The 72089-nt window shown below is 43.3% G+C and overlaps 1 protein-coding gene across 1 annotated transcript; it reads left to right on the top strand.

Moving 5' to 3' along the window:
• Positions 1-21603: 21603 nt before the first annotated feature.
• On the top strand, positions 21604-40874 carry POLR1D (RNA polymerase I and III subunit D; the record flags this gene model as incomplete). Its single annotated transcript, XM_082014769.1, has 3 exons — positions 21604-21629; positions 32533-32607; positions 40475-40874. 3 exons carry the CDS (start codon positions 21604-21606, stop codon positions 40758-40760), a joined length of 387 nt encoding a protein of 128 aa, XP_081870895.1. The 3' UTR covers positions 40761-40874.
• Positions 40875-72089: the final 31215 nt, after the last annotated feature.

Raw genomic sequence — 72089 nt, 5'->3', positions numbered from 1 at the left:
TTTTACTCCTAACCCATGCTAAACACTTTCACATGTTTTATGCCAGATACTCAGATGAAACATTTTTTAAACTTTATAAAACTTTTTTTTAATTACTGTATTGTCCAGGAGCCATAAATCATCACAGACAACGCTCCTACTACACTGGGAGCTGTACAAATGAACACAAAAGATTATGCTGTCTCTGAGATAAAGACTTACATTCCCATGGGATCTATCTCTTTTTCATGAAAAGGAAGCAGTGCTGTGCACCGAGACGATGAGACCCCAGAAATGCTACACCAGGTCCAGTGCTGCTGTAGACACCTGCCTACCTTTCATACAGAAGCAGTAGCACCTCTATCAATGAGGCCAGGTTAGCTTAACGCAACGGCACTAGCATACGATGCAATATTTGGAAATAACACACTTCTAAGCGTCTCTGCTCCTATCAGCAACAACGGGGATTTGAGGAATTAGCCAGAAGTTCACCTGCCACCTGCCAGTTCATAAAATACAGATCTTTTAAGAAATGACTCAAAACTTACTATCAAGTTCAGAGCAGTCCAGCAGCTCACAGGAATGGGGTCTAGTGGGTCAAAGAGACTATGCCACAAGTCATCTTCACCTGGCGGAGTCACTAAAAACTGAGGAAGACCTAGAAAACGAGTGCACACTCGTTATCCTGAGAAGGGTCCCTTCTGCATCAAGCTTGTAATATAGAGAAGTATGAGGGAACCCCCACAAAAAAAATAGTCTGCTCTATAGTTTTTAGTTTCCAGCTAGACACAGACATTTGGGTCAGAAAAACAACTTTTCACATTTCTGTAAAGAACTGTTTAATACTGCAATAAAACACAGCCTTGATTTTGAGAGTTAAAAAGCTAATAGTTCCCATTTAATGAACCAAAAAGTAGGCAAACAGGGTAATTAAAAGCCTTCATCCCGTCCTTTCTATGTGCAATCTGAAAACCAGAAGTGCAGTCAAGAACATGATGAGATTTTCATTCAAAGGAGACATCTTACTTTAAAAGCAGTAGACTCAACTACAAGCAACACTGCCTCTTATTATTGGTCGTATGGGATGGGAACACAGAAACAATAAATAAAATCCCAGGCAACTACTGTGCCTCTGTTTATTGAGTGAATGTAAAGAAAACATAGGGAAAAGGAAAGAGTCCTGTAAAGGCCATCCTAGCTGAACAATTTTAAGGTGGAAAAGGTAAAACCTTTCACAGAACTGAGAAGTTAGACTAGAAAGCTACTGCAATAATATAGCATACGTTGGCTAAAAGGAATAATTTGCATACATTTCCCTTGATAAACTTCAGAACTGGAAATATATGAACTCAGATTTACTGCCTGTCCACACAGACCCGTTTAACTGAACGTGAAGTTTCAATAAGGTTAAATTCTGAACTGACACTTACTTTATTGTTAAAGCATGCTGGGTTGCTTTAGCTTCAGCCAGTCCCTACTACTAAATGGAAGTAAATACAAAGCTAAAAGGGTTTACAAAGAGTCTCAAGGGTTTTTTTTTTTTTCACTAAGTAAATGAAAATAAATCACTGCACCTTTCCCATATGCAACAGAAGATGGATTGAGGGGGGAGGGAGGCTGGATTTGGAGAACAGCACGTCTGGCTGGAGACCCATGTTCTCCACTGCCCTCCCGACTCCCTTCAGACTTGTGAATGTAACCAAGGGACGCTTTGGCTCAGAGATTCCTATTTAGCCGCAAACTGGCGGGTCAAAGCATGCAATCAACTAGCTATAGAAACCTTGTCCCAAATAATTACTGTAAAAATTGGTACACATGCTATGCTTAGGGTAAGAAAATACACAAATAAAAGTGCTGAACCTCATCAACAATTTCAAATCTTGAATTAAAAAAACTCCTAACAGCCAGACCTGATGCCCCACACTTTTTTCTCTCCCTTCTCCCCCTCCCCAAATCCTGGAAAAACAGTGAAGCAGGAACTGTTCTTGCAGGACAAGCATTTCCACTTGAAAACATTAAGTACAGTTATTTCAAAATACCTACACACTAGAGCTCTTGACTTTTATTTTTCTGCCAAGAAGTCCTGAAAGCAAACAGATTTAGTAAGAAGAAGGAACAAATGCATGAATGATCTTGTTTCTCATCCTGGTTTTGAGAAGTATTATCACCCCGTCTTGCCTTTAAAAAACCTTTAACCCGAGGACTTGTGTTACTCAAACTTTGCATGCATTGCACAATGCCCACAGAAATGAGAAGTCGTTTTGGCAAGGTGGCTGTACAGGCTACCTGGAAGTTTACCGGGGTTTCTAGGATGCCTATTGGAAAACCTTATGGATAACTGTACAACTATTACTACCTACGTATCCTAGGAGACCAAAGAGCTTTTACATTTAAGAGCTTATTTCCCAGCCACCCTCTCGTTACACATCTCATGCATTTATAAATAATACAAATAGCCATGAGAAAGGAGGATGTTGGTTTAATTTCAGCCAGAACATACACTGACCTCTGCTTATGTCAGTATAAATGTTTCATTTTATTTCACTTCTCCTCCTTTATCACCTTCTGACTACAAAGATGTCAGAAATCTCAATTAATGAAACGTGTTTTTAAACTTGAATTTCATGACTGAGCAACGCTAGAATCTTTTAATCTTTAAAAATTCATACACATACGTGCAAATCACCAAAAAGAGCCTTTGTATTCATGCAAGTGAAATTTAGATTCCTGACCATAACATTTTGCAAAGCATCAATCTGTTAAATACAACATACCAGAGAACTACATAATTTAGGAAAAACCGTCAGAAAGAGAAATGAAAAAAAAAAAAATTAAACAAAAAGCACAAACCAGCTAATTCAAGAGAGACTCACTTTACACTTCGGGTTAGAATAATCTATGCATTTGAAACACGCCGAATGGAAAGCATTCCCTTCGTTTCTCGTTTGTAATTCTCATCACAGGGTCTAACCTGCAATTAAGCACTCAGCACCCAGCCGCTGAAGAGAAGCATCTTTAAAATTCCGAGCGGAGCCCCGGAAACACCCAGGTACAATTCCTCGGCGGCCAGCACTGAGGATCTGTTGCAAAACCTGCAACACAGAGCACGACAGCCCCTTTTTAGTCTACATTTCTTACCCTTCCATCCCAGCGGAGGCGAGGAGAGAGCACAGCATACCTGCTCAACGTAAAGGAAAAGAAGAATATACTGTTGTTCTCCTGGAGGAGGGGATATCACATGACAACAGGGAACTTCAAGGAAAAAGGTTGTCGGCATGCCGGTATGCACAAATTAATTCACTGGTTGGTAATTAAAACAGGACCAGCCCCTCCTATAACCACTAAGCAGCTCTCGGGCTTTGATTTACTTAAAGCAGTAAATTCGTCTAATCACCTAACCTCACACGAATACGAGTGAAGCCCTAATAGCTGTGGCTCAGTAAATACTAACCAGAGCAGAAGCCAGCGTAAAAGATCTGCAGGCTCTCTCTTACACTGCGTCCTTTTCAAATCCTAAAGCTAACATTAAAATTAACCGCAGGGAAACGTCGCCAGCAATTTCTCATGAATGCATAATGAAACGGTGCTACTACATCGCAGATTTGTAAGCACACCCGGCGAGCATGTGTGGGTATCACACACAGAGGAATACTTACAATAACTCCACGTATATAGTGGCTTTACAACACATACAGGCCATTTCAAGTCTCTGTCATGCTCTCCATGTGCTATTTGCTACCAATGTTATGTAAAGCAACACAATGTGTGCAAGAAAAACATCAAATTGGATTATATAGCATTATTTTTCTTTCCTCCCCTCCTCTATTAAAAAAAAAAATCTGCTTTTGAAAGAAGAAAATTAAAATGAAGTGTTGAAACCGTTCGCAAAACTGCACATACTTTCTGAAAAAGTCTCAGTTTCTGTATAGTTTTAGAATTCAGTATCTCAATACTAGAGGGGTATTCAGTGCAGAAAGTCCATTTTGCATCCTGAAATTGCTCTGCGTTTGTCAACTAAAAAAAAAAAAAAAAAAGAAAAACAAAAGTGTTCAGTTTTTCTTTCAAATTAAGTAACTTCCTGGCTTTTTGAATACTGGATATACTCCATATTTGCAGACTCACAAACTACAAACCACTGTCTTCCATGGCAGCTTTTACAAAGTCCAGTACATTGGACTTCAATAACGCCACTTTCAAATCAACTACTTCAGTATTATTTTTCCATTATACTGGATATAATACAAATGACATGCAGGAGAGTCTACAGCCAGCTAAACACAATAACCACTATATCCCTCAAGACACCATCCTCTCCCATCACTTAGTTCCATGAAGTGGATGAAAAAAATCCTACACCTACAAACACCAGCATAAATCAGCAGTAGACATGTACGCTCCAGTGGTGAAGGGTTGTTTGAGGTCTCAGTGGAGGCTTCAGAAGACTTCAGGGTGGTCTTTATACCAGTCTCCACTTGAGAAAACACAGCTGCAAAATAAATTACCCATCTGAAAAAGTACCAATTCTTGACTCTTCTTGGCATGGCATGGTCTTAAACAAACGGGCTTGGATAAACAGCGTAATGAAGAGGACTGATGTCCTTCTGGTTCATAGGAGAGCTGCATGGCTAGACAAGACATCACTCCTGATGAGGCCACCAGACCATTTAAATAAATTGTCCGATCAGAAGCGAGGCCCGTTCTGCTCCTTCCCGTGAGATAAAACCTGCGATGTATTTCAAAGGCCTAGAAAGCACTATGTAAACTTTTGATCTCTGCTAGAGACATTTCCAACAGCACTAAAATGACGATGTCAATGACATTTACACTAGGCTAGGGGTGTTTTCTTTGGATTTGAGCATTTGCCTGTAATACACCATTTCATCTGGAGAAACAGTATAAACCAATCCCGGCTACAGCGTTCCTCTGTCAGCACACCAATACTACAGCCTACATGGGCTTCCTTTAGCACGCAAGTGTCGTTAATTAAAATAAAAAGAAAGTCATGGCTGGAAATGGCATTTGCTAAGACATTAAGATTTTTAACAGGGGGACCTTAAGCTGTACCGTGAAATGGCACGGTGAAACACCACACAGCAAAGGAAGGGGGTAAAAGCAGAGCCCTCACCCTGCCCCACAAAAGTTCCTCCTCAGCCCAGCCCCGCCGTCTCAAGGTTTCCTCTGAACCCCCAAACACCATCGCTGCTCTCACTACCAGTGAAGGTGGGGGAGGACAACCAGGATCTGCCTGTTCAGCCAATGGGCTGAACCGAAATTCCGGGTTTGAGCCCCAAAGTTGCCTTCAGGAGGAGCCATGTCTTCAAAACACCTGAATGGCTTAAGGATGGATGTTCTCCTCCTGAGTGATGAACCTATTCCCTCCAACAACGTGGGGTTTAATGCACAGACTGCCGTTTTAGCAGTGCTTTACAGCAGGAAAATTAAGATTTTCAGATGTGATTTCAACTAAGCATGCTACATGATTGCAATGAGCAGACGAATAATGAGATTTTATTGGAAAGAAAGAAAAATCCACCACAAAACCCTGTATTATACTAACCTCAAGGAAAAAAACCCACGTATTTCCAAACGAAGAGGTAAACAACTTCTACCCTCATTAAAAAGTTGAGAAATCTGACCACCACCACTAAAATATAATTAATACACAGCCTTCAGAAGAGTCCAAAGGAGCAATTTAATTAACCACCCACTGATTTCGTAAATGACAAGAACACACAAAGGTAATGGCACATTATAATTGAAAATGTCGTGTTTATTTAGCTGAGCAATTGTGCTGTTCTATGTTGTGCATAAATATGAAAAAACAGGTTTTGAACTCACGACATTTTTAACTTTGTAAGGTGAGACAGAACGTCCTGCCCATGATATAGTCACTGTATACTCCACTTATTAATGCCTTTACCTAAGAACCTCAAAGTCGCTGACAACCATAAAGGTCTTAACCCTTATGAACTCTTTTGATGGGCTTTTTTCATGCCCTCTTCAAAAGTGCAGAAGAGCTGGGAGGAAACAACCCATACCAAATTGGTATGCCACTTCAAACAAACTGTCATCTCACGTAGGCACTTGGTTTACATCTGTAGTTCTCCCACTTTCATACAAAGGCATCCTCTGTAAGACCTATGAAATATTTCTGTTGACGATCTCGTAAGCTCATTTTGCAATTTCTCACCCTTTTCCTCCACGCGGGAAAAGCTTCCTTTCAGCTGCTACATCCTTTATTAAAGCTAAAGAGAAGCAGCAGCTTTTACCAAGGTAGGAAAATGATGTAACAAGATATGTGAAAGGCTCTTCCTCATTTTTTTCACTGGACTTCTCAGGGATAAAGCTGAACAGAATTAATATCCCTTCTTGCATTCACAAAACTCAAAATGCCTTTGTGCTGCTCAAAGTCTATTTGACTGAACATGAAACAGAGCAACATCTGAATTTATGAGCTGTCCATCTCCCTAATGGACATGCTAGGAGCATTCATTTATACCTGCTTTGGGGCATAAATAATTTAAAGTAACAGACTGAAAAGATTCTTCAACTATAGCAGTCTCCACTGGAAAGCTGATCATCAGACTGAAAGACTTTTCTTACAGGACTCAACAACATACCGAAAAATGAACTTCGGCGGTCCAACACCGCAGCAGCAGCGGCATGCAAGGATGCACGCGGTTACCTTGTACATCGTCTCAGGTTCTCTCGTCCCACCTGTCCCCATTATCGGCAACCCTGGGATGGCATCGATGACTTTACGCAGCACTGATTCCCTGCCCACCTACTACAGGAAAAGCATTCCTTAATAGAAATTGTACCACTCAGTGCTGATCCCAACAGCATCACCATACGATGTATCTAGCTGAAGCAATTAGTTTGCAATTTCGCATCCAACAGTGAAATCTTTACTTATGGCTATTAGCTAGTCACGTTTACTGTTCCTGAGGGTTTCCCATCCTTAGGTGTTTATGATATTTACTCAGTCTGCAGCAAACCATTACCAGGACTACCTAGCTGTATTAGCTGCCTGCCTGCGATGCCACCAGGTACGTAAACATCTCTTTAAAATGATGAAATCTCCCATTACTTTTATGCCCTACGGTTTATTTACCAATTAGATGAGGAAAGAAGGGTTCTTTAATAAATACCATAAAGCAGCCTCTAATATTTTTTGTAACTTTTTTTTAAGTATTCCCAGCTTTCATGTGTTAACTCTTTAAGAGAATTCACATCAGAAACTGGCAGGTCCCAGGTACCGCCTGTGCCCCATACCCCAGCAACAGCTAGGGTACCCAAGGAACCTTTGGGTTCCTTGTTAGTACTCCCTTACTTATCCTTCCTTGAGGGACTCTTAGGCACCTTACTGTGGGACTGAACAGAGCTGTTTTCCAACGGTTAATCATGATGACTGCTGCATGTTTCCAGGATGCACTCACCCTGTGAAAATGGTTTAGATTTTCTGCTTCTAAATGTTATAGAAAATATATTGCTTAAATTGTAATATATCATTCGACTGCCTGCAGCTTCCAAAATGATCTGGATTGCTCAATATTGCTGACTTGTTTCTAACATTTACTATCGCAATAAACTTTATCAAAAACGCTCGCCTTCTTCCATGCCATTAATATATTTTGAAAGAAAACTGATGCTCCACGACTCTTTGAAAGAACTCCATTTACCCATCACATTCCTCCCTAACAAGCGCACTCGAGGTTTCTTGAGTGGTCTTTTCTCTGCCGGTCTGCAGTAAGAGCATGTCCATAGTACACAGGTTTCATGTGCTAGGTTAACAAGGTAACGAGCATTAGAAAAGAGACTGACCACAGCTAGAGAAAGGCTTAATCGTACAAATATTTGTTACAAGTGTCACATCCCGCCAGGGAAAGCTCTCAAAGATAAACGATGCTTGTGTAGCTCACCAAAAGTCAGCTAGCGTGGGGGACAGGGGAAAACGAAGTGTTCAAAAAACATGTGGATGTGGCACCTCGGGACAGGATTTAGTGGGCATGGTGGTGTTGGGTTGATAGTGGGACTTGATGATCTTAAAGGTCTTTTCCAACCTTAATGATTCTGTGAAAAGCACCAGGGAGTCCTCAATAGCCCCTGAAAGCTCCGAATTCTTCACTTCAGTGAAAATTCAGCTCTGAATCTTTCACAAAATACCAGAACTTGCCCTTGAAGAAAGCAGAAATACCAGACCTTGAAGACAACTTTCCTCAAAACCTGCCTGTAGGAATTCCTGTACTGCTCAAGTTTGCTTCTTTTTAAATGGGTTAAATGCTGCCTATTTTCCCCTACTGATAGGCAGATTATTTTTTCCTTTATAACACCATTCTCCCAAGTTTTCTGCTACGCAAATTTGAAGAGCCCAGAGCCATGGTGGTCTGCAGCTTGTTCATGGAACTGGTCCTTACTGTCTCCCCAGGCAGCCTGGAGGGGCAGGCAGCAGCCGGACGTCCTCCCTCCTGCCGCCCGGCGATCCCTGAGCCCACTTCTGTGGAGACGCCGGATGGATGCAAGGAGAGAAAATTACTAAGTGATCAAAATACATACAGAAAAATAATTCATTTTAAATGTTACACGGGGGATGTAAGTAGTTTATTAATTGCATCTTCTAGATTAATTTCTGCTTCCATTAGGTCGTGGCACAGTGAAGTAATTTAAATCAAGGGATTTACAGCACTTTGAATTAGTTTAATAACGCTAAGCTTACTGTATATATTCAAGTATTTAACTCACAAGACCTACCTTTTTTTACTATTTTAGAAAATTAGTTTAAAAATCAAATGTGTTTCATTACCATTCCTGGTAGAGAACCTTATTTAAATTTTACAAGAATAATGGAAATAAACAATACCATTTCCTGTTTAAATACAACTTAGACATATAAACTTAAGTATTCACTTAAATCATATTGCTTATCACAACAAAATAAGATTCTTTCAGTGCAGTAATATTGCTTTGTTTGCCTTCCTGCCCTCCCTGCCACCAAAGGTGGCTTATGTTTGATTCCTACCACTGGACAGCCCTTCCGTTCGCTGGTATTTCACCGCAGAATGCAATTTTGGAAATGGCAGAGTCTTGCCTCAAGCTTGAATTATTGCCGCCAAAAATCTCATCCTTACAAAATTTCCTTTGCATTCTCAAAATGAGGACGAATAGAAAATAAAGTACAGTCAAAAGTGGTTTTCGGGTTTCTGTGCACATCGGCAGCTCATCTACCTCAACGCCTCTGTGCGGGGCCGTTTTCATACGGCCCGCTCAGATTCTTCAACCCAGCAGCTCAAACAACATTTGTTATCTTTTAGCGAATACCTGCTACCGACTATTTGCACTTCACAGGCCTTCCCATAGCTTCTGGTTGTAAGAGCAACCTTCAGCGTGGCTTTCACTAGCGTTATCTCACTTCACATTTCAACAGACCAGGACACAGATGCTCAGCTTCCAGTGCTCAGCCAAGGTAACTTCTAGCTCACAAAACCACAACTTCTTATGCCATCGCTACCAGCATCACAGCTGGGGGGTTATTTTTAAAATGTTTTATGTACGTGCATTATCTGTTTTTAATTAAATAAAAAATACAGGAGAACTAGTCAAACAATACTCAGACTATCTCCCGTAAAACTGACCTGGCAAACCACCTTAGAATTCCTTAAGGACAGCAAATGTCCTTAAACTCAATTTTCCGAATTAAGAGGAATCCACTTTATTGCTACATTTCCCAAGTAATTTCTTGTAGAAGAATTACATTCGGAGTTGAGGACAAATTTAGTTCTTTCCACATCAAAGCCTGCATTTACTTTGTGGCTTTATAAGCTCCAGAATTGCTAAATACATGTAAACCTCTTAAATAAATAAATAAATAAATAGAGCACCGAGAGAATTTTTCTTCCAGAATTACTTTGCAGTGTAACTAGAATGGTACTTCTCCTGCGCTGCAATATTATGTTGTGGTACTAACTCAAAAGTTCAAACCATTTTCATTTCTTTATTACCAGTAGCAATCTAGGAAATGCTGCCATCAATAGTAAATCTACATGAAGTCACACTCCTCTGGTGCATTTTGTGCATAGCAATCAGTTCGTAACGCAATCTTCCGTTGTTTAAAATTCAGTTTATTCTTCAATTACTCTGCTAGCCCGACTCTAATTTATTGTATTTTCTGGTACGTTTGATTTTGGATATTATGACATCCTGGCTCATGCCGTTAGAGAGGAAACATAAAATGGTGAGGGTGTCTAGGGACAGCTGAGAGTAAGATAGCAACAGCCTGGAAAATTAACAATATCACTGTCTCTGTGCTCAGCTAGACCTCTCCTGCATTAGCGCTAAAAACAATTCGGCAGTATTTCTCCAATACAGACTTGACATCCAGGAATAGCCTCAGCGGCACCATAAAAGCTCAGCTAGCGCGGCCGGCAGCCCGGCCGGTGGGGAGGTGAGCCGCCGCCGAGGCGCGACACCAGCCCGGCTGCTGCTCGCAGCCCACCAGAGAAACCAACACCGACACACGGGTGGTGGTTTGTTGGGTTTAACCTTGCACCGCCTCGGTCCTAGCTATCATTTCTTCCTCCCAGCACCCAAGGTGAAATGAGAGGCAGAAGCCAGAGGCCTTCTCACAGCCCCTTTCCCAAGAACCCTGGCAGAAGGGAGGGCTTCGCCTTCCCCTCCGGCTTGGCGACCGACCACGTTAACCTTCAGGGCGCGCTGCCAGCCCCACCTGCTTACTCAGGCTTTTGCCAGCGAGGGAAGCTCTCACCGCACCGATCCGTCCTTCGAGGACACATCCTCTTTTGCTTCCTTCTCACTTCCCCCTACTACGTTTGGTGCTCGAACTCCTGCACCCATGGGGTGGAGGGGCAGTCCTGCTGGGCAAGCACCAGGCTCCTGTGTGTTCACATCTGACCCTTCTCCCTGCAATAGATTCCGACAACTTCAAACGTGAAGCCTGCACAGCCTGCTCTGTCCCAAGAAATTCCACGTTGGGTCTCGAAAAAAATTTGTATTTCCCTTCTTCCGTCTGTTCCTCAGACAGCCTGAAGACAGCTTGCCAAAACGATACCCAAGAGCGAACACAACCCAGGCAGCCGGACCCATGAGAGGCTGCCAGCCTGGAGAGAACTTGCAGTGGCGGAAACCTGCCCGGTCCCAAATCCTCACTGATCATTTTGGCCTCCAGAAAAAAAACCAAGCAGACTACTTCTCCTCTATAGGATACTAAAGTTTTCTCCTGTCTCTAAGCTGTCTTATAGCTTAGGCAGTATTGCCAGCTCCTTCTAAAACTCATAAGCAGTAAAGATTTCACTAATGATGTAGTTGCTGCAACTCTTGCAGTCATTTAAAAAGACAATGCCAAAAATTACGTGTAGCAATGTTAAAACATGATGATTCAGGCTGCGAGCTAATTTACAAAATTAAGAAACGCCACTTTTTAGCTTACCTACTGCCTTCCAGTTCTCCCCACCCCTCCTTGGTCACACAAGTGACCAAGTTCTTAAGAGGCACATGACAACTTCAGCTCCAGCTGTTTTCTCTTCCCGACCCCATATACTCTTAAGTAACTTGCCTATGCTTACGCTGCAAGTCAAGGCACAGCTCTGGCGTCTCCTGCACCTGCTCTCATCACCCTATGCTGGGAACGAACCACGAACCGAGACCGGAGGCTCCATCTCGCCTCCCAGCGCGCAGAGAATCATCATCAATAACTGACGTCAGTCGGCTTCACTGGGGGCACTGCCTAGAGCATGCAATGCAGACTTACAGCATGCACCAAGAAAGGGAGGATTTGTAAATAAAATTGATAATCTGAAAAAATCCCTCAGTAAACAAAGGACGTTTACACATAATCGTATTAAAGATTAGAGTTGTTTTAAAACAATGCAGATGTATTCAAGAGCATCTGGGAAGAAAGATGGTAGTTTTAAAAGCAAAACCTTGTGGGAAATTATGTTTTCCCCCTCAAACAGAAAACAGTAATTCACTTTATTAAATCCTAATCCTCTTCAATTCATGTTAAGGCAGAACATTTTTTCCACGGAAGAGTTTTATCAATCTATTTAAATACAATTTTATAAACAAATATTTAAATGTATTTAAATACAGTTTTAATAGCTGATTAATTAATTGGTTACTCCACTTTTTTAATTGCTTCCATTTGATTTCAAATTTGAGAAGTAGGCTAATTTCAAGTCACAAAACTAAATGAGTTTATTATTAAATAAGAACAGAACTTAACCCCTGCACCACATAAAAATATATCATGATAGCAAAAGCAATCTGGTATCTGCCTTTTTATATGCACCTATTCATCAGCTGGAAAATTAAGAACCCAACTCATTCTATCTTATAAATGTTATTATTTTTCATCCCTCATTTACTTGTTTTCCAAATTTTTGTTGTGATGATTTATGTGAAAGTCCCCCCAATAAAACCCATAAATTGTTCATGACGTTTTCTATAATCAATGGTGATAATTAATAACATTTATACAGATCTTCTATTTAAACAACACATCATTCAAGCTCCTCCCTGCTGTAACTGCTGACAGCACCAGAAGAATAAAGTTACTTCATAACTAAGAAGTAAAAGCAAAAATTACAGAATTGAACAATAATTAAGTTGGTAAAAACATGTTGGATTGGATTTCTGTAACATCTTTACCTACTATATTTCAACTTCACTCTTCCATAAGAAATGCTTAATGTTAGAGCTAAATTTGGAAGGATTTCTAAGGTAAGATCTGAAAAGAAAGAAAGAAAAGGGAGAAAAAAAATTGTTGAAAAAAAAGAACATTTACAGGGTTTGTTTTTTTCCTTTTTATACTGTTGTATTTATTTATATATAGAAATTAATTTTATCTATAGACACATATATGTAAAGTATGTTAAAGGACAAGTAGAATGTTAGCCAGATTTGTACCAGCAGCAATTCTGCCCTAGCAAAGAAATCCCGTAAGGGACACCTTGCTATATCCAAGTGGTCGTAGCTGTGGCGAACTCAGCGACTTCCCCGTGAGCAGAAGCAGGCAGGAGAACTCTCATGGCCACAAAGGACCCCACAGAGTCACCACTGCAGATTCAGTTGTACAGTCAAGCTGTAGGGATGGCTTAGTAGGACTCGCCATGTCATACATCCCCTAAAAAATAGCATATACAGGATTGCAACTGCTCCTAACACATGTGGGGACACTGTAGTGGAGTCCCTTCTCTCCTACATTTCAACTTAACCTGCTTAGCAGGTTTTCAGGTGTACATGGCCTCACCTATATCAATGCTTTAGAACAAACCACCTTCTTTATCTTCAAAGTCAGTGTCACAGCTAAAACAGAAATTTTTCCTCTTTGACCCTTTAAGGCCAATTAAAAAAAAAAAAAAAAATCACAGCACGATGTTGACATTACTGTGCCAGTAATGTGTGAAATAAGTTGCCTTCACTAAAGGAGACTTAAGATAAGTGATACCTGTTGTGAAATTCATATGGTTCTGATCATTTGTAGGAGGTAACACATCAAGCTGTACCCAAAAGTTCTTCATCCAGTGTCTTCCGCTTCATAACGGCACGTTATGAACGTTCAGTTACGAACATTTCCTGGCTTCATAGCTTTTCAAAATTTTCAAAATATGACTTAGGAAAGCATTACACTTCTACAGCATTTCTCTAATCGATGGCACACATCCCTTACTGCAGAAGAAAGAACTGTAACAGTTTCATTTCACACTCCAGTAACCGAAAATTCTATATTACCACTCACTTTAGTGTTAATTTTCCCATAGATTCTCTTTTTCTGCTTACATGGCAAGACAGTTCAGGTCAAGTGCACAGACAAGCCGTGCTGCTGATTCTCCTTTTTACCACCAGTGAATCACCTTCACTTTTGCTTCACTGGAAAGTTATTTTCCCTGCAGAAAGCAGGAGAGCCACAGCCAATAGAGAAGTCAGCAGCTATCAGTCAAAATGGATTTCAAAGTGGGGAAAAACTCCCCAGGACTAAAACCGTGAGTACTATTGATGCGGGATCATGCCCACGCTGTATAAATACACCACGACAGGTATATTTGCTGCTGTACAGACAGTGAAGCCTAATTCAGCTCGTGTCACTTGCAGCTACAGACACGTATCAGAAGCTATAGAATATAAAAGTATCAGCACTCAACAGACATGCTGAGCCATCCCCCAGATAACAGGAAGGCAGAGTGGTTATTTTGCCAGACGAAGCAGAAAGATACCTTTTTTACCTGGAGATTCGAGAAAGAAACACATTTGGTGGCTGTCGCTGAATTCTTAGGAAGTTTTGTAATGCATATGTAAAGATCTAACTTACATACCTTTTTAAGACATTCAGATGAAATGCATGACAGATCTACAAGTACACAAACATATCTGTATTTTCAGCCTAATATAACCTGGGTGAGATTAGCTTTTCCTTTAGCATTTAAAAGGAATTAAAATAGTTAAGAAGCCAGCCTAAATTCTGAAGGCATTCAATACTGAATGAATAGCATTTTATGCTGGTTGAGTGTAAGGCAGGAAACCCTGTGATTTTTAAAGCTTCAATCTTCATTAGAGGGAGCAATGACAGCTTAGTAACGGGCTACTTGTAAAAACAGTCCAGGAATTGACTTGTACTAATTTTTTAATTAACATAAATGCAAGATCTAGCACAGACACAGAACTATTTTACCAATTCACTGGGTGAGCCTTCGTTAGCTTCTGTCAGTAACAATAAACAGCTGAGAAAACCCCTCTACAGCAAACAAGGCATAAAGACAGGAAAAAAGAGGCCCAACTGAAGGAAATCCTCATCAACCTGCTCCGGAAGAAGCCTGACTTAAAAAACTGCACTTTTTCAAGTTTAAAAAACAAGTTACTTCAATTAACAGTCAGGACAGCCCCAGGGACCTGGGGGGAGTTGGATGATAGCTATGGTGCATACATACTGTACCAAGGGTACAGTTACAGCTTTATGATCAGAATGGGGTTTACAGCAAACTCTTTGAACGTGACCAGAAAAGTGTATCAACCCATTAAGATCTATGTGGTCTTGTGATGTATCGATCAGCTTGCACTTACAGTCTGGTTACAAACCGATTTTAAATAACTTGATTTAAAAAAAATATAGGAGAAAGCAACGATATGGGGCAGGGGAACAGATCTAATAAAAAGAGGCAAGAACACAAGGAAGGGTGGGCTATTGGTAAAAAAATGCATGAACTTAGAAGAAACAATAAGCCATCAGTCCTCTGCATGAAGCGGCAATAGCTGTTACTTTTCTTTTTTTTCCAGCAACTTTTAACCTCCAAATGTGTAGAAGCGATTTAATAAGGTCCTTATTTAAGTATTTAATCTATTGCAGATATTCAGCGTACTATCCATGAAGGACGTACAGATACCGACATCTCCAGTGCTTTCCTTCAAATGTGACTTGCTCCATGTAGGCTACCCCACCATAGGATGGACTTTGAATACTGTTACTGAAGGCAGTGAAGAACCAACGGTGTTGAAGTCAAAATGCGCTTAGCTTAAGAGCCTTGTGAGGATTGTGGGTCTTCTTGTAGTTGTTGTTTTGTTTTTGCTGGTGTAGCAGGTAGCTATGTCAATTAGGGGAATGATTTGGACAACATCGCTATACCCACAGAAAACCCCAGTATAGGCTCTATTCTGCCCTAAGAGTATGTTGCTGATACAGCTTGTTTCATCTGGGGACTAATAAAAGGTATGCAGACAAAAGCACATTCACATTATGACAAAGTAAAATGCATCAAGAAAGAAGGCTCACTGATACCAGCAAAGCTTTTTTTTTTTTTTTTTTTTAAATGAAGACTTTCTTCAGGAATGCCAACCAAAACTTGATAGTCAGAAAAATCACGACACACCTAGATTCTGAAATGTTGCTTTGTGTCTGAAAAAAAACCCCATGGGTTGGTCCTTTCAAAGCAAACACAACATTCCTGTGGCAGAACATGACAGCTTATCCGAGCACGATATAGCAACTGCTAAAAACTGCTTTCCACAAACTGGTTTCAGTACAAAAGTTAGCGATATTTTACCTCCATCTGCTAGCTTTCCTTGAATTTCCATTTGCTTCTGATGTGCCAAAAACCTCTGCTGCACCAGCTTTCCTTTTTCCTACGTATGAACTCAGAAACGAGGATTAGCACCGATCTGAAGAACAAAGAACCTTCCCTCACCACAGGAAGGTAAGAGCTTAAAAATTCTCCATCCCTAGCATTCTTCGGCCTTTCAAGAGCCAAAATTTTGAAAATGACACTGCATTAAGAGACAGCTGTCTGTGGAGAAGAGCTCAGATTCAAGCAAAAATTGCATGCAAAGAAAAAAAAGTTTATATGAGTACCACTGCAAGAGCTAATAAAAGTGTCAATGTATAGGAACACTGACTTGAACCCAATGATAAACCGTGCTTATTCACAACTGTTTTCTAAGCAGCCAGCCCCCAGGGATGCACGGCATCGGCATCCTGTCACCTTCCACTGGAACTGTGAACCTCCCTCTTCGGAGGGAATGACAGGAACATGCAGTCGCAGTGCGATCTCAGGGGTTGGGGTGAGGAGCACAGCCTATAGCACACTTCAAAATCATTCCCACTGCAAAGAACCTGCCAGTGCAGAAGCAGGTAGCTTGCCATCATTTTTCCCCCACTGTGCTGAATAATATCTGACAACCCTACACTACTCCAGGCAGCCTGATCCAAAAACCCCGCTTTGCCTTTCTACAGCTGCTGGATTCCCTCCTTCGCCCAGACACAGAAGGGTTCTACTTTAACACACACCACTGTCAGTTGTGCTCTACTGCTTGAAACGTTTTTGGTAGGAACAAGACAAGTAAGTCATAATTCCTTCTTCTTCGTGATCTAATACTTATTAGTATCATTTACAACATTTTAACACCACATCAGTTCATATATCGGATATACTCCTTGATCAAATCGCATTTTGCTCTACAAACAAGGGTTCTTCATAAAAATTCTGTACACCCCATGAAACAGCGGTTAAGCATGACAAATCTCTGCAATGAAATATAAAAACACATTCTCCTCTATAGAATGAAGGAAAAACAGCCAGGCAAAATGCAACATCTATCACTCCATCCCAAAGTAAACCAAACTCTGCCTGGGCAAAAATTAACTTCTATATAATACTGAGCTGACATTTATAACCTCACAATTACTTTCTTACCTGATTTGGTCTGTTTTGCTGTCATGACAGCAAGAAAATTATAGACACTCTTAACAAAATATCACAACCCCAGAGCAACATCACAACTTACAACAAAAATGAGGCTGCAAATATTGAGCTATGTTACCCCAAGGTTCCATTTTTTAAATAGCTCCCGCTAATTGAACAGAAAAATCACAGAAATACAAAACAACTGAAAATCCTGCATGTTCACAAGTTACCCGATTTTATATCAGACAACTGCATACTTAAGCTTTTCTTTTCACAATCTAGTGCACAGCTCAGTGTGAGAGACCCAGCAGGAGACTCCCCTTCTCTTCCAGCCCCCGCATTACTTGCAAAACCAACATCAATTGAAACAAGCATCTACAGGAATGTTAAGGACTGACATCTATGCACATTTGTATCAGTAAAAATACTTTAGAAATAAAAGAGATGCCTGTAATACTGCAAAGCACATTGCAAGGAGGAAGTCAGCTCAGGTAGAGCACTGGAACGCAGCAGCAGGGCTGGGAGCATCCCTTTACGTGTCAGTAGACAAGCCAGCCCCCAGTTCCAATGCAGAAGTCAGTTACCTACGTTAGCTCATGCAGAATACAGAATAGTCAGTATGAAAACACAACAGGTTTATCCCATGAACTTCGTGAACATAAATCCTGACCCTGAAAACATTTACATGCAGGCTTAACATTAAGCCTAAGAACAGGTCCACTAATTCCGAAAGAAATACTTGGGTATTTAAAATTAAACATAAAAAAGCACAAACTTCTACAGAATTGGGGCCATAAAAACAGAAAGCATACACCGCAACATTATTATCTTAATATTGCTCTGTAGACATCATGACCCAACAATTATATACTTTAATACTGATATTTAAAAGAATTTTCATCTTCGAAAGGCACTACAATTTCTAAACAACAAACTCCATTGACCTAATAAAGCAATTACACGGTATGCAAGTCAACAGGGTCACGTTAAAATTGCTTCTGCAAACCGAATCAGCAAAGAACTTTTAAATATCAGAGACAAGCCACTGCTGTATCAAATAGGAAACTGCTTTCCTCTGGCGCCTTTTACACCAGAGAGCATTTTAACACTGAATGAACGCCGTTTTCTTTAGTTACAGCTCTTAATATCTAATAGCTTTTTAAATAAGCAGCATCTTGTTATTTATTACATTAATTTATATTAATCAAATGTCTACTACACATCATATCCTTACACGTTTCACTTTGATATTGTTGGTATCACTTTTTCACAGTTGCTTTCAACTATATTAAGACATTTTTCAAGACTACAGAAAAATGAGATGAAGAAAGAGAGGGATATTTTGAAGTATGTTCACATTAGATAGTTCTAACTAGAAGCTAACAAACTTCTGCTGCTTTTTAGCAAAACAGGCCCATAAATATATATCAAGATCGAGACTGACAGGCAGTTCAGTGCAGGTAAAGCCTTGCAAAAAAACAGTTTCACCAACGTCATCAGTGCTTCCACAAGAGCAGGCTCCAAACTAATGCCAAGGCTTACAAAGTCAAAGCCAACATTTTTGTAATTATGCATGACAGTAAGCTTATTTTTTAACCTAACCTAACCTGTCTCAAGAGACCAGTACTTTTCCACGCAATCACCAGGTTACATTCCTCTTACAAAGTTTCATCCCTAAATGCAGCTTAATTTTTTTTTTTAGTAGAAGATTCAAGTCCTGTGTTAGGAAATCATGCTGTGTTTGCAAATCTCAGACATGAGTCCAAGGCCCTGGGCTATCTCTTGCTGAAGATACTAGGCAGAGTTAAGGGTCAATACAGTTAGAAATTCAGACCTGAAAACTCTCATGTTACAATTACGCTTTTTTTCTGCTCCCAATATCCAGAGATTTTAGAATTGGAATAATACAAGCACTTTAAAACATAACATTACATACTTTTTTTATTTTCAGAAGTTTAATTGGGCACAATGGTGTTCTTTGCAGCTTGCTGAACTTCGAATTCATCACTTTATATAGCATTGTGTTCAGAAAAGAGGATTCTTCCCTCAGTGAAATGATAGTTTAAGAAAGAAAAAAAAGAGTAAATGATAAAAGACACTATTAAGTCTCATGGCTCTAGCAAGTATGCTGACATACCTTGTTTCCATTTTGAGGTAATTTGTTTTAATAAAGTCAGGACAGCATATGGTACTAACATGTTTATTTTCCAAGTGGTAGGGACACTAACCGAAACCATCTGATGTTTCTTCCTAAGCCTCCTTGATCTGCTGCTGGATTGCAGCTTAGAATAAAGCATCGTGAAGCCAAAAGGAATTGGGTAGAGGAATGAGAGAAAAAAAATCAGTAATTCAAAGTGTTTATTTAAAAAGAGCCTAGCTCAGAACAGTTTCTCTTTTGAAAAGAAGCTCAAATGCATTTATGATACAAAATTTATTTCCAGAGACTATCAAATGTACCCCAAAGCTAATCCCTAAACAGACTTTTTACTTTTCACAGAGACAAAAATAAACCCACAATATCATGTAATTAAAAAAGGAATTAAATGAAGCTCGTAAGTACTTAATAGTGGATTTCTACAGAAGTAAACAATCAGCGCTATGCATTAGGAACATGGTAAGAAAAGTCACAAGGGACTGTCAAATTTGTCACTACCACAGCTCCAGCAATTGGTCTCTCAATTAGTTGACCGAGTACTAATACTCCGTTAAGAGCAATGATCATTTCAAAGTATGCCTTATGTAAAAGTTTAAAAGACACAAGGTTTTAAGTTTTTAAACCACATTTTCAGTGATAAGAGCTAACAAATCGGGGAGGCGGGAAGGAATGGAGAGCCTGGGTCAGAGCACTGAGGACTAGAGTTAACATTTTGAAAGAGCTGCCAACTACATAAGCTTCAGAGACATTTTACATGGAGCCCCCAGTTCCTCTGGCGCAGCTGTAAAACACATAACCTGAAACCAGCTCCTGCAGCAGGGGTTTGCTTGCAGCTGTTCTTCTGCCTCCCCCGCACGCAGTAATTTGACTCCTTTTCAGGCAGCAGCTTCTTTTAATACAGCTACAGGAGAGCAGCATAGGTGTATTTAGTGATCCCAAAACCGGCCACCTTTGGAGCAGGTCCCCAACACATGAGCCAACAGCTCAGCTTCGCAGAGGCGCGCCGCGGCTCCAAGCGCAGCCCCCGCTCACCTCCGGCAGCACCCGGTCTCCCGAAGCGGCCGGGAGGAAGCCCCTCTCCTACCGGGAAAGGGCGGGCCGGGGTCGGGGTCGCGCCGTTCCCGCCGGGACTTCGGGGCGGGGGACCCGCACAGCGGCCGCCCCCGCCCCTCTCCCGGACTTGTTGCCCCTACAGGGTGGCCCAACCCGGCGGCCGCAGCAGGCCCGGCCGCGCCGCGCCCGCGGGCAGTCTCCGGGCGCCGCCGCTGCCGAGGCAGATTGGGGGGGTGGGTGCGGCCATCGACCTGCCCGGCGCCCCTCCCACCGCCGCCGGCTGAGGGGAGGCTGAGCCGCCCGGCGCCGCAGCGGGGCAGGGAAGTTACTCACCGCCGCCGGCTCCGCTCTCTCCTCAGCCGCCGCCGCGCCCCTCAGCCGAGCCGGCTGTGCCCGCCCGCTCGCCTGGCGGGAGCCAAACTCCGTGCAGCACTCGGCGGAGCGCGTCTCCGCCGGGCCGGGCCGGTGCTCCCGCCTCCGCCCCCCGCCCCGGGCAAGCGGCGCGACCCAAGTGACAGCCGCGCTCCGCCACTCCGGCGGCAGCCCGGGGCGCGGGGCCGGGCGGCGGGTGCGCCGCAGCCTATGGGAGCGGGGCCGGGGCGGGCCGCGGCGGAGCCCCGGGCCGGGGTGTCCCCGCCACTCGCCTGATCGCAGTGCGGAGCCGGGGGCGGCGGGCGGGGCGGAGGAGGGGCCGGACAGGAAGCTGACCCGCACGGCGCCCGGCCTGGCGATCTGTCCCCGCCCGCCCGAGCCCTGCGGCCTTGCCAGGGGGCAAATCCCGGTGGGCCCTGCCGCTGATGGGAGGTGGCAGCCCCACTCCCTCCTCCCTGGCGCTGCCGCCGAGCCCACTGCCGCCCGACCCTGCTCAGCCACGGGAGAGCGAGCGATGACCACCCCACGTCTTCTTCGCCCGGCACGGAACCCGTAGCCCTCCTGCCGCCGCCGTGGCGGGGGTTTACGGCAGGAGCCCACCGGGCCGGCTGTCACCCCCGCTCTGCCTTCCGGGGGGGGTGGGGCGCGGCCGCCGGTGGCCGCAGGTGCCCGGCGGGGTGTGGCGGCGGCCCGGCTGGCACCGCCCCGGCTCCTCCCCGCCGGGGTCCTCGCCGTCCTCTGCGCCTGCCCCCGCCGCCCCGCCTCGCGCCGCGCCGAGCCGAGCCGAGCCGCTAGCGGGGTATGGCGCCGGCCTTCGCCTGAGGAGCCGGGCCGCCGCGGGCGAGAGCGGGCGCCGCCATGGAGGAGGACCCAGAGCTGGAGAGGTGAGTGGTGGGTGGGGCAGCTGAGCGGCCCCGGGAGCTCACACGGCCTCCGCAGGGCCTCTCCGCCGAACAGGGCCCGGCGTCGCCTCCTACCACTCAGGGCCCGGGCAGCGTTGGTCTGGTGTCGCCTGGGACGGGCCCCGGGGGTCAGCGGAGCCGGGGCGGGCGGCCAGGGCCTAGCGCGGGCGGCCGGGGCCTAGCGCTGCGCGTCGGTGTGCTCCGGAGCCGGCTGCGGCCGTGGGACGGGCCCTCCCGGCGCTGTGCTGGAGCTCTCGGGGCGGGAGGCGGCGGGTGGTCCGCGGAGGGGAGGAGGTCCCTGAGCCCTGCCTGGCTGAGCCCAGCACCGCCGGCGGGGAGTGTGCGCCCCGAGGGGAGCGCAGCCTGGAGCTGGTTTGCGCTGCCTCTTCGGGACCAAACTTTGGAGCTCTCGCTGAGGGAGTTGCAATAGGAAAGATGTCAAATCTCCCTACAAAATGGGAAAAAACATTACTTAAAAAAAAAAAAAAACCAAGACCGCCAAAACCCAGCAACTCTTCTTGTGACAGGTGCTGGTACCATTTAGAAACAAGACTGAAAACTGTTAGGTGGCACATCTCTCATCAGTTATAATTTGGTGATTAGGTGTACTTGGTAAAACTAAAGAAAAAAAAAAAGTGAATCTAAACTTCTGTTCTTCCAAATTTCAATTTTCAGTGTTGGAGATGTGCCAGTTGACTCATTGTTAAAATTGCACTGTTCCCAGTATGGAATAATACAAAATGCTTGACAGTTATTTTGTCAAAAAATGAAATTGCTTTCTACTTTGCATTTCCTTGGGATGAGAGGGTTCATCTTAATGTGCATACTGAGTTTCAGCATTCCCAAGCACTGAGAAATCTGAATGCAGATTTCTATATTTGGATACTCAGTCACAGTCTTTTTCTGAAGTCTCTGACTTTCTCTTTAAGAATAGACTTTAGGTGTTTATATCACAAATTTTTGCAGTAATAACCTTATCTATCATTATTGGAATTCTTTTTTTTTTTTTTTGCAAACTTGTTTGTGAGTAACTGCACTTTTTTTATGGCTGTTTAAAAAAAACTGTTACAGTGATGACCAGAAACTTTCTGAACTGTTCTCCTCATGGTTCTCTCCTTTAACTTTAAAGAAACTATGGCTGAGAGTGCTTGTAGAACATAAGTTGTTTCTGCTTATATCTGGCAAGTATTTTAAATGGGACAAAAGCAATAGCAGTGGGGTGGTGGAAGGGCTAGAGAGCATAATGCTTTCTAAGAGGCCTTTAATTCTTCGTAAGCTACTTCTGCGGTTGGATCATTAGTTTAATAATTAAAGCTTCTTTCTATATATGCATGAATGTTATTTTTACTAGTGCCATTCCAAACTTAAACCTTTCTCATTCATAGCAAGTTCAAACCATGTCACTGTTCTTCCATGCTCTCTGTCTTCTGGCTCCTGTTGCCGTGCTGGGGACTCAAGGTCCTCTGGGGAGTTCAGGGCACAGCCGCTCACTCACCAGCTATAGCTGACTGCTCCAGTCTCCTCCTGATGCTCTCCCTCCTAAGAACTTGATTCAAAGTTTTATCCTGCCTCATAGTTTCAATCTGAGTTGGGATTTGATACTCCTTTTCCATGTCAGCATGGTAGATAATGAAGATGAAACTCAGTATTACTTACTGAGTGGTATGTGGTAGGGTTTAGCTGTCCAGTGTTACAGAATCACAGAACGGTTTGGGTGGGAAGGGACCTTAAAGATCATCTATTTCCAAGCCGCCTGCCATGGGCAGGGACACCTTCTACCAGACCAGGTTGCTCAAAGCCCCATCCAGCCTGGCCTTGAACGCTTCCAGGGATGGAGCATCCACAACTTCTTTGGGCAACCTGTGCCAGTGGTTCATCACCCTCATAGTAAAGAATTTCTTCCTTATAGCTAATCTAAATTTACCCTCTTTCAGTTTAAAGCCATTACCCCTTTTCCTATCACTACGTGCTCTTGTAAAAAGTCCCTCTCCAACTTTCTTGTAGGCTCGTTTCAGGTACTGAAAGGCTGCAGTAAGGTCTCCCCAGAGCCTCTCTTTTCCAGGATGAACAACCCCAACTCTCTCAGCCTGTCCTCACAGGAGAGGTGTTCCATCCCTCGGATCATTTTTGTGGCCCTCCTTTGGACTCGTTCCAACAGGTCCATGTCTTTCCTGTGCTGAGGGCTCCAGAGATGGATGCAGGACTCCAGCTGGGGTCTCAGCAGAGCGGAGTGGAGACGCAGAATCACCTCCCGTGACCTGCTGGCCACGCTGCTTTGGATGCAGCCCAGGATACAGTTGGCCTTCTGGGCTGCAAGCATACATTTCCAGCTCATGTCCAGCTTTTCATCTACTAGTCCCACCAAGTCCTTCCAAGCAGGGCTGCTCTCAATCCATTCTCTGCCCAACTTGTATTTGTGCTTGGGATTGCCCTGACCCATGTGCAGGACCTTGCACTTGGCTTTGTTGAACTTCATGAGGTGTCTTCAATCCATGCTACCATTCACCTCCATATGTAGTTAATCAGCTCTGAACATGTTATAGGTATAATATAGCGTACTTGATGATTACCACTTTCTGTCCTGGATCCACCTATTGTTAGTTACTTTTTCATACCTTCAGCTTTCATAGCTGCTGGCTTTGCTAGTAGCACCCTGAATTCAGTTCATGCTCTATGCATTTAGATGTCATACTTGGGTATTTCTTACTCTAAATATGCTTTTATGTACAGTCTTCAAGAGTCTAATACAGACCTTTCTTTATCCTTTGACTTACAGATGTTACTCATTAGTTTCATATTCAATGACCTGTTTACCATGATCTCCTGTGAGAAGTACAGTGATGGTAGTTAGAGGTGTTTAATTTTTAGGCTCTCTGTAATATGGCTTTAGCATACAAGTAATGGCGTTTCTGTTCTGTTACCACAGTGTTAACTATTTTAGGTAGATTTTTCGTGTTTAAAAATGGGTTTATGTGGAATATTTTCAGCAGTCTGTCTGAATTCAGGCTTGTCTTGCAATGCACAAATCCTAAATAACAGCTTAAGATTTTTGTATGTGTGGGTTTTATTTAATTTATCGTGGGGGAAAAAGAAGTGTAACTACTTTTGTGCATGTGTTTTCAGGTGTGAAGCAAATTTTGTGTCCCAGCATTCCAAACTGTTACGACAAGTCAGTCATCCTGATATTTTTTGGTTATTCTCTAAGGAGAGGTCTCTTCATCTTGCTTGTTCTCTTTCGTCCTTACTGCCACATTTTCCTGCTATTATTTTTCAGTTTTACTGTGTCTGAGTCTCACTTGACCTTGCATTTGATGTTTTCCTCACTTTAATAGGAAGCAATAGTCACTACAAAAGCTGAATACTAACTCACAAGTTACCATGTGACTGTTGCATACTCTGGATTTAAAACTCTAAAAGCTATAAATACTACAGGTGTGTAAAATAGTAATATTTGCGGCATTCTACTGAATTATTTCCTCTCTCCATCTCACCCAATACTTTTTTGGAAGTAAGAACTGATATTTTTGCCTGTGAGCTTGCTGGTACATCAGTGAAGACCCAGAATCTTGAGATACAGTGTGATCCTAAGAAAATTCTAGGCTAAATTCTGTAACATATAATTAATGGTATTGTGAAGATATGACTCAAGAATGAGTAGGGAAAAAAGGTTATAAATCAGCAACTAGGAACTGTTTAGTTTGTTCCCCTGCAAGCATGTGTATGTAGTTTTCATAGTTTATTTCAACTAAATATCCTTTGGGATATTACAGAGGTCACCATTTTCATCCTTATCTAAAAAAAAAAAAATCTCCTTAAATTGTCGTTATGGTTGTTTTGTGTATTTGAAGCACAGAAAATAAGTTATTTCTCTGCGAATATAAAGGAAGTGGCTTTGTTATACTCTGGGTCCAGATCCTTCCATAATCCATTCTGTCTTTTAAGAGCCATAAATATTTCACAGCCATGGATCCTATACCTTATTAGAAGTGCCTACCAAGCTTGTTTGGAGCATCATTTACTTGGAATTAAGTATTTCCTAAAGAGATGCTGCCCTGAATCACAAGGAGTGCTGTAATTCTGTAACAAGAGGCCTGTAGTTGAGTTGAGAATCAATAGTCTAATGTTTTTGCTGCACAGCCATCTCAGTTACTCTTCTTAACAAGTAAGTTTTGTGCCTTGGAGAAATTAATTGATAGTTCTTACTATTGTTTTTTAACAGTTAAAATGTCAGCATTCAGTATGCCATTCTTTCCCATATTCATGGCAAAAAAAATGGTCTGCAAGCTAAAATCGGTGTTTGAGATGGAGTGGTATGTTCACTACTGAAGCTGATGAGAATACCAACACAGAAATGTGCTGCAAATAGCACTCATGGGACTGACAAATAGAATATTTAAATAAGTACAAAACCTGATCGACAAAGAATGAGAGCATCCACATACCTGATGGTGGGGTGTCTTTGCCTTTGAACAAATGTTACGAAGTTTGTGGCATATTTGTGCCTTTTTTTCGTTCTTGCTCGTAATGTTGTGGCTTAGGCTTTATTCTTGACATTCCTTTTCATCATTTTTCTTAGTAAATGTGAGCAGATAGGACAAACCAGCTCAAATGAGTATAATTAATGCTGGCCTTCACTACTGTTCCTTTATTGTAGAAGGCAGTATCTTCAGTCCTTTACTTGACTGAAGGTCTTTATATTAATTGTTCAGATGTAATCAGTATACCAACATCCACTTCTATTTCCAGTCCCATGCATGGTTAAAAATAAGTTGTATAGTCAGCATAGAATTACTTTGAGAAAATTGGTAATAAAACCTGATAATTTTTTTTCTTGGGCTTGCAGCTTGCTGTCAGGACCTAGAGTGCCTCAAGAGGTAGGTTTAAGTGTGATTTTGGGAATTGCAGTAGCTGAGCAGCCTGGCCTTTGAGTTTGAATAGTAGTGGTATAGACTGCGAGCAGTTAGGAATGCTCTGAAGGTCTTTTGTGAAGATGTGTTTGAGAAAGATGTCCCTTCTCTGACTCTGGGAAATGTTGAATATGAGTGCTGCCCTCCTCCAGGTCTGTGCACTTTTGTAGCCAATTGCATGCTGTGAAGCAATTCCAGTAGATAAATTTTCTTTAGAGTTCTCATAGGGATCTTTAATGAAATAATGGCATGGGTGGAGATGGCAGAGTTTGTTAGGTTACGTGCCAAAAGCTCCTGGGCACACCCACACAGGACTAAAGAGAGACCATAGTGGTTAGGGGAGCCCAAATAGTGCCCAGCCCTGGCTTCTCCCAGGCCCATCCATCCCAGGAGCCACCAGCCCATCAGAGGTCCATCTCCATGAGCCCAGAGGAGCACAGGGGTACAGTGGCAGGTGGGAATGCACAGTAAGGACTCAGTGGAATGAACATCTTCTCTGGGCCCCTCCCAGGGCTGGGCCCAGGGGACAGCCTTGGCCTCCAGGCCTGACACCCATCAAGATGAGTCAATGCTGGAGCATCTTTGGGACTTAAGGGTGTTGCTGCGTAGGGGTGTGAGGCACATTATGGAATGGAAGAGAAAGAGCATTTTGAGATTGCATAAGGCGTATTATGGGATGTGTAGGGGAGGAACCAAAGGCAGGCAAAGGGGTAGGTTCAGATGATAGGGGGAGAAGCAAGAGTGTGAAAATGGAGGAATAAAAGGATAAAAATATCTGGTCATGTGTGAATAGGCTGCTGGTGTGTACACTGGTCTGGCCATGCCCTGCACCTGATCAGCACAGTCTGTCCTGTCTTCCTGTTAAATTCCTTCCTAACTCTTGGGTGAGGGACTCTGAGCAGAGAGGGTGTACATCTCGGTGCTAGCAACTAGAGTCAAACCATATGTCGGAGGGACTGTGTGTCTATGGTGCCAGCAACTGAAACAAGTGCAGGTCTGGATGCCAGCAGTTGGGCTGGGACCCTGGGCTGAAAGGCTGGGTGCCAGCAACTGGGAACACTTCATAGAGTGAGTAAAATCAAGTGTCAGCCACTGCAGTGGGATTTGGACCTATTTATCTGTGCTGCAGTACTGGAGAAAAGAGTAGGTGTGTGAGGGATCATGTGGCTGCTAGTGAAGATCAAGCTGGATCAGCTGGTGAGTAGGTGAATAAGGTGAGAGCTGGGAGGTGAGCATATATCTCTTAAGAGCAAGACGGAGCTAGCTGTTGGAGGCAGTGGGGAGTCCTGGTCAGCTGCTGGAGAGACTGTAGGGTCAGGGGTTCTCCAGGGGCAAGATGTCTGTGTGCTTGTGTGTCTCTGTGGGCAAGACTGCAGTGAGGTTGGGTACTGGGGGACCAGGGAGTCCCAGCCAGCTCTGTGTGACCAGCAGTGGAGTTGGGCTGAAGCCTCTGGGGGAGAAAAGAAAAATTTTGGCCCACATTTTTGGAAAAAAATAGCATACTTCAATGCTGATGTTTGACCTGTCCCCCCAAACAGAGCAAGCTTAATATTGTTTCTTGTGTACTTTCATTTTCTACTATTTCCTTAAACATCTGTGGCCTCACTGGTTACAGTCACTAATTCATTTTTAGTTATTCCTGTCTACTCCTCTATTCTCTGAGGCTATTTAGAGGCTCTGAGCAACCTGATCTAGTTGAAGATGTCCCTGCTCATTGCAGGGGATTGGACTAGATGATCTTTAAAGGTCCTTTCCGATGCAACAATTCTATGATTCTAGGACTCTTACACTGGCCAGAGAGAAGAGCAGGATGAGGCTGTTGGTGTGAACACTCTGTGTGTCTGTCTGTGATCAGTGTGGCCAGTGGTAGATACGTGTGGTGTGTGCGTGTGCCTTCTGGGAGTAGATTTTCAGCCTTGCTACTGATTCGACCTGGTCATGGAGCCGTGGCTGCCTGCCCTCTTGGCTGTCAGACCTGACATGATATGCCTTCTAACAGAGTAGTCTATAATTACAAACATTGGGTGGTATCTGTAATGACATGGTGTTTTCATTTCACTGTATCAGACATACCTCTTTATTACCAATTATTCATTTTTTAGTCTATCTATTTGATCTTTCAGAAAAAATGATGAAGCTCTTTCCCTGAGGAAGGAACAGAAAGTAGCTCTAGTTTTGCCTGACATTGGAGCCTTTAACATTCTCCCATTCTTTGGGCACATGCATTCGTGATGCGAGTTGTTAGGATTGATGCAACGGGAGCTTTGCCTGTAGCCTTTGAACATAGAGGAAAAAGTCTAATTCCTCAGAAATGTAAATACATCTTGGACCATACTCTTGAGGATCAAAACATCACTGCTCATACCTTCATGTTACTGTAATTCTGCAGCTAAGTTTCATTGCTCAAAAAGGATTGCCACAGCAAGTTTGAAGTGGTGCTTGCTATAAAAGGTGCCAGAATGATGACAGTGTTCCCAAATGTGCCCCTGTCCCTAATTCTCCCTCCCATCAGTCCCCCAGTGTTTGGGTGGTTCTCATGTGAAAGTTGTGTGCTGTGTTCCCTTTGCTCATGCTGCTGCTCTTGAAGCTGAAGCTAACAGCCACAGGAAGGTTTGTATTGTAACCAAGCTGTAAAAATGAAGAGAGTGAAGAATGTAGAGTCCCAAAAGGCCTCTAAAAGCAAATGTAAAAACCTTGTTTGCATAGCTTTTAAGCTTTTGGCTTACTTGCATAGAGAGTATAAGTTCAGTGAGTGGAAACACATTATTTCAAAGAGGATCTGAGCATTTTTTCATTTCTCTGTGGAGGTTGAAAAGGCTTTGTAAAGGTCCAGTGAATAAGAGTGGTATTGACAGACCAATATAGGAAGCAATGTTGGATAAGAAAGGAAGATGTCAACTTATAAGGCTACTAAGTTGGATGCCAAGTCAGTCTGATCTTTGATATAACCAGAACACACACACACACACACACACACACACAAAAAAGTGTCTCAAATACTTAATGGCTTATAATTCCTGCCTAAATTAATATAATTGGTGTCACCTTATTAATTTATTGAGGTGTTTCCCCTAAAACTGAGTTGTAGGTGTTTAAAGTATGTGTGTGTTTTATTAGTGCTTTGTAGCTCGAATACTTTGGTTTATGATTTTAATTATAAAATAATGGCATATAGTGGCTTTTAATGTGCCTCCTAGTCGGGTTTCTCAAAACGAATCACTAAGTTTAGCAACTGTCAGTCAGACGCTTTTTCCCCCCACTCCTTCCTCCCTTCCATCTGACATTGCTGTTTGAAGGCTCAGGACAAGCTTTTATAAAGTCCATGAGTTCCTGCTGTCATCGCTATAATAGCTCAGTTAGCAAATTCGGGGTCTGGAGGAAAAATAAATTTTGACGTAATTTCATGGAGACCTGTGTAGGCAACATCTCCCATGTGCTAGTAATAGAGCCTGTGTTTCTTACCCTTTTTGCTCATGGTGAGTCGCTGTCCCACACACCCTACTGCTCCTACCTGGGAAGGCAGCAGTAGCTGGTGAGGTTGCTGACACTGTACTTACCATCTAGGTGTAGGTAACTCAAACAAGTAACAGCTTACCTGGGCAGATATTCGGTTTCCATGAATGCCTGTGATATGACCATGTCCTCGCCATCAGGTGTATACTTAAAAAAGGATTTGAAGTACCCCAAGCCCAGCTGCTGAGATTATAGTAATAACCTTATATGAGAGAAGGACTTCTGTGAGGAACCTTAAACCAATGTGCCATTAACAGACTAGTGCACAGATAAGTAATACTACAATTTTTGGTGTATTTCTCTACTGTTGTTTCTGTGGAAGTCTTGGACAGTTTCCTTTGCAAAGCCCTTCAAATGCAGACTCTCAAAGGAAAAGGTTATGACCTGGGAGTATTTGCATGTCTGTCTGGCACAGATCTCAGCTTTTGCTGGATGAAATGGTTTCCCTTTGCAACAAAGGAATATGTATCTGTAAGTTGATCAAGGATTAGTCATTTTTTTTTTAAGAACTTGTGACTGGTTCTGGAGGCTTGTTAGGAGTCTTTCGCTAAAGTATTGCTTGCTGGAAATTACTATAAAGTGAGGAAATAGTTCTGTGATAGCTGGTTTTAAGTGTAAAATATGAAAACTATATTCAAGCAGAACTGCAGAGTAACTGTAGAAAGAGCAGCTACACTTCGGTCTACATTACACTTGCACTAATTTAGCACCGATTTGTATTCTGTTGCCAGGGAAAACCAAAGCATGCCCAAAAGCAGTACAGACAGAAGAAAAAGTGTGTCTGTGTTTATAAAATGTCACCAGCCTACCCTAATGAATGAATGAATCCATAATTACAAATGTGAAGGGAACCAGTACAGGCTTATATTAAGACCATAACAAACTGAAGAAGGTTAGTTCTAGATGGACAGATGTAGGCTGCTGTGTAACTGCATAACATTTTCTCATTAGCTACTGAAGAAGATTCTGTACTACTTATTTTCATTCCCTGTTATGCACATGCAGTGTATGCATTTAAAGCTAAGACCTCTTGTGTTTTCCATCTAGACTTTAATAACCCAAATAGTAATAAACAAATAGATATTTAGAGCCCAGCATTAACTTGTTAGACCTTCACATGGAACTGCCATATAAATTGCTTGCTTTTCTTCTCAGATCTGCTTCTGCTATTAGATGATGACTTTTGACTTCTCTTGTCTCAACTTTGGCTTGACAACAAACTTGGTACTTGGGCTTTTTTTAATCTATGGCAAAGCAGCAAAATCCTGCTATGCCGATAATACCATAACAACATGATGGGACACGGCTTCCTTAAAGTTTGAGCTGAAGTCTGTTGGCAGTTACCTTTTTTGCATAGTCTACACACACATTTGTACTGTCACGGTGACGATTGTGTTGCTCACGTAGTCCAAACACCAGCAGCTATACTGGCAGATCATAGCTGGGATAACTAAACAATAAATACCTTCTTCATTACCACCTACCTTCAGTTCCTCAAGCCTTCAGTGTCACCCATGTCAGTGTTGTTAATGCTTAGCTTCATATACTCGGTATTATGGCCAGGTGCATAGCTTTCCTTTTCTGTCTTGCAGTTATTTTTGGTTGACACACATGATTGCTTACAGCTAACTAACCAAATCATTAGTTTATGCATTCAATTTATATAATAAATGGCTCATATTAGCTGTTCATTTGTTTTCCCATTAACTTCAACCACGTACGGTAGAGCAGTTACTTAAGTTTTATTTGAGATTGAAATTCATTTGTAAAGAGAATTGAAAGACTGACAGTGCAGGAGTTATCTACAATTTGCATAATTTACACTCTCCAATGACTTTTTCTGTGACTTTTTTTTTATTATTTATTTAATTGCTTTAGTGTTAGTCTCTCCAGTTTGTTCTAGAAGATGCTGGTAATGTAAAGGTTGGCCATTTTGGATGGTGGTGGATCCAAGTCACAAAGATGAGCTCTTTTCTTCCACTGTTACACAAAGCTAGTGCAGTTTGACAGCTGGTAGTGGCAGTGATTTTACTGTCATCTGACTGCTTGCTATTTTACTGGTGCTGTTTAACTGCTCAAAATAGGTCTGCTGTGGTTAAAAGACTTCAGGAAGAACCTAAGTGAAGCAACAGCCAGGAAGAGCATTCCCAAGGTGAAGCAGCAGGGACTGTGCTTTTCAGTGTAGTACACCAGTTTTGCACATTTTACTTCTACTCTTCGATTAGTATTGCAGCTGTTGTATTTGCAACAGCTTTAATTGCTTTTAATATGTTAAAATGTTTCTTATTGAGATAATTCAGATTTCTATGCACCAAGATTAAATGAAAGTCAAGGTGATTTTCGTAGCCTCTTTATTGCTTAGTCCATTGCAGTGAAGAAGCTCTCCACTTTATTTGCATAAGCACATAAAGTGGCAAGTTCTTGTGTTCCGCAAGCGGTAACGTTTTTCTTTTCCTTATATTTAGGAAGGCTGTGGAAGAGTTACTTAAAGAGGCAAAACGTGGGAGAACCAGAGCTGAAACAATGGGAGCTATGGGTTGGTAAGTTGTGCCAAGCGGAAATGAATGCTATGACTGATGCCCAAATAGATTTTACATTTAATGTGTGACAGAAGTCTCTACCTTTTCATTTACTTCATGTTTAAATAATTTGTCTTCATCTAGGTATTAATTTGTCTGGGCAAAAATTTGAGTCAAGATAAGAAGGAAGTTGAAGTAAATTCTGCCTGCATGAAATTGCTTGACTGAATGTGTTGAAGTCAAAGCAATAGGAAAATTGGGGTAGCTTCTGTAATAGTATTTCCTTATAATAGATGGAATTGCAAAGTTTGGATTGGAACCTCATGACTCTAAAATACTGGGTAGCTTCAGTGTGCATGTACTTACATACTGGCCACATGTTACTGGGTTAGATTCTCTTTTAAGTTAAAAGAATTAATAGCCAGACAAAAAAAACTAAACCCTTAAAACAATAAAAATAATAAATGATCCTCTAGTACAGAACCCATGTGTAAATTGCTGCCAAAAATTAACTCAAAGTATAATACAATTTTGGAAGGAGGTATTTTTTAATACTAAAAAAAAAAAAAGGCTAATTTGTATAGCAAGTGGGAAAAGATTCACGGTATTTAAATCTTAAGTGAAATACAGCATTAATTCTTCAATGCAGTATTTCAGTTTTTACAGCTAGATTATCATGTAATGCATGTAATTGTAATTAAAGAAGTGATAACATGCTGAGAAGAGTCATTCATCTTAAAATAATGTGTATGACTTTGATAAGAAGCTATCAGATATAGGGATGTTCACACAGGTAGTGCACCAGTTGGCTGTGTTAAACTCATTTGTATATAGGGTTTGGCACCAACAGTAGTAAAATATAAGCTTGTGCTGTTAATGAAGTTCTCAGCTGATTTCTTGACTATGTTTGTTTTAGTAGCTCTGAAGAGATCAAATTAGTGTCTTGCTGAAAAAAAGTTAATCCTTTATATTTTCTAAACAAGTTGTGGGGTTTTTGTATTTTTACCCAGTATTTCTGCTAGGGATGCAGTTTATACCCTATATGTTAAAATAGTTAAATTGATTTAATCCCCTAGAGTGGTTATAGCTATACTGATACAGCATGCTTTTACCCTGTCAGCCTTGCCAAATGGCCAGGTAAACCAGTGCAGATCATTAGCACCGTGAAGTGTTGCGTGCATCCAGTTACAGTGAATTTGCAAGTTAATTCCAGCTGCGGAGACTAAACATTTCTGTTGGGAGATAACTAATTGTCCCTGTGCAACTTTGCTGCCACTTGTGCAGTCTAGAATACGTGCCAGGAGTGTGGATGGGCTTCTGCTCCTGGCTCCAGCTGTCTCTTATTCCTTGTCTGTAAAAGAGTAGGGGTCCTGCTCAGCTGACTGACGATCAGCTTGGAGTAACATGCAGTTTGCCAATGCCTGATGCTCAAGACCTGCCGGAGGAGGGGGTAGCCAAGGGTGGCCTATTCTTCAGAACAGCTGCAGATTCCACTAGAGTGTAATAGTGACTGGTTGGGTCAGGGTTGTGTTAAAGGTGTAGGGGGAGAAGAGGATCGTCAAGAAGGCTTCAGGCAGAGGAAGACTGTTGACATAGGGGTTGGCATGGTGATATCCTGAACTGAGACTGTTGAAGTAAGGATCCTTTTCAACAGCAGAAGAACATAAGAATAGCTATACTGGGGTCAAAAAAAGTCTCCATCTCTGCAGTACCCTGTCTCCATCAGTGGCCGATAGCCAGTGCCTAGGAAATGGAGGAAGAAAAGTACAGTGAAGTAGCTGTGCTTCCTCAAGGTACTATCCCAGCTTTGGGCAGTCTGCAGCTCAGGATGTCCTGCACTCAGAAATGATTTTTCTGTATATGACACTTCTCCGGGGATTTTTCCCTCTCTGCTATCCCTATCCTTAGAGATACTGGTAGTAATCCCATCTGTCACAAATCTGCTGCCATAGAGTTTGGCATAGGCTAGTGTACAGCTGGTGGGTGTGTAGCCATAAGGAACATATGAAGCCCCCATAGGCAGACTCCCAATAAGTCTTTGGTGTCCAGTTCTGCAAGCACAAGACACAGAACAGCAGCTGGAAGCTGCCGCTGCTCTCTTCCCTTTAATATTTTTCATGCCTGGTAGTGCTATTCTGGTCCTTCTGAACTGGCCCAGCAACTAGGTATTGCATATATATGTGGGAGATGAGATAACCTGTATGATATTTGGAAGGAAACTTAACTGTGGTCAGTTTAGTATCACAGTCCAGTAAAATGTCATCAGATGTAACTGATGTTGGGGTAAATCCTGAAGGGCTTCAGAGATTAGATTTAGGACTGATGTGTAACCTTGCAACTGTAAACTATGGAGAGGAAGACAACTGCTGCTCTGAGCTTTGCTGATATCAAATTCAATGAGCAGAAAAGTTAGTTCATGAAAATGTGTATTAGTAGACCAAATCCAGGAAAGCATAACTGGTAGAAGCAAAGAGACAAGGTCATCACCAACTTGTCTAAAAGAAAAGTCTTAACAGGTAAAACACAAAACCTTCCTTCCTTGCCAAACTCAAAATGCTTACAGGTGTGTTTCATGAGGACTTCTGGGATTTCCTCAGCCCTTTGTCAGAGGAGTCCTGGAGAAGAGATGCACAAACCCTGGAGACATCTAGTGTAAGGCCATCAGTCCTGCATTGGCACTGGATAGTTGAAGCAACTCGGCCTATGAAGAAAAGATTTGTTCTGCCATCTATCTTTGGGTAAGGAGAAGCAGAGGCTGCTACTTCTCGTACTTCGCTGATTCCAGTTTATGCTGACCTTCAGCAGCTGTTGGGAAATACCTTTCTGTAGTCAGTGGCATTTGACAGGAATTGGTTAAAGGGAGGTGTGTGGGGAGGTGGCATTCCCGGGGAACTATATTGTGCATACTGTTACAAAGGAGTAGTGTCTCCTGGTGGGTGTTGACTGCAGCAAAACCTTAGCCAGCAAGCCTCTGAACATGGTTTTGGGACTGCTTTCAAATTAAAGCCACTGCTCCATTACTATCCAGAGTGATTAGTTCTCCATAGCTCAGGGGCACTGCTTGAAGATGTTCCCCAAGCATCCCTACACAACTTTTTGCTGTGTCCTGGTGTGAGATAGAGATCTGCTGTTTGAGCCTAAGTTGCAAGCATCCAAGCTAGCATAGCTGACAGGTACAGAAAAAATGTACCAAGCGGTCATCCTTTAGCCCATAGCCTCTGATACAAAGACTCAGCCTTGAAAGACGGGACAGCGTTGCTAGTATTTGTTCCAGTTTGGGAATGTTTTGCCAATGTTACATTGTCTTACAAGTTTGCTGTAGATGACATGGGTAGGTGCTGTAGGGGTTAGATGCTAGTAGAAGAAAGGCTTGTCCAAAACGGGGAGGTTGGCAGTGATATCAGGCAACAGCTTATGCAGGAAGGGAGATTATCTGAGACTCTCTGGACATGGAACAACTGTCAGAAATACTGGATATTTGTAGATCTCTCATTGTCTCTTGGGTATTGATGTGTTCCTTGGATGTCCTCAAGATTCTTGTTCTCAGCACTGCAGTATTTCTAGCTCCTGCAGTACTCTTTTGTATGTACTTTATGGCCATAGTGATTCTTGTTGGGGATTTCCTATGTCTTTATAATACCAAATGATGTAGATCCTGCTGATGATGTATCTAGTTCAAGCATTAGTGGAGCTAATCACAAGTAAGAAAATGTGTGAGAGCAGGGGAAGAGAGGATCCTTTTCTGAAGGTGTCTTAATCCTGGAAACGTTGAGCAAAAGAGAGCAGAATCTGTGGCTAAATCTCAATGATGCTGCTGTGATGCTGGAACTTCTGAGATGAAAAAAGACATCAGAGCAGCTGTCCAAAAGTTAACACTTAAAGGGCCAGCAGGATCCAGGATGGGAAGTTCTGCACAAATAGTGTAAGAACATTTGAAACTGTTAGATAAATGTATCCTTGATTCATCAGGTGGAATAAAACTGTAAAATACTGGGATTTCCATTGTGTGCCTAGGTAAAATCAAGGTAAAAGCTCAGCTTTCTTTAAGTGGTTTTGTCAGTCCTATGTGCGTAATCAATAAGCTTCTCACAACAGTAGAGTTTAGGTCTCATTTTAAGGAGTTGTTCTGCCTTAACTGAGAAAGGCAGTTAAAATGCCACAAAAGCTACTGTGTGAACAAGTTCTAGAGGCTGCTGCTTTTTTTTTTTTCCCCCACCTTCCAATGTGTAGGTCTGATCTTCAAAGGTACTGGTAGCAAGTGAGCTAAGGCTGAACTGAACATAATCTTCTCTGCTTACTAAAATACCTAAAATAAGGAAAACGGGATATTTTGGGATGGTTTGTTCAGCTCTGCATTCTAAAAGCAGATGAATTTGCAAAAAGAAGATAAATGTTGGAAGCATTAAATTATTTTTAACCCTATTTATTGTAAAGCAATCCTAAAATTGCTTTCATTCCTGTAGATAGCTTTCTGTTCAATACCAAATTTGTTAGAAGTACTGCAGAATACAAAATAAGGCCAAAGGGTTTGAGAGCACTGGAACCGCAAAATGTTGTATTGCATCTTGTCTTTGAAAGGGTGTTGCATGACTCTGCAGAAACACTGCAATCTGATTCCGCTATGTCTCTTTCATTTGAATGTGAAGAGGAGGAGAAACAGGGTACAGACAGAGGTTGCAAATTGAATACGTTAAAGTCTTGTGATCAGAGCACAAATTCCCATCCAAAGTCCTGCCAGCTGTATCTAGCTGCAAAGACCATATTTAAAAGCTCGCAGTGTCCTCCCAAGCATCCTCTTTTGTGAGATCCCCTATTGAAAGGACAAGAGCCTAGGTTAGGTGGTTTGGCAAAACAACCTCTAGCAGCTTTTTTTGGGGGTTTTTTTTTTTGCCTTCAGTCACTCTTCTGTTGAGTACTGTATTTTCCATGGCAGTTTGGAAGTTCATGCATAACGAACTCTGTTTCCTGGAAAGATCTGATTTATGCTGTATGCTGAGGCTGACTGTGCCAAGCCTGTTAGATAACATCAAGTTACCCAGCAGAGAAAAGACTGTGGCACATGGCACTGTACTCTTGTGTCTTAAATGGTGTCCACATGTTTTACTGATAAGAAGTTGTATTGTACACTTCTGTGATGAACTGCACAGCTACACTTGATGACAGGTATTGGCTGGAAGTTCTGTGTTATTGCACAGAAGTTGGCTTAAAACATCAAAAGTAGAGTTAAGATTTTACCTGTGTTTGCAGTAATGGATTTTTTTTCTTGCTCAAAAGGCAATGTTGACACTTCGTCATTGCATAGTGGAGAGATTTTGGCGTGTGGAGGACTTATATGTGGAGGGAGGAGAGGTTCTGTGCATCAGGATAGCTTGGTTTAGCTTACTGGAGCATGCAAAGCAAAAAGTGAACCCTTACTTTGAGTGAACACGTTGCTACAGAACTGGAGTCCGTTTTGTAGACAAGACTGCTCTTGAATTGCAGGTTGCATGCTTGCTTTGGTCACACCTGCAGCCCTGCTTCAGGCACGCTTCAGTTTGGAGCTTTAATGTTCTTTTAACATGTCTTTTTTTAAGAGAAGCTTTTAAAATCTTTTCTGTGGCACTGTTCACCACCCAGCAGTATTGCATTCCACCTTGCATAGGCTGAGCTTGCCTCCCAGCCCTTCAGAACTTACATTGAGGGCAAAGCTGTCATTGAATTGAGCATTGTGGGGTCAGACCTATAGCAAGCCAAAGACAAAGTCTTCAGGGAGTTCAACTGTAGAAGTATTCTACAATTTTCTCACCATTAGAAATGCTCTCAAAGATATCAGTGGATTAACACAGTTCACTTTGAATCTTCACAGCTCCATATATACCATGGATATATATAAACATTATGGGCTTGTGTGTGTGCATGTGCAATATAACATGTGCCATACATCTAATTTCCTTTAAGACGTAAAGGCAGAATTTGCTTTGTTGAAGTCTGAGGTTAGTAAAGCGAAGGACTGATGTTTTTGTTCAACGCCATAACTTACTGCAGTTCCCTGAAAGCCTGGTGGCTCACTTTTATCACTGTATGATGGTGAACTAATGGCATCTCTTAGCTGACTCTGAAGCCCTGCATTTGTCATCAGTTTTCATTCCCAGGCTCAGGCAGCACACATAGTGCCAAAAAGAAATAAATACCTCAGCAAGGTGAATTTATTTAGGGCACATTGTCTCATTCTGGTGCTATATATATTAGTGCTTAATCGATGCATTAGCTCTTAAGAAAAAACAAAAGGAAGGAGGCAGATGTGAAATAGCTTTTGCCTGGATACAGCCTGGAGAAAGCTGCCCTCCTTGGTAGGAAATGTTGAGGTACAACAGTTTAATGCTAGCATAAGACATGCAGAGGACTTAAATGTTGCTATTTTGTGCTATGTCTTGACTGTAACCTGTGCTATGGCATGTTCAGCACCACATTCATAGCTGATGTAGCTTGAAGTAGAAACCCTATTCTACTGACATATGTTAGCCTTGTATTAGCTATACCAGATACAGATCTAGACTTTGGAAAAAAAAATTTTTTTCGACCAGGATTTGAGCAAAACAGTGTAGATTTATATGCAGAAAGTTTAGAAAACTCTAAAGCTAGCTGTGCTGTAGAGATGTGTCAAGACATACCTAGCAGAAGTAAAACAGTGTGGCTGTTTAATGTATAATTCTAAAACGACTGGTAAGTTCTTAGAGGATTTAGAACAAGAATAATTACCAGTGATGTTTAGTAGGCAGACCTGAAGCAAACACCATGGTAAATGCCATGTCCAGTTAGAAGTCATGAAGTATGCTAAATAAACAGACATGTTCTTTGTTAAAATCTTCTTGTTGTTCTGATACCTCTAATTATTCAGAGATGTCAAAGGTTTTTAAATGGTCAGGGTGTAGTTTATACACTTGCACAAAACATTCAAGTAGAATAGATGATCTTCATGTTGTGATGGTAGGATTCATTGACTCCATAGTTGATTCAGTAAGTGGCACTGTGATCTCCAAGAGCGCTGCTTTTTACAGTGATCCTGTAACTTCTCTGTTAGCATGCAGGCTCAAAAGTGTTGTGAAGACAAACACCACAGTGGCTATTACTTTTCAGAGTGATTTCTGCTTACTGCAGGAATATATTCAAACTTGGTTTTTTCTCATTCTATTTTTTAAGAAAACATAAATTGGGAATAAATATCATACAGCTGATACCAACAAGATAAATAAAATGTAGAGTACTGGTTTACTAAAACTAGCTTATAAATTATGAGCAAAAGTGTTAAGCTGCAAGAGGAGAAAGTTAGAAACAATGGAAAAGAGTTGGATAAGTATCCTTCCTGTTTAAAAAAAGAAATTAAATATTTTGTTTGGTGGTTGCCAAATACAAATTAAAATCAGTCTGCCTTGTGTCTGCTTTATTACCTACAGCTGTTTGGGTTCTTCAAGCAAGTGTATCTTATACTTTCTAAGTATCTCAGCTCGTTAAATAATACTGACTTTAGTAGGTAAACTTGGTCTTGTAAACCATTCCAATTTGACTTAGAGTATGTTATTAAATAGTTGATTTCTGAATACCAAAGTTAAGCACCATCAACCTTAACATATATTGTCATTCTCTGCTTCCCCCTGCACACACTACCATGTGAAAATCATGTGGATTTTCACTGCATTGAAGTAAAATAATTTTCATCCTATAAAGTGTAAGATAAAAGGAGAATGGAGACAAGCTTGAGCATATCTTTCTGTACTGAGAGTTTACACTAGGTGGCATGCAAGGAAAGCCAAAAGCACAAACCTGTCTTAAAATTATTGCAGTTAAAATCTCAGACTTGTTTTGGCATGTTTTTGTCTTGACTTTTGATCACTTTTAAATGTCTTTACAGGTTGAAATGTCCTCTTGCGGGTACAAATAAAAGATTTCTTATTAATACCATCAAAAACACGTTACCATCTCAAAAAGAACAAGACCAAGAACGTGAGCAAAAGGAAGACAGTAAGGAGCCTGAGCCAAACAAAAGCAGGAAAGAAGAAAAACCAAAGAAACACAGAATTCACCCATACACACCCAGCTTTCAGTCCAGAAGGAGAGTCAGCTACTCTCCTCCGAGACACCAAAACAGGAACCCGCACACAAAGGACAAGCATGAAAAGCGATCAAGCAAACGATGAGGAGAGTGATGAATATATGTTGTTACAAGCCAGGAATGTCACTAAGTGTTGGACTGCAGGGGTGTCTCAGTTTTTCAGGAAAAGATGCTGTTCAAAATTGAATTTTGAATGAGTTGTTTGAGTGAGAAGTAACCTTGAGGTAGCTTTAGAAAACTTTTTCTATGGGACCTTTAAGAGAAAAGCAAAGGGCAGTGTAAATCTTTCCGTTGTTTTAGACCAGGCATTCCTTTCCCTTTGCTCCATTCCTCTCTCCACTTCTGACTAAGCTTAGGGTCTTGGTGATGGAGTATGATACATGTGTCACTGTCCGATACAACTTGTTTAGTCATGTCACTTGGAAATAAATTTAAATTAAGCAGAAATCTATTTATTGTGTAAAGTTGGCAGAACTTCTTTGCTGCTAACCGATAAAGAAGTTTTGCATGTTTGGGTTAGTTTAGTTTTACAGAATCTAGAAGAAGGGAAGGCTGGTCAATGTCTGGCCAAGCACATGCATTTTGTATAGAATATAAGAGTTTGTTTTCTTTAGTATAAAAAGAACAGATTTTAAATGGACGGTGCTGGTTTTGCTTTCCAGGAGGAACTACCAGGAAATACTGATTTTGCTTGTTATTGTATATTCACAAACCTGTTATAGATAATAATAAACATTACCCCTAAAAAGCCGTAAGTGCAATAATTGTCTCTGTTTAGAGTTCCCTCTGTAAGGAAGTACTTTGAACAGTCTGTTGTCATGGTGCTTTCAAAACAAACCTTAGAAGACAAAATTATCACATTCTCTGTCCACTGCTGTGAAGTTTCCAAGTAAATGTGTAATACTAGAAATGCAGAGGTGATACTTTAAAACATTCAAGTGCTCACTTTCCAAGCCTGTGTGACAATTCTGTAGTGGTACACTTCTTACCGGTGGCTTGGAGCACGTGTATACAGATCAGCATATTCCATGTCTCACTTCTGTTTGTGTTAAAATAACAAACTTCTGTGTGAAATATTTTTTTTTTTCAGTATTCTCAGAAATAATTGTTTTGAACATAGGTTTCCGTTTTTAAGTGTGTTGACAATAAAATCGAAAATGTTCATTGAAAGTGCTTTGTGGAATTAATGCTTTTAATAGGTTTCTTAACTGAAATGGGCCTCTCTCCTTCAAGGGAAAGGAGGACCAGTGCCTCATGGTTCTTCAGTGTTGTGTCAGGGCAAGAGTGCCACCTATAGGCTTATCTATACCTCGTCTTGCTATACTTACCGGTCTCAGCTGGAAAGATCATGTTAGCCAGGACATGTGGAGAGCAAGGTGGAGATCTGTGGATGAATTTTGATGCATTAACTGGGAATTACTCTTCGGAGTAATGGGAAGGTAGTTAAGCAGGCATTGAGGCCACCAGTGGCTGCCAGGGACACCATATCCAACATAGAGGGATACTTCTACATTTCCACTGAGGAGTTGTGGATAGTTTCTCTATTTCCCTGCAGGAACCATAGCACTGTAATGGAATCCCAGCCTTTCAGAAAATTTCCAATTATTTAAATGGGATCTACTATCTTTGGAGAATGTAGGGCTATCTCTGGTTTAAATAAACAGGTGCCGTTTGCAGTCTTTATTTTGCAGGACACTGCTTGTTTTCTCCTTAGTAATCCTTGGAAGCACAGCACCGGTAATACCAGCCAGGCTCTGCTGCAGTGACAGTACTGGATGGATGTGGCTTTGCAGCAGAGAATTTGTCTTGCCATTGGTCAGGATTGGGGCTGGACATGTTCCACAGGACAAATCCCTATGAATTCTTGCTCATCTGGCTTGCGGTGATAATATGGTATCCTGAGAGCTTTCCACATTCAGTCCTTCAAACACCCCTTTAGGATAAGTGCTGCTGTTGATTCTACGTTAATTTAAGCCAGGCTTTCAGGTAGGGAAAGTGATTAGAGCATGCTTTCAAAATTAGTCTGGATTGTTGATAGAGAGTGCTTCTGTACTAAAAATGCTCAACTAGAGGATCTGACATGACCGAAACCAGACAGCTGGAGAAAGTCTGTCTTTATCCGTGGTGGTAGGTTCAGGTGTAAATAAATTTTTCCTGTCTTACAGAACAAATATAAATTATTAGTCTTTTATTGATTGATACCATATTGTAGTGCTGTCTTTCATAAGTGTACATAATAAAACCCAAAAAACTCCACTGCTCATTAGCTGTTCTTAAGGCAAATCTTCACCCGCTGATCACTTTTTAAATCAAGAATCGGTGCACAAAGCCAGGTTTGTGTTACATCTGCAGTCACTCTCATATGGTGCAGCACCAGCATCACATTTACAACATATCTTAAATATAGGATTTAAACCCTGAAACTTAAAGCTGAACATGACTTTTCAAATTGTGTTATTAACTGCTGTAACTCAGAACACTTGTTACTCGTAAAAGTGCCTAAAATAAATACATAGATAAATAAACAGTGTGTTCTTGGTCTCAGCTTCCCGTAGCTGTGCGTTGCAGCCTAGTTACTCACACGGGAGGGGAATGCACCTTACGTTAATGTTGCTGCAGTGATACTTGAAAGGTCTTCCTGGTTTATCTGTGAGCTACTAATGTTGTCTTTGTTTAGTTGCAGGGCACATTGTATGGATAACAGAGTTTATTCAAGTGAGGGTATGCTCTTGCCATAGCATAACAGGAACTTGTTAATTAGACTTTATTATTATGTTGGACAGAATCCACCAAAATGTTTTTTTTCATCAACCTGATACTGAATGTAGATCACGAAACAACGTGAAAGAGTAGGAGAAAATGTTTTATGATTGGGCTTTATGAAATACTTCTACTAGTTTTGACTGTTGGGGATACAGTAACGTGCAGTTCTTATGTTCATTGTACGGCCTCTTCTCTTTTGTAAATCCAGTTTGAATTATTTATAATGAATCATGAACATCCAGGAAAATCCCAATGGATTTGACGTATAACACAAAGGCAAAAACAGACCCTGTTTTTTAGACTGATAACAAGCTTGCTTAACAGAAGTTTCTTGAGGTGCAGTTGTAAGAGTGTTCCTTAGTGATTATGAAATTTCTACAGCAAACTAGTTAACAAAGGAGATGTAAATGTTTGTAGATCAATGGAATAATGTAGCAGGAGGGGGTTGCTTTTCCTGCACAAACAGAACTGGTTTTTGTGTTGTGGCTGCAAGTTGATCACTGAGAAGCATGTTTCCTCTCCTGCTCTATCGGAGGTCTCATTAATAATTATGTGTTTTCAGTTAATTAAACTGGAACAACGCAAAAGTAGACTTGCTTGGATAAGTAGCAAGAAAACATATTTGGATTGTGTTTGGAGAAGGATTTTACTCATTTTATCAGTAGAGTCACTGATCCACCAAATCTTTATTCATGTGAGTGATCTTTGCTCTTGCAGATAATCATGTTGTAGCTCACTGTCTATGAATGAAACTCTTGTCTGCATTAATATGCACTCTTTGTTTTAGTGACTGTCAATAGGAGATAGTCAAGAATAAATGTTAAAAGAGGGCATAGCTCCAATTTTTAAAAAAAGTCCTAAAAATTTTGCAAACTATATATATATATTCACACCCTCATTTCCAAATATGAGAGTCTTAAGACAGAAGAAAACTAACGTACTTTTATGCCAAATATTTAGCAGCCTCTCAAAGTCTCAAATGTTTATTTCTTTGTTTATTTTATATTGGTTCAGTATTGCTTAGACTCTAAGTTTACCAAATACAGTTTTAGTAACTCTCAGGCTGTTACCCCCCACCATAAAATGCTTCTAGAAGGCTGCATCTGTACTGAATCTCAAAACATTGACTCTCCATCTGTATGCAACAAAAACAATGTTTTGTTTGTAAGGGAAAGCAAGAAGAATATGCTATTTTTACGCAAAATTGCTGTTCATACAATATTCACTGCTACCCAAAATGATGAGCCTTGTGTTACAACTGGAGTGTTGAGACAAATACTTTAGGCTGAGGAATGGTGCAAGTTCTGCGTAGTTCTCCCAAGAGTGTCCTGTATCTTTTATATTGCGATTGCATAGAGCTAACTGCACAAGTGTTGTGTGGGAAGTGGCATGTTGCCCTGGAGAGGGGATACGGTCCCCTGTAATGTTGGTGTAGGTCTCTGGAGAAGAGTTCAGTTCCTGTCTACCTCTTCCTTGTAGGATCTTAAGTAGGTTTTCTCATTGCGCTAGATAGATCTATACCATGAAGAATAGGTTTTGCGTGGTCATGAGGATGGGGTAGGCTGGGTTTCTTATCCACCTTCTGTTCTCTTGGCTGCTCTGCAGATGGCCATCAGCTTCCCAGTGTGGCCATGTTTGATAAGGACCCATGGGCTTGTGCAGGCCTGTGTCCTCCTGACCCGCTAGCCACCACTGCCATGAGCCTTGACCGTAGATATGGGCAAGCCAAGGCCACCATGGCTTTGGCACTGAGCAGGGCACAACTGGGGCTTAGTTTCTTCTCTGTAAATGGGGATTTGAGATGTAGCAATACCTAGCATAGATATGTAGGGATGCTCTGAGAATACTGCATGACAGCCTCATGGCAATAACCTCAGGCACTCTGTATTGCCCATGAAGCACTGTTAGAGTCTGGAGTATGACCTGACAAACAGGCTTGTGTTCTGCCATCTCAGTGTCATCACAGGCTGGGACATAGTCACGAAAAGAGCATTACAAGGATATGACATTACAGTCACAGAGGCAAAAATCAAAACTTTGTCAGAAAGTGAAGGCAATGGCATCTTTAAATGGTGTGGATGAGAAAAGGCTGTCTAGACCACAGTAGAAAAACAGTGTAGTTGAGGATTTAATTGGACTCTTAAGTCTGAAAGTACAGCCCCAGAGAGCTGACAGTCTTGTGCTAGTGAGCAGAAAGGAAATCCTGCTGCTATCTGCTATCCTCCCATCCGCACCACTTCAGCTTTGTGTGGGAAGAACCATGGCTACCTCATCCCACACAGTTTGTGTTCCCTCAGGTGGCAGGTGCAGCACAGTGAGAGTCTTCCCTGCTCTCTCATCGATCCTGACCTGTTCCAGGTCTGTGCTGAGATGGCAAAGGTCCTTAATGTTTGTCAGCTTTAAGGCTAAAGGCACAAGTCCTGCAACTCAGTAGAGTTGATTCACATGCTTGTCAAAAATGTATGGTAATTAGAATAATAAAGAAAAACTAACATCTACTTTGGCTACTCAATCATTGATCCCTTTAAACTGTATGTTTAGTGGTTCCAGTAAAGTTCACCTACTGGAGATCCTTCCTTGGTTTGTGCCTGCGTGGTCGCAGCTCGAGCAGATTGGTCACTGCATAGCTCCAGCTTGAGGGAGTTCGGTTTTGTCATGGAGGATCTGAAAGGGGAACATGAACACAGGACCATGGTATGAAAGGGAGGATGCAGGAATGTGGCCTCGTGTTTGCTTGGTCAGTTGGCAGCCAAAGTAGTCTTAGAGTGCTCTCGCTTCTCCCTCCTGCCAAGCAGGAGTGCACCCGTTCACCTCCAGCCAGGCATGTCCTTGGTCTTCTGCTCAGCGTGAAACCCGTGGCCTGGCCAGGCCATCTGTGCTTTCCTGGGGCACACAGTCGGGAATGGGGAAAGGCTGCAGGGAGTGCTCCAGGAGCAATATTACATGCAGCTTAATTATCAATTGTGTAAATACAGCCAAAGTGTGGTTTTGGGAAACGTGGGTGGGCATTCTGCTTGAGACTTTGTGTCTTCAGAATTCTCCAGCTTATCCTGGAGAGGAACTGCCTGTGTCTTTTAAAACATCCCATGAGGGATGAAAGTTTTCCCAGCGCTAGTCATTGAGAATGTTTCAGAGAGAGAAAAATGCCAGCAAGCAGCTACTCCATCAGGAACAGCAATGACAGACAGTTCCTGATAATGAGCCATTGTTTAAGTTCAATAATAAGAATATTCAGAAAGGGATATAACACATGAAGAAAACCAAGGCTTTATGTGAACTATTGCTTTTTTCTTAATTCTGTATATTGTATTCAAATACAGTCTTCTCTCCCTACCATATTAGCAGACACTGGAGTAACAGCAAAAGCTAAAAGGAAGGTAAGCAAAATAGCTGCTGTTGTCAGTCTGGATGTCTAAACTTGGGCACCTCTGCCCACAGCAGACCCCTAAATTAAAACATTGTTCTTCAGTGTAATCCGCTGTGTGGCTGAAGCACCCAGAGAAGTGGTGTTGCTGGGATTTCATGGCATTGATGGTTGAGTTTCTAATGCTCCTCCAGCCAGTGCTAGGGGGTTAGTGCCTCTCTGAACCCCTCCAGGCAGAGAAGGTACTTGCATAGTCCTTGTAGGACAGAATATGTTTTATCCAGAAAAGAGTTGGACTCTATTACCTCCTCCTTTCTCTCCTGACTTCAATTTACTAAGCTGAGGGATGCATTGAGGAGAGGCGGGTGGAGTTTCCCATGGTCTGGCCCTGCGCCTTCCTCTCTGAGGACCCCAGCGAGATGCTGTATGGGGCACGGCTACCGCAAAGACCACCTTCACGTCGAACACCTGAGACCATTCTGGTTAAGTAAATCTCTGGGAGAAAGCACAGGCTCGGAGGAAGGCGGATGGTACCATATCAGTAAGTAAATCTTCATCTGGTATGAATCGGTGAAGTTGTGCTGCTGTCAGCAGAGCTGGGCTGGTTTGCACCAGCTGAGCACCTTGCTCAGTCGCCATCCAGCAGCTAGTAGATGCGGTGAAGAGAGAGGGAAGCCTGAAGAGCAGTGTGGGATCACCAGCAGCTCCTACCAGTCCCGTTTTTTCCCTGGGGCTCATGATCTGGGTACTGCTTCCCCCAGCCCTCACGACTGCTTCTCCAGCAGCAGGATTTCACATCACCTTTTCTTGTGGACGGAGACCACGAGGCTCAAGGCAGGTTCTCCTTGAAGCAAAAGGGAAAGGGGCTGCAAATGTATTTTCCTTCCCTATCACCCGGCTTATATTTAGGGTGGTTGGTTACCTTACTGACATTTTTATATCTATAGTGTGCTTTGCAAACATACCGGAAATCGCAGTCCTCCATGCTAACACCTGGCATTAGCAGGGTGTTAAGCCAGAGCCGGGTGAAGCAGCACAGGCTTGGTGCTGCGCTAGCACAGCTTTTGGTCTGCCCGAGCTCCTGCGCACGCCCTGCCTGCAAGAAGCACTATAGACCTGCGGGCAGGCATGCAGCTCCTCGTGACATCTGCCTGGTGAAAGGACCACAGATCGGTTCCGTCGTGGAGGAATCCCTTCCCAAGGGTGGCTCTGGGTCTGCCTCACCAACAGGTCCCATTTGGACTTGGATCCCTGCAGGAATCTTCTTGAAATAAAGGGGGATCAGGAAGGCACAACTCTACCTTCCCATAGCAGGACCTATTGCATCCTGCCCAGTAGGCTCCTTGCTGTCTGAGAAATTAGTTAAACTAGCAATAAAAGTCCACAAGAGTGAATTTTACCTAAACGTCTTTTTACTTTGCCTGCTGGAAAATAATTTCCCAGGCACCTCCGCCCTTGGGAGGGAGCTGAGAGCCCCCACTGCGCTCTCATTACTCGAGATTCACCTCCAGCCGCTGCTGCCAATTTTTTTTCTTTTTTTTTCTCCTTTCTAGGTTGAGGTCTCTAATAATTTCGTGTCTCTTTCAGCCTAGGCTCCAGCCTGGGAAAAACAAACCTGCTAGCCTGGCGAAAGCCAAACACACACGGCCCAATTACCAGCTTCCCCACTGTTCCTTTGGGCCGGCTGGTATTCTCCCTGCCTTTGTTTCGCTGCCTGCTCCCTGCCTCCGAGCAGCTTCCTTTGACTCCGCTCCACGCAGCTGGGCAGAACGAGATCCAGCAGGTAAACCGAGGAAGGACTATTGTCCGGCCGCCCCTTGCCTGTGGGCTGCTGCGGTTTATCTGCCGGCAGAGCTTCACGCCGGCGTACCTCTGTAAAGAGCTGCTTTGCTTTTTAATTAGGGGAAAACGTCGTCGTTTCTTTGCGCTTAAAATGCTTGTGCATGGGGAAGGCAGCATTGATGCGTCTCGGTAAGAGGGGACCATGTGTCACAGCTTGGGTGCCGGGCGTGGGTCGCATGGTTTCGGCCCTTGCCTGCGTGGCTGTTGTCTGTCCGTCAGCCCGTGCCTTGCCCGGCGCTCATCCTGGCAGCCTTGGGAAGAGCCAGGGAGGACAGATGGGGCTGCCTCCGCAGCCGTGCGCTCTCTGGGACAAGGGAAGGTGCGTGGGAGCAGCGCTGCGAGGACCCGGCCTGGCTGTCCTGCGGCGGGGACGGGCTGGCGCCTGTTGTTACCGGTTGGCACCAGCTGGGAGGTGGGAACTGGGAGGGATGAGCCGCTGCCGGCCCCCAGGGAAGGTGCTCACCATGGCGGGGGCTCGGCTCATGCCACCGCCAAGCTCTCCCTCAGCAGCTGCAGGGGTGTCCACTTCCCATTTTAGAGGAGGGCAAACTGTTCCCCAAACATGCTGCACCAACTGGGGTCCCCATAAGAGCTCCCGGGGGTGAGGAGGAGGAGGAGCGGCCACTCCTATGTCCCCTTCTCAGGCAGCACCGGCTTGTCCCTCTGCCCCGTCTGCGCTGTCTCGCCGTGGCCTGAGTGACCGTGGAACCCCACAGCTGTCCAGGTGATGAGGGCTCGTGCTGAAGACCAGCTCTCCATAGTTACATCTGTGCTGATAAACGAAAGAGGTCCGGGGTTGTCCCCCAGCCCCAGGGCCAGCTCATGTCTGTCTGTCCGCACTCCCTCAAGCAGGGCAGCCGCCGGCGGGCTGCCCGCACTGAGGCTGGGCACCCTCCGGGCCGATGCTAGCTGGTGGGGCCAAAGCCGTGCCGGGGTGGCACCCACCGAGGGCAGTGCCAAAGAGGCAAGGTTGGAGTTAGGTGGGTTTCTCCCGCTGATTCCGCGGAGTAGCGTAAGGCTGCGAGGTGTGGGGCATGCAGCTGGCTGCTGGTACCTGTCCTCGAGAGCAGGCTGCTTCGGGAGGGGCGGTGGGTGCCCCAACGCAGGGTCCCTGGGGTACACAGCGGCTGCGTGGATGCTCTTTGAGATAGCAACTAAAAAATCGACTTTGAGGGGTGAGAACTGACCGGAAACAAAATATCTTCTCCATCTTCCCTTAGCACGGCTGCGGCTACGAATGCGCTCGCCCTGCTCGAAGGAGTCACCGTTTGCGAAGGACGTGTGCGTGGGGAGGGAGCTGGCGAGGGGAGCACTGGGGAGAAGCTTAAAAGTGAATTGTTAGAACATATCTCCATCTCAGCGCTCAGTTTATACAACAAATTCTTTGGGCAGGTGCTTGAATTCACAGCCTCTTTAGAGGGAATTTATCAGCCCCAGGAATATACTGGTTAAGGGAAAAAAAAAAACCCACAAAACTATCACCATCAGCTGCTGGGAGGGAAAAGCTAATCATCTAAACTTTACTGCGGGAGAGGTGCAGCTGTCAAAGCAATAAGGTAAATGAGTCTGAGGCTGAAATGGTTTTTGCAGCAGAACTCTGCTCCCTGCTAAATAGGGGAGATTGAACTATAGCACCATTCCACTATTCCCTGGTAATGCACCATTTTGGGGCTGACTGGGTGGTCTTAAGTCCATTGCCACAGTGGCTATATCGCTGATACCAATCAAGGCCCCGCAGCTGAGACCCTGAGTGACCTGCTTCAGCAGCTTTTTTCAAACCCCAATTCACTCATTTGTGTGGGATGCTTTTCTGCTACTTTATTTATGGGATTACATAAATGAGCCATTAAAAATGTAAATCTTCAGAACAGTTGAATAATAAAGATTTAAACAATAAGCTCAGGGCGGTACAGTACAGAAACTTCCCCAAACCAGCAGTACTGCACCATCGTGGCTATGGCAACAATAGCGGGTTAAGGGAAAGAGAGAGCAAGAGGGAAAATAAAACGTCCCGGCATTGTTACAGTCACTGGCACCACAGAAAGATTAGGGATGTTTTTTTTTTGCAGAGTATTAGAACAATAATGAAGATGTGCCATTATGCGCCACAAAGGAGACCATGCCATCCCTCACATAGTGCAGGTGTCAAAACAATCGGGCTGGACACAGAATTGAGTTTAAGTGAAGTTTGTCCCACCTCACCACAAAGCGTTTAACCCTTCCCGGGCCATGGCCAGCTACAGACGTGCCATGGCTAGTGCAGGCTCTTTGCTCCTCTCTCCTGTGCTGTTAGGCATCTGGGCTGAGCATCTTTCTTCATCAGCAGGGGCGACGAAGCTGTACACTATGTAGCTTGCTGAGAAGGAGTTTGCTGCAGGTTTTATTTGGCTTTCCTTGTGCTTATATCATGTTAAAGTACCTGGCAAGGCAATAAAGGCAATAACACAGTGAAGAATTGTATTGAGGTTTAGTTAAGTCCCACTGCATCCTTCTCTCTGCAAAGGATAACACGATGGAAGTAGCTTCTGAGCTCTGTTAAGCTCAGAATTTGTGAGATGAAATGGCAGTAGGCTATCAGCAGTAAGATGATTTTCCCTGTAGAGCTGTGTTCTAGGTGTCACATAATAATCTTCATACAACAACTGCAGTGAACTGAGATTCCTCCGGTGTTTTGGATGTGAGCACCTTGAAGACAAGATCTGAGCCGTGTCAGCTCTCTCCCCAGAAGTGGATTCAGTACGCGATGTGCTATTTTAATAAGTTTTCACCAGTTCTGGGAACTGCATGGAGGTATTTTGTAAATAAGTAAATATGGGAGTTTGTCTGGGAGAGTAAATTTGGGAAATTATATAAAAAAATTCCAGAGTAAATTTGGGAATTTATATAAAAGACATATTACCTCCCTATTTCAAAGGCCACCACCCTCTGGATTTTAATATTTCTAACCTAAAGCCATCCTAATTCCTACGCTGTAAGAAACGCAAGGCCAGGGCCCGGCATCCATTGCTGCCTGGTAAATCATGACTCACTCATGGAGAGATGACATCATGACAATGATCGCACCATTCCTGAGCTCTGTTGCTAGGTCTGACCATGATGAGAGCAGCCACATTCAGATACAACATTTTGAATTGCCTGGGCTTGTAAAACTTATAAATTAAGTGCCTTGTGGAAAAAAAAAGTTAAATTCTTCTGCCAATTATAGAAGTAGGCGTGATGTAACATGGCTTGCAAATGAAGTCTTCTACAACAAGCTGCAACAAGCATCACTGTATTTGACTGACCTTTAAAAAATATTATTTCAGAACTGTGGGACTTGGGCAAGATTCCTTTCTTGCATCTGTGCAAATCCATATACATCAGAAGAGTTACTGTGAATTCATGCTGATGAAAATTAGAAGTGAAGCTGTTCCATAGTCTCTTTTATCCTTAAAGTCCAACATCCTTTGTTGATTCTTGCTATCTTTACTTTCTGAAAACTGTTTACAGTAGTGTACCAACATCATAATTAGTTTTTAGCAATATTGTAATAGGCAGCGTTCAACTTAGCATCATGGAGTGGCTGAAATAGGACGGCACCTCTGGAGATCATCTGGTCCAACCTTCCCGCTCGAGTAGGGCCACCTAGAGCTGGTTGCCCAGGACCATGTCCAGATGGCTTCTGAATATCTCCAAGGAGTTACGAGTATCTCCAAGCATCCTGGAATTACATTGTCACGTTGCGATGATTTATTATAGGTGCAACTTCTATTGAGAACAGTAGGACTGATTTCACTGTATGTAGACAATGGACACCATTCTGAACACAAAAGCATGGAAACTCCCTGAAGTTTTTAACCTGCTGTAAGGGTAGCGGAAGAATTCCTGGTAGTGGAAACAGGGAAATATTTAAAGAATACAATAATGTCAACTATGATAACGAGATGAAGTTTATTTTCTAAATGGTGGCTTGCCCAATGGGGTTGTATGTTTGGGGCTAGGGAAGGGATAGATGAAAAGGGAAAATGGATTCACTGGCAAAATATAGTGGTCACAAGAATGCAAAATGTAGACAGCTTTGCCTTAATGAGGAAAGTCTTCCTCTGGGTTGCTTATGAGACTTTTTCAGATCACTGAATTTATCTCAGGGAATAGTTTGGATTTTAGAATGGATGAATCCCATCCTCAGAGTGGTGAACTTGGTGGTATCTCCAGATGCTTCTGCCTTATTGTGTGTGATTTTCTTAGGTACAAGTCGTTACAGCATTGGTTTGTACAGCCATGGGCACTAAGAAGGCAGGTCATGGACTGCAGCCCCATCCAGTCCCAGAGCAGAGTGACCGGCCATGCCTGCTCCAAGACAGCTGCCTGTGCATGGCAGAAGTGCTCTGGCATGGAGCCGGAGGATGTGATTCACATTTGAAGCTTATTCTCTGTTGCATTTAATTCCTACATTAATTTGCCAGATTTGAGTCTCAAGCAAGCAAACCCATGCAATGGGCAAGGGATACAGGGCTGCTGCAATCCTGCCCAAATGTGGCTTCGTGCAGTGCCACCCACCAGGAGGGTAGCACCTACAGAAGAGCTGCACATGTTGGGACCCCTTCAGAAGTCCCCACATTAATTTTTCTGTGTCTGTGCACAAAGTGAGGTGGCAGCACAGAGGAGAGCTGGCCTTGAGGAAAATCTTCCATGCGTTAAGGACTCATGTGCATGTTCAGGCTTCTCCTAGGCTTTGCTCCCACTGTGGCCTGAGTGATCTGGATCCAGGTCCTTAAGCATATTTAAAGAAGTAGTCATGGGCTATAATCTGTTTGCTTCAGGGAGATAGCTGAAACTAAACTTAAACTTAAACTTAACTTCTTCAGTCTGAAAGCAGGTGCTTGGTGGAAAATAGAGACTTAAGAAGATCAGCTGCTCCATCATCCTAAGGTACATGATTTTCTTTTCTATTCATTCTACATCAGCTTAATTTATTTATTTTTGAGAAGGAAAAAAGGCTGATCCTGCAGTAAATGCGACTGAAGAGATTTTTCCGTTGTCTTATCTATGAACCCTTGTGCAGCCAGTGATCCTAATCCCTGTTCTGTTTATTAGCGGTGAGACTTGTAAGTGCCTGTGAGGAGAAGGGCAGGGCCACGGGACAAGCTGGCGAGCTCTCATGGCACAGAGCACTGCCTTTCCCGGGGCTTGGCTGGGTAAGTAACCCCAGAGACTGGTGGGCAGCCCTGGTTCAGTCCAGGAGTTTCCATGGTCAAACAGATCAAATGGGTCATGGATGTGCTTAAGGCTGAATCCATGTGGCAGTATGGGACATACCCACCGGTCTCACAGCTGTGAATACACTCTGGAATGGAAAAGCAAAAAAAGTCACTTTCCAGTTCACAGAATCACAGAATCACACAGAATCACAGAATTATTAAGGTTGGAAAAGATCTTTAAGATCTGGCATCCCAAGTGGTCCTCTTTGTTCACTCAATCACCAGCACTGAAGGAAGCTTTCAGGTCCTATCTGACTTGAAACCGCTTTTATGACGTAGGCATGAAAAGCTTGGACCTCACCAGGAGGGAGGGAGAGAGGGAGCTTTTTTAAAGATCTGATGTGTCATGAGACATCTTCTCTCCTTCAGGCAGGCTCTGATACCAACCTCCAGGTCTTTTCTGTGCCGGTGTTGCCAAGAGCACTCTCCTTTATCCCACCCCCATCTTGCTGCTTCTCCAGGCATCTGTGAGGCTCTACAGAAGATCACCTGCACCCATGAGGGGGCTCCCCCAAACTGCTCCATGCTGCTGTCCTGGACTGGGGAAGCTCATAAATATTAACTACAGTGGGGGAGAAAGATCAGGGTTACTGTCTCCTCTAGGAAATATTTCATGGAAAAGAAAAGCCACATTTCACCTCTGGCTTTATAGAAGGGAGGTTTCCCTTACAGCCTTCCCAATGTGCCAGATTTCAAGTACTTTGGCTGGTATTTAAACGGAGCTGGAAGTCTTCAGCAAATGCAGAGTCCTAGGTTGAAGAGATGCATCAAGTTAGGTCTGGGAGTCTCTTGAAGCCCTGCTGCAGGAGCAGGGAAGTTGGGAGAGGAGCCGGTGGGACACGTGGGACATGCACCCATGGGGATGGGGAAGGGGGGCTAACGCTCTCCCCTGCACAGAGCTATGGGAGCAAATTGCAGTCCCGGGCGTGATTCACGCTGGCCTCGCTCCTTTGCGTTATCTCAGGCAGGAGAGCAATTGCTGCCTGACTAAACTGGGAAGATCCTCTGCTTACCTGACACCAGTGCGAGTGCTCACCAGGGCCAAAACCCATGAGACTCGCAGCCGCAGAGCTCCCCTGCGTCCTCCCAGTGGAAAACTTGCTGCCAGCATCAATGCGGTCCTCACGTTTTTTACTTGCTTCAGGTTAAAATTGCCAACAGTACAACAAGCTCGCTCAGCGGAGGCGAAGGAACGCGGGATGAAGGATGTCTCTCAGCCTCATCACTGTTGCTTGGGTGGGTCAGTCCTTCCACCACAGCCCTGAGGTTCTGCCATGGTTTAGCCCCAGCCGGCGACTAAGCCCCACGCAGCCGCTCGCTCACTCCCCCACGGTGGGACGGGAGAGAATCGCAAGACTAGAAGTAAGGAAAGTCATGGGTTGAGATAAAGACAGTTTAATAGGTAAAGCAAAAGCCGCGCACGCAAGCAAAGCTAAACAGGGAATTCATTCACCGCTCCCCACGGGCAGGCAGGGGTTCAGCCATCTCCAGGGAAGCAGGGCTCCGTCACGCATAATGGTTTCTTGGGAAGACAAACACCATCACTCCAAACGTCCCCCCTTTCCTTCTTCTTCATCCCAACTTTATATACTGAGCATGACATTGTATGGTATGGAATATCTCTTTGGCCATCCTGGGTCAGCTGTCCCAGGCACCCCCAGCCCCCTCGCTGGCAGCCCAGCACGAGAAGCTGGACTGTCCCTGACTGCCCAGCAACAACCCAAAACATCAGCACGTTATCAACATTTTCTCATCCCAAATCCAAAACACAGCCCCACACCAGCTTCTGTGAAGAAAATTAACTCTACCCTGGCTGAAACCAGGACAGGTGCTTAGCAGAAAGCATGACCATCAAGTAGCAGAAAACTGACCTCCCTTTGAAATCAATGGATCGATTAGCCTCCCCATAAGCTGTCATGCTCCTCCTCCTGCCTGCATCAGTGCGTCTGTCTCCAGTCCTCTGCTAGGACCCGTTGCAGAAGGCGGCCAGGAGCCGCGGTCAGGTCGGCAGAGCCGTTGCTGCTCAGTTAAGCCACGGGCAGGTGAAAGCTGGGGTGCTTTGGAGTAGCAGCAGCTGTGGCTGAAGGGCGGCCGGGGGTGCATGCAAAGCGCTGTTTGCAGGGAGAGGCGGTGTCTGCCACAGCCTGGAAAAACGGGGAAGTCTTGGAGCAGCGAGTCCTTCTGACCCGGACAGGAGGCAGAAACAGGCACGTGAAGGTTGCGGCTCCTGCAGGTTGCGGTCTGAAGAAAAGTTCCTACGCCTGAAAGTTTGTTTCTCCATCTCTCTCTATGGGTCTAATAAAAAGCTTCCACTATATTGACGTAAGATGCTTTCTTTGCTTCTTTCTCCTTTCTTTTTTAACCTGTTTGCCCCCAAATGAAAGTGATAATTGGACACCCCAAATAAAGCTGGATTTTCGCCTATCATAAACCGTGAATACAATTGCAGGAACAATGTTGACTATCACCACACACTTCAAAAAAAAAAAAAAAAAAGGAATCAAACAACCAAAAATAAGCAGTGTGAATTCAAAGCAAAAATGAATGGAGTCTGCCTCATTCGTAAATGTCATATGAGACTTTGGTTAAAAAGGCAAGCCTGTCATCCCAAGGCCTGCAGCTGTTGTTATGTTGAACAAAATGGACACAAATGGGTATTATTTTAAAGCGAAATGCTTAATCCCAGGCCTAACAAGCCCACTGTCCTCTCTGTAACCCGGTGTCATGCGAGGCATGATCTCCAGTAGAGGGCTTGATTGCACAGGAAATAAAATTCCCTGGCTGTGCCCTACCAAACCGACAAACACCCTGGCAATGTTTGAGTTACTATGGCAATCACAAAATAGGAAGGCCTTTTCTTCTTTTCCCCATCTCTGCATGCAGCCGCAGGCTGCTCCTGAATAGCTCACATCTGCAAAAAGTTTTAACACGGTACTCAGATAAAGAAAAGGATCCCAAAAATGGGCATTGACCCGTCTCAAAAAATGTTGCAAATTTTATATACAAGAATTGGGGAGCTGTGCCACTTTGCGCAGGTTATGTCATAATGTGAACAAAAAGGGATAAAAGCTGATGAAGGCTTTTGCTGTCAAATATGGGGAGAGGGGAAAAAGCAGAAGTAAATGACAGCTTTAATGCAGATGTAAGAAGAAAAGTCAAAGATGGGTGACAGAAAGTTGCTGGTCAATGAATAAGGGAAAATTTTCAAGCACAAAAACCAGACAAAAGAGTAAAATACAATAAAAATCTTGCTATAGAGAATACTGAGAAAAGTCCCAAAAGCACAGTGAGCAAAATCTTGGAGCTATCAAACCATGTGAAACGGACATGTGGTTCTTTAGAGCGGCCCATTTCAGGCATTAATAGCTCCCATTATAAAGGGGGAACCTGATCTCTGGCCTGGAAAGCTTTCAAGAAGCAGACTTTTTACAACAAAATTGAAAAGCAAAACAAAACTGAACCTTTCTGCCTTGCACAAATTAACTAGGATTTTGGTCTTTCTCGACAAATTTGGTCCTGCATAATGAACTGTTACATGTTTTACCAGTTTTCCTTGGACAAATACTTTCTGGTAATGGAGAATAATTATGTATTTAAATGGAGATTTGCTTTCTGGCAGATCTTACAACCGTGCGCTTTCTGACAGCACACTTTCCACCATTAAAATATATTTATTGTTGATAATAGAAACTTACCTTTACCAACAAGCTGATTTCAACCACCTAATTTAGATGCCTGCATAGAATATGTGAAGGGGTGTTAAGTGCCTGACGGTCTCACCGGGCTATTCAGTCCCAGTGAGAGGAAAGGTATGAATCCAGAATTTAGTAGACAGGCCTGCTGCTCTGTGCAAGTTTTGCCTCAGACATCTGGATCTGTGGTGTGGGAGCAGGAAAGTGCCACCACCACCTCCGAGTACGGTAGCTACATCTTGCAAGGAGATTCAGGAAGAGTAAATTTACTCTTAATTTGCTCTTAATCTTAGTTTCGATTGACACATTACAGCTTCTAAAAGTATCATTGCACTTTAAAAGCTCTTACTGACAAGTCACATTAATCACTAGTGTCTGAGAAAGGCTTAATGTGGGGAAATGAATGAAAACGGCATAAACAGTTCACAAAAAAAAGTCCAAAGGGCCGAAAGAAGCCCCAAATCCAGTAAAAGTGGGGCTGCATTATACATTCATTGACTCTTGTTCTTTTGGGGGTGTTTTGGTATGAAAAGAAAGAGACAATAGAAGACAATAGCGGTACCTTATCAAAGTTCATTCAAGCAGCTATTTCAAATACTTTTAACGGCTTGTCACTGGGTCTTGCAAGTCTCCCAGAGTCTAAACACTCTGTCACATTTGTGTACTAACCACTTAAAGTGCTGCTAAAGCCTTTTGACCTGGACTGACTCTCCTTTATCTAGGTCAAAATGCAAGTCAAAGCCTTTGTGTTCCACGGCCTTCATTAAATTCATTGATTTGACCTGTATTTTAAAGACCAAAAGTCAAATGGAATGGGAAGTTAAAGTTCCCATACAAAATCTTCCACTGAGCACTTCACTGCCTCCTTGAACTATGTTACATTCAGAAAAGGCCATCTCATGGCCATTTGAAGTGTGGGCTATAGCTGGAGTGGCAGTTTTGTCCAGTTTTTTCAAGAGCATTGAAGGGATTCATCAGAGCTTTCCCTCTCTTAAATGAGGACAAAAAGTTGAAGCTTGCAGACGATCCCACTGACTTTTTTCTTGCATCGAATCATCTGTTCAACGGAGATAGCAAAGTTCAGGGGTAGATAAATATTATTTAAATCTCTTTAGCACATGGACAGGCAGGGATGAGGTTTGTTGCTTTACATTAGACTCTTGAGGTGCTCATGGTCAGCTGCACTACTGGGGAAAAAGAAGACATCCGCTTTTACATGTCAAGAAATAAACCTTCTTCTACGTTTGGAGACCAAATTTCAGAACTAATGTTTACTCTTCCTGAGAATACAGCATAAAATCCAAGGATTTTAAAGTCAAAACATAGATTTAAGTCTTAGTTTTGTTTTCAACTAGGACTCAGACATCAAAAAGCTTGAAACCTGGGGGTTTCATTCACCCCTAGTAAAGAATACAGTCTTAGACCAAGAGGTGTTTCTGCATGTGGCTGACCCAACGGATGTTGTGGGGTTGAGAAGAAAGAGACTGCCTGCAAACTGCCAAGGGCAGTCCAGGTTGACCCAGAAGGCAGGTCCTGCCCTGCGGGGATGTCAACAAGAGGAGACATCAAGGGCCCTGTCTGGGCTCGGGAATGGACTTGAGCAGGGCTGGAGCCGGTTGGTCACCTTGTCTTGCACGCACTGAGGTTTATGGCTTATTTACACCAGGAAGAGTGGTGAAGTAAATTAAAAAGATGGAAGTAAACTTTAGCCAAACGACAAGGCCGCACAGGTCTTCAAAAACAACAACTTCTCTTGAGAAGTCAACAAGCTTATAATTTCAATAAAAATAATCATGCATGTTCCAAGTATTTGGTACAGCTTTCCAGAAACTGTTATTTTCATGGCTGGCATTAGGACTGGGATTCAGCTGCCAAGAGGTGTTAGGTTATGTGCCTAAAGGCTCATCTCTGTGAACACAAAAAAGCACAGAAGAACAATGATGACAGGGGAGGAACCCCCCATGACCTGTTTAGAGAAAACCAGGATAACCTAAATGAAAAAACCTGCCCTTCCCAGGGCTGTCTCAGACAAGGCATCAGCCCCACAGTCTGGGGGTAAGACCCCCTTGTCGAGAGGCTCCCTGCTCCCCTTACGGACTGAGGGGGTTAGTGCCTGTGGAGGTATGAGACTCAGTATGGGAAGAAGGGGAAGAACATTTTGGGATTGTACAAAACTTGCTGTGAGACCTGTAAGGGAAGGACTAAACATGGGGACAGAGAGGGATGAAGGAAACAAGGGCTTTGGGGAAACCAGTGTGGGAAAACAGAGGGAAAGAGAATAAAAAGGGCTAGTTATGTGTAATGAAGCTTCTGGTCAGTCCGTGTGTCTGATCACTGCAGTCTGTCCCATCTTCTCATTAAACTACATTTCTAGCTCCTTTCCTGGGCGTGAGGGACCAGTGTACCTGGGTGTGCCTGGAGGTCTGAGCACCAGCAGCAAGAGCGGAGCTGCGAGCCTTGCCTGCCCACGTGCCGAGGCCTCTCAGACAGTCCTAGGCACCCGAGTTGGGCACCTGGATAAAGCTCTTTAGGTATCTGAGCATTGTGATGAATGCTGGAGGCATACCTTTTCCTTGCAGCCAGACAAGTGGCTCTGACATTTCCATTCCTGGGAGCTAGGGTGGGTCAGACCTCCAACTTGCACATCACCCTGCACACGGAGTGACTTACGGGCAGGATGGGCATGAGATGAATGCGTTTCAGAAATGTGGGCGATCCTTACTGCTGGAGAAATCAGCTGGAGCCTGAAGAGGATGGCTCTCGGAGTATAATTTCCATGTGATCTGGAGAAGCTGATTTTCTTATCCAGAGACCTGACCATTCATTTTTCACATCTTTCCTGCTTCAATATTAAGAGTTGTTTACAGGTATGAGCAACTATGAAGTTAAGAGATGTTAAGGTAGTGCAGAGTCCACAGACATGGTAGTGGGAAGACGGCAGATGGAATGAGTGGAGGGGAGAGGTGTGGGTCAGTGCTGTGTTTGGATTCCTGCTCAGCGAAAGTTTGGCCAACTCATCCTATCTCCTCTTCCTCACGGAACACAGCTATCTGCTCTTGGTCCCCGTGGAGCAGCAAAGCTCTCAGGACCTTTGAAGTGGTTAAAATGCTTTCTCAGGTGCTTCCTGCAGGCTACATCCAGCTCCAAGCTCAGGCAGAACCAGGGTGAACCAAGTGATTTAATCCATAAGACAAATGAACTCAGTAAACACCGCAGCTCACACGGGCATCATTGATGAGTTTAAATGTTCAAAAGAGAGTCCAGGAACAGGTAAAATCCTCTTCATCTAGCAGTAAGTCTCTAAAAGAGTAGGTTCTACTTTCTAGGTTCACATAATTATGATTTTACAGATCTCACGACATAAAAGATGTAGAGGAAAGGAAGCAGCAGAAACAACACATATAAAGCCTTTGGTGTTGGGTAGTGGCAAGATGTCACCTTTCAGAAAGATTGGCTGGGAAAATGAAGAAATAAGGCTTCTTTAGCTTTTGGATGAATTGTCCTTAAAAATAAGATGTTCTGTAGTTCCCCAGTGTTCACTCAAGAGAAGCAATTGCAAACTTAAGAACAAAACCCAGCCCAGATGCAAACAGCCCTTTGAGCCATTATTTTCTATGATTCCAATTTTGTACAAAATCAAGATTCTAAAAGCTCAAACAGGACTCCTAACCAAGGCTAGTTTATTTGCCATTTTCTTGCTTGCAAAATTATCTGTAAAAGGATTTTGCTTGTCTTTTTTATTATTCACCTGTAGTGATTTGCTCAGCAGTTGGGCAGTCTCTGGATTGTCTGTAGACTCCTTGTCTGTTGCTTTGTGCATTCCTAAGATGCTTTCTTTTTATATTTTGTGACTGGACCATAATTGGTAACTTAGAGACTTTTTTTTTCTGATGTCCAATTGGGCAATTCCTGGAGCTTTGAAGATTTACCAGATGATCCTTTCCTACTGTGACTCTTCATGGAGGAGCATGTTTGCCAAAGGCTCTATGTCCATGAACATCCTAGTGAACCATATTCCCCTCACATCTCTGGAAAGGAATTAGATGAAGAAGGAGTTGAATGCCACCAAAGCAGACCGATTATTTTGTATTTGGGAAAACACTTGCGAAAATCTGTTTGGAGTTGGCTGTAAACAGAGTCACTCTAAAACAGTGTCTCTATTAAAGGGGTATTGTTCCCGGCCACCAAAGCAGAATAAAAGTAACTCCAGGACCACATTCAGAGATGTGGGAACCATCTAGTCCATGGCACACTCCCCTTTCCTGCCAGGCCATGGTGGTCCCTTTGCAGTCAGAGCTTTCTTTGGGCCCTGGGGAGAGCAAGAAACTGTTGGGGGAGACACTACAGAAGGTGAGTTTGAGAAATACTCTGCTGGGTCAAAGTGGTGGTCCTCTACCCCCCTACTCCATCACCACTGGTGGCAGTAGGAGCTTCTATGAGGGGGAGCACAGGAGCTCAACCACTTGCTATGGTCCAGAGGTGATGGGATGTTAACAGGTAGGTACCTGCATAGGCTTCTGAGTACCACCTCATGGACCTGCTGTCCACAAATGTGTCTGATCCCCTTGTGAACCTGCTGGTACCATTCACCTTTGCAGCCTCCGATGGACATGATCTCCAGATGTTTGCTACCAGCCATGCACAGGCCTGTGTCTGTTTTAAATTTATCTCCTCAAGTTTCCCGAGCGCTCTCTGGTGCTTGCGTTAAGGGATCTGGTGAACAGCAGTTTCCTGTTCACTCTATCCATCACTTTCACGGTTTTGTGAACTTTATACGTATCCCCTCAGCCTTCTCTCCTCTAAACCGAGGAGTCTTTTTAGTCTTTCCACATAAACTGGCTGCTCCAGCCCCCAGCCATTTTCATCACATTTTTCTGTATCTTCTGACTTCACTACAGCTTTCTTGAGATGCAGAGACCTGCCCGAACTGCACCCAGTACTCAACATATTGAAGAAATAAGGTTTTTGGCTTCCTTCATTCTAAAAAGAAAATGAAAAAGAATACAAAACTTGAGTTAAATGTAAACCACATTATGCACTAAGTAAAGCGGATTATGTTATACCGTGAATACCATAGTCATCTCACTGGTAGCGTCCTGTGAATGGACTTGGTTCAAACAAGGTTCCCAATGGGAGAGACTTTACTCATGTGAAGTTGGCCAGGTGCTCTGGTGGCAGCAGCACACATGGGCTGTCTCCTGAGGCACAGGCTGCTTAAATATATCAGCCTGAATAACAAGCTCTGAGCTCAGGTCACCCGTCTCTGAAGTACAGATGCACAGGTAAGCCTCGCACGCTCCCCGGGTAGGATGTATAACTGATTGGCTAAGCTTTTCCATCTGCTTAAGATAACAATTTTGATGTGTCTATTTATTTTAGTACTTGCCATCTTTACTTGGAAATTTGAAGTTTACAAACTGTGAAGGTTACAGCTAATTCAAGCTGTGGCTGTTCAAGGAGCAGAAAGGAAAAAATAAAGCATTTAAGGCTCATCTTACTCTGACAAGCCACACTCAGCACTAGAGGCATGTTATGCTGCTTCAAACACGGGGCAGGAATCTTTCCCTGCACGAAGGACCTGCAACCAAAATGGGTAAGGGAGAAAGAGGGGGAAAAGGACCAGCGAGGTGAAGGATGATGCTACATGGGGGACCAGAGAGGTATAAAACCTGGTTCTTCTCTTTCCAGGTTTATAGTCTTGAGAAGAAAGATTTTTAACAAAGGTATCTACAAACCCTCGTACCTTTTTCTTCCCTGCCCAATCTCCTTACCAAAGCACCTCACAGCCCTTTAAAAATGCTCATTTGCTCTCAGAAATCACCTGCTGGGTACCCCACAGCTATTCCTGCTTTGCAGAAACACCCCGCGAAACAGCTTACTCAAGGTGGAACCGTGTCTCAGACGGCTAACTGCCTTCATCCAAAAACTCAGCGCTGTCAGGTCGGGTTCCCGGCTCCCCGGGCTCAGTCGCCGTCCCAGCGCAGGCCAGCATGGCCGGGCAGCAGGGAAGTGGCTCTTGGCCACAGCAGCCGCCCCTCTGCTCTGCCGGTGCGACGGCGAGGGTCAGCTTTTGAAACCACCCAGCGCTTCCCGGGGCACCCAGCATGGCAGGCGGCACACGGGAGCAAAGCGGCCGTGGTCGCGGGGACAACCACACCACCGCTGCCGCTGGGTTTGCTGTGGGCTTATACCAGTGTTAGCAGAACAGGATTTTAGCTCTTTACAGACCCTTAGAGCTTTCTCTTTCGCCTTGGTCTTTGGGTTTCACTTCTCTCGGTCCCTCTCCAAAGGTACGTGGTTGTTCGGTCCCTCTCCAGAAGTATATGGTTGTACTTTCACAAACAGCCATCAGCTTTGTACAAAAGGGGTCCATCCTCTGCCATGTAACAAAACATGGGGCGGTAGCTCACATTTTCAGTGCAACAACAGAGCAACGGTGCTTGAATGTGAATATAAGCACCTGAAACAGCTGTTTCGGGCTCTGCTGCTGTCATGGGAGTTCCCGTAGCTCCCGCTCCCCCGTTCGCATCGTCCCGGGCCACCTGCGGCAGCTGGGATGAAGCCCAGCAGATACTGCAGAAGCGCAAAGCCCGGATACTTTACCTTGTCACCTTAGCATTCACGAGGGGAATGTGCTCCCTACAAAGCACCCTGCTCGAGCCCCAACAGGTGGGAGCCCGTGACTTTTTGTATTAAGGGGTTTGGGAGAGTTGTATTAATCCACTGAACGGCCACGTCGTCTGACAGCCTTGTTTGCCAAGCGAGCAGCGCGAAGCGTACCAAAACCTAATGATGTGCTACCAACATCCACACCAAAGACAAGGCCATTTAGAGCAGAGAGACAAGCTGAGTTAGCATAAAAGAAGAGGCATCAATCACTATTCCCCCAAGACAATGGCGATAATTTAATGGCTGTTTTTTAAGAAGAACTGACACTATACAAAGATTGAGGAGAAAGGTCTGGTAGGCTTCACCTGCAGCTGAGAGCTATTTGTTCCCATTGTGCCAACCAGAGCGAGGTTTGAAATGGCAATTTCTGCAGCTGGCATCATATGCACCAAGTTATGCTCGCAACTAAGGGTTTACTTTAAATTGCTAGATTTTCTGGCTCAGGCTGTTATTAGTCAAGCTTGAGTGACTTTACTAATTAATTAACTTTCTGTTGAATTTTAAACTAAACTACGGAGTTTTGTAGCACGATTTTTCTTCTGATAAATTCATTTAGCTTTTTGGAATTATTTCCTTTTAATCTACTAATTCTATGACACCTTTTCTATCAGGATCACAGAGATCAAATTCAGACTTAGGACAAGAATTTGCAAACCTATTATATATAGCTGAGTTGCATCCACATACTACAGCCCTATATTTGACACTATTTTCTTTTTTAGAGGGACGAACCAGTGCAGATATCCTTACACATGGCGTAAGGTGACTCTACGTAATCAAACCAAAAGTAGATTCACTCTGAAAGGTTATAAAAAAGCAAAATACCAGAATAAGGCTGGAGGGGTTTTCAAGTGGTCTTTTAGTCCAGACCATTGCCACAAGACACGATCACCCTTACCTGTCAGACGGAGGTTTCTCCAAGTTATTCTTAAAGATTTCCCATGATGGACAGCACATACCTCTCCAGCACAGCTCCACTCCTTCACTGTCCATACCATTACCAGTGTTTCTAGTGTCCTACTGGAACCTCCTCACTGCACCTAAGTATGTTATTGCTTGTCCTTATGTGGGCACGAAGAGCATTTTTTCCTTCTTTGCAGCAGCTCTTGGCATATTTGAAAAATATTATTAAGAAATCCCTGGCATACACTAGAGCAAGACCTGTTTTTTCATTGTATATCACACTTTCTGCACTTACTGTCATTTGTCATTCTCCTTGTCCTCCTCTGGGCTCTCTGTTTTGCCCACAGCTTCCCAGATGTGCAGGTCCCAGGCTGAGCCCCAGCATGGACCAGTGCTGAGCAGGGAGGGAGAGTTAGCCAGGGTCCCGTTCAGCCCGTAGCTCTCCTTGCCAGATGTTTAAATAAACATTTCCTGTTTCGCCTGAGACCTTCTTGGGATTTAAGCATCAAAAACAAATTTTGGCTTTTGTAGTCTTCAAGGAAAATGTGGTAAGGACACTAAAATGCCTTGAAACAAACTATCTGAGAAACCAGCAGTGCTCAGGGTCCTGCAGTGAGAGCCAACTGGACTCACCAGTCACAGAACTGCATTTAGTTTATCTATCTGAGAGCTTTTAGTTTTATTCCTAACTGTTCTTCTGAGGGCTATACTTCATACTTTGAACTGAGTGTCTCCATTTCCTCCAGCAGCTTGTGCTCTGGTAACCCTTGTTAGTGATTGCATGCCAAGAAGATAGCAAGCCTCTTTAACCACACTGAATGATTTCTAAAGAAATCACTGATTTTCACAGTTTTTTTCATTTTTTTCCAGATTTTAATTTCCATTTCTACTCTACTCTGCTCATCCAAACTCCTCCAGCATGACCTTTATGAGCATGATGGGCCAGAGAGCAAGCTCTGTCCATCATCTGCCTTGATGTGGCTGTGGGCATCCTGCAGGACTCACGAGAGGGACTCACGATATCCAGCCTGCTGCTGCCCTCATATTTGGTAGATTGAATTCAGTCCATCTACACACCACAGCTACCCCAGACAGAGAGTGGCAACAACAAGACAATTTCATGCAGCACTGAAACATGAAATGAGCAACTTAGTGGTGAGCATCTCGCTCATACCGTAGATGGAACAGCACTGGGTCAGCAGTTGGTACAGCTACAATTAAAAAGTTCCAAGTTTACCTTAAATTTTTTTCTTCTGCCTTGTCAGTATGAAGAGGAGGCAGTTTTGGTTTTACATCTGGGTTTCAGGCACCAGTCAAAATGTAGCTTAAGCACTGCGTTAGCACCAGGTCCTCCACATTCAATTCTAGCCCTGACCCTCTATTCAGTTGCAAAGTTGGATTGTATCTGCACTGAGAAGTCTCCAGAAGAGACAAAAACACCCATATCTGCGAGTAAGTTTGGCCAAGTGATGTTGAATGTCCATCCAGCTCTTCTTAAATCCTTTAGTGCATTGCTGAGCCCACTGCTGTTTCCCGGGGGATCATCCTGCAGCGAGGCCATTGCTAACCCCACTGAGAAGAGCTGTTCTAAACCACCTCAGGGGCTTCTTATGTGCTTTAGGGTTTAATATAATTAGTGTATCATCTGAATGCTGCAGCCCTCCATATTTTCTACCAAGTCCTCTCATTTCCAGGCTCCTAAGTGGATAGGGGGACGCATGCAAATAAAAGTGTTTCTTAATCAGCTTGTTCATTCAAGCAAGCCAAGACCACTCCTACACCATGTGCTCAACCCCTGTGAGACAGACATTGCCAACAGTCAGCGTCCTTCCCTTCTACAGTGGACGGCAAGCAGGGGTATTGGAAGCCATGTTGAAAGTACTAATCTCTTCCCGTCTTTTAGAGATGATAATTCAAGGACTTGCAGTGCCAGAAGCTCTTTCAGCCATCTTCAGTGTGGACAGTGGCTATGCATGCTGCCTTACGGTTCTCAGGTATGATTTTAAGGTGTTATATTTTGAGTATTTGGTCTTGAGAACCACATAAATTTTGTCTCCCTTTTAAATATTTGGCCTATAAATTGTCCTAGGTTACTAAAGAGGCCACTGCCAGGTGAAGAAATGGAGCGAATGATCTATTATTCTTCCATTCTTTCTTAGCTACTGACCTGCTAACAGGGACATTAGGAGCAATTTGGGTCTTCTGACTGTGCTGGAAATATAAATTATCCCAGTCTGTTTTGCATAGAGGATTGTGGACAAGTGCTTTATATATAGCTTTATAAAATCAAAGATCAAGTTCACTGTCATAACCATCAGAAGGAGCAATCCTTGAGATAACTGATGGCTGAGTCACTGATACCTTGGAAGACAAAGACCTGGTCTCTGGCTTGTAGCAGGCACTATGTTTGGGCCACCTTAGTGGTGTACACACACAGCTGCTTAACAGTTGAGCTGCAACAAGTTGAATCAACTGCAAGTCCTCAGAGAAGCAGAAGGAGCTGTAAAATCCCAGATCTTTCTTTTCCTGCACGAGCTGTCAGAATGCCCACACCGTTGTGTGGTTTTATGGCTATCTCAGGCTCTTTTTATCACATTTCCCCAAAGACAGAATTCTTGTCATGAAAACAAAAGCCTGCGTGAGCCCAGTAATCCAAGGCAGTTATTCCAGATCTATACACACTGTTATACAAGTGGAAATCAGAAGCAATTCCACTGAAGTTGCTGCGTTTAAGTCTCCAGGACTTGCACTGGGAAGACTTGTTTGCACGTGTTCAATAACTCTCTAGACCAAAGGGGTTAGCTCACTGCCATTTTGAGGCAACATAACTATCTAGAAAGACAGCTTATATGAGGAGATGAATCTTCACCCTGAGTAGAGTGTTGCTGGTAGAAATGAAAGACTGGCCGGTTCCACCCTTTCAGGGCAAGGTAGAGGTAAAGGGCAGCACCTTCATTGGTACAACGGAAGGAAGGGGATCCTCAGCCATTTCCTCCAGCTCCAGGCATTTCTGGAATGTCATGACAATTTATGGCTGAAGGTTTGAGCTGACGAAATACTTCATATAATGTGATTACAGCTATGTTTTATATCTTCCAACGAAGTAGATAGGCCATCAGCTGGCCCTCCATGAGGTTGCTGCACTTGCTCTGAAATGTTATATTCTCTAAGACTACAATGCAAAAGTAGATGGAATCTGAAGTGCCCTTATTTTTATTAGAATTTTAACTAAACTTTCACAGCAAAATAGGTGAAACCATGAGCAGGTGGTGTGGAATCACACATCACTTGTGCAAATACCTAAACTCTGGCCAAACGAATAACAGTGACACCGGTATTGTTCATTTGAGCAAACACATGGAAATATTTGGCTTGGACAAATGCATAGCAAATCATTTTAGCTTTTTCTAAGGAAGTTTATCAGATTTGGCAATCAATCATCTAAGTTGACCAATGATACAGTGTCTGTGCAATAAATGTTCATGCTTGTCATCGTTAACATCATTTAGATTTTAGACTTTTTCTAATTAAGAAAGGTTCCCACCAGCAACAGCAAAAATCCCCACCACCTCTTTCATTATCTCAGCTTTTCTTCTCTTTAATTACTATTGAGCTCCTGGCTGATTAAATTAGGGTTTTTAGGTCTTTTCTGAAATCTTAGGGAAATTATCTAAAAATCATGAAATCAATTCCCTTACGCTGTTTTAATCTTTTATGTTTTGGGTTCCAAGAGGGACGGACGGACAAGTGCAGCCCCTCGGAAAAGTGTGCAGCACTAGACTGCTTGCCAGCCTTCTATTGCCTTTGTGGACCATCTGGGTCAATTTCCTTCCAACTAAATGAAATGCAAATAAAAATTCCAGCAGTTTTTCAGCTGCAGGCTGCCCAGCTGATTAGCATGACAGAGGCCGGGAGATGAGGCCTGACCCTGTGCACTTCCCCTCATCTCATTAAGTTGTAACTCTACCGTGGCTGCATTCATGGTGTTTATTGACGCTGAAAGGCGTCTTTATCCAAAACTAGCTAAATTCACATTCAGAGTTTTTCCATGAAGGCTTGCCTGCTACAGCATCCACATGAAAGTGAACCTATTGTAGCTCGGTGATGTGTCCTGCTGATTCCTTAACAATCTCAGCCTTCTCCAAAAATGTTAGATTCACAAGTTTAAGTTTCATTAAGAAAACCCTAAACCCCAAACATTTTAACAGCTTTGTAGTTTAAAATGTTAAGAGTATAAATAAGTTTCATCCTCACGATGACAGTGTATATATTAAACTCCCACGTGTGAGGAGACACTCCAGCCAAAGTACAGTAGCAAGCGAGTGCCTGTATCATATAGGACTGCAGACAATGGGGTATTATACTTATCCTCACATCCGTCAGCAAGGACAAGGATATAAGATTCAAGAAGGCAACATCTTCAGCAATTTATACTGCTCTGAGAGTCACAGCTGGACAACAGAAAGAAATATACCTTCCAGCTGCCCAATATTTCATGTCTTGTCACAACTGTACATTAAAGAAAGGGAAATACTGCAGAACCAAAGCCTGGTGGAAATGAGCATTAAAATGATTATGCTCCTTTCACCTTTCTCTTGAGTATCATGACTAGCATCATAGCTGGATGACAGCAGTTGCATGGCTAAGACACTGCTGCTAAAGCTCGAGGGTGGACAGGTCTGGTGGGCAGTGCATTTTCTCTGCTATGATGTTTGAGGGCCAAGTGGGAACTGAGGTAGACAGACTGTTTCCAGGAGGCAGGGGAAGGAATAGCAGCTACTACAGGTTTTGGAAAGGAAAAGCCAAATGCTCATGATCTCCCTACCGTTTGGGTCTACAGGGTGTGCATAGTAAAAACTAATGGCTCTCTTCCGGGGCTCCCAGACTGCAAACAAGAGTCGGAGACGATCCAACCCTGAGACTGATGCACCTATGGAGTCAAAGCCCCATTCCTGCTCATGATAGTTGGACTGGAAAGAGAGGACAGGGGAGTTTTCACAGGACCACTGCCACGACTCTCACAAGATATTTTAAGATTTCATTGGGAAGGAAAGGATGTGTTGTTTTTTTTTTTTGTTATGGAAAACAGCTTTTTTCACTTCCACTGTGCCATGACAGATATAGGTGAGCAAATGTAGGGGAATCAGTCAGAGATCGACTCTTTGGATGAGGTTGCAAGAAGAGGTTACAGAGCTGTGAGCATCTCATCAAAGTGATTTATACCTGTGGAGGGCTAAAAGGTGAAGTCAGTGCATAACACAGACTGGCATCACAGGCTCTGAGAAAACAAAAGGAAGACTATTACATCATCTCTACTCCATTCAAAGGTCACATGGAGCAGAGAATATTGAAGATGGTCTCTGGTTATCCCATGAAGAAGAAATTCAGCAGTAGTTTGCCTATGGCTCCTCCCTAGACTTTCTGTCTCATCAGCTAATGAGTTAATTTTGCTTCATACATACAGACTTGGACAAACGTTATCTTGATTTGAGAAGCAACACACAATGCTTGGGCAGGAAAATTCCTTTTTTTAAATTCATGGTACATGCAATGTCTTCCCACTGAGCCACAAGCTATTATGAACCTTGAAATAACATTTTGGATCATTTCTCATAATCATATTGAAGTCAGAGATGTTCTGTTAATTTCCATAGGATTTTCATTATATTCTTTGCTAGTTTGGCTTACTTAATTGTTGCCACAACTCCACATGAGGTGGAAGACACCACCTGAACAAACATCTCAAAGCCTGGCTTTCCTGTTGTTCCAGGTAAGTGTTTGTGGGATAGATGAAAACTGCTCAAACGTATCATCACTCCCAGATGTGTTCTTCAAGCATGTTCTTTGATTAGGGGCATGTAAACAAGGGTTTGGCTATAAAGGCTCCTATGTGAAAGTCAAGAAGGTGAACATGCAACAGAACAGTGGGAGCATGATGTGTTTTGACCACTCGTGTTTCAGCTTTTTAGGCTCTTGGAGCCATGTCCCTTCTCTATACTAGTTCAGCCTCATCAGTGACAGAACATGGCTAAGGATTGCCTGGAATCAGGAGTTTAAACTGGTCTAGTCAAACTGGTGGAAGGGCCTCGTGAACATCCTTGTTTGTTTGAAATGCACATCCCATTTTAACTAAAGTTAATGAGGAATTAATGCCATTAAATCAAAACCAAAAAGCTTAAGCTGTAGTGTTTTCAGTGCACCCTGCCCTGGTGCAAGTAGATGAGTTCAAACACTTTGGTGTTTTATTAGGCAAGTTTCATGAAATTCTGCTTTTCAGAAGTAGAAACAGTTTGAAAAAGAGATAGAGAACTACCTTTTTATCTAATCCACTCCGATGTGAACTTTATTTGCTTCTGAGTTTTCGTCTGAACTGGTATGTGCTCTTAGCAGTTAAAATCCCCTGAGAACAAACCAGTGACTTTCCCATCAGCAGCTGTAACATGGTTTGTACTTGATGTGTTTTGTTAGCAGCCAAGTCAACTTTAAAGCCAGCCTATAAAGTTACCAGCAGCTTATGAAGTGTGTTTTTAAGTAACAAGTTATGATAACTGCTACCTGGATGAGTCCCATGAAGGGTGGAAGCACGCTCGGAGCAGCAGGGAGCTGACGGCTCTGTTCCAAGGAGGCTGGTGGAAGGGAGAGGAATGCTGTGGGTACACCTCACTGGTTGGTATTTCGTATTGAACTACATCCAAATGCAAAGCCAGCACTTTAAATTCCCTGACAAATGCACATTTGAATTTTTAAAAAGTGTGATTCAGGATTCTTGAAAGTTTTTGCTTTGGTAATTCAGCATGTTTTCATTTTACAATTTGTTTAACTTCAATAAAGTGAAAGCATTGTAATAAAATGTTAGGTAATGATAAAATATATGTACTACAATAACACCAGTACTCGAATAAAAATACCAAACCATTATATTTTGATTTTATCAAAATGAA

This window comes from Phaethon aethereus (genome assembly GCF_964289735.1).
Source record: "Phaethon aethereus genome assembly, chromosome: 1".
Taxonomy (NCBI): Eukaryota; Metazoa; Chordata; class Aves; order Phaethontiformes; family Phaethontidae; genus Phaethon; species Phaethon aethereus.
The sequence above is the reverse complement of the archived record's forward strand: the minus strand, read 5'-3'. Positions and strand labels throughout refer to the sequence as shown.